Source organism: Megalobrama amblycephala, linkage group LG24 (assembly GCF_018812025.1).
Source record: "Megalobrama amblycephala isolate DHTTF-2021 linkage group LG24, ASM1881202v1, whole genome shotgun sequence".
Lineage (NCBI taxonomy): Eukaryota > Metazoa > Chordata > Actinopteri > Cypriniformes > Xenocyprididae > Megalobrama > Megalobrama amblycephala.
Window position 1 is genome coordinate 35006833 of NC_063067.1, and position 72089 is coordinate 35078921.

The 72089-nt window shown below is 38.3% G+C and overlaps 1 protein-coding gene across 4 annotated transcripts; it reads left to right on the top strand.

Annotated features, from left to right (window-relative positions):
• The first annotated feature begins 5745 nt into the window (after window positions 1–5745).
• slco4a1 (solute carrier organic anion transporter family, member 4A1) lies at window positions 5746–55457 on the top strand. 4 transcript variants are annotated; one of them, XM_048177819.1, is made up of 14 exons: window positions 5746–5913; window positions 31424–31474; window positions 38633–39225; window positions 41746–42118; window positions 43638–43728; window positions 44491–44612; window positions 44699–44810; window positions 47281–47435; window positions 47543–47795; window positions 49165–49327; window positions 49680–49855; window positions 51837–52050; window positions 52980–53186; window positions 53229–55457. In XM_048177819.1, the coding sequence occupies exons 3-13, from the start codon at window positions 38818–38820 to the stop codon at window positions 53139–53141; spliced, it is 2229 nt and encodes a 742-aa protein (XP_048033776.1). In that variant the 5' UTR covers window positions 5746–5913; window positions 31424–31474; window positions 38633–38817; the 3' UTR covers window positions 53142–53186; window positions 53229–55457. The 4 variants fall into 4 exon arrangements, with proteins under 4 accessions (XP_048033776.1, XP_048033775.1, XP_048033778.1 ...); XM_048177818.1 differs by having other exon boundaries at window positions 5747–5913; window positions 52980–55457; XM_048177820.1 differs by lacking the exon at window positions 5746–5913 and adding an exon at window positions 30970–31272 and having other exon boundaries at window positions 52980–55457.
• Window positions 55458–72089: the final 16632 nt, after the last annotated feature.

A 72089-nucleotide genomic window follows, 5' to 3' on the forward strand; every position in this document is an offset into this window, starting at 1 on the left:
GTTCAACGCAATCTAACATGGTGGTTCTTTGAAGCGAGGGAGTTTGTTTTTGCTCAGTCTTCAAAATCAGTGCTTTAAACTCTATTAACACTTTTGATGGCCTGGATGAGCCAGTGAGACCTACACCTGGGGGCCGGAGTCCGGAGCGCCAACTCGGCTCGGTTCCCGAGATAGGGTCGCTTCAATATAAGGGTGTCTCGCCTCGCCTCGCCTCGCCTCGCCTCGCCTCGCCTCGCCTCGTGTGTGTGTGTGCACGCAAGTGTGTGACATCGTATCAGGCGATCAACCTGTTCAGTAAACTGTTTAAAACATATAGTCACCCTTTCAATACTGAGATTCTAGATGTTTTTATATAAAAAGGCTAAAAAAAGGATGGATTTGTAGCATTTTGAAACAAAAAAAATAAACTTTGAATTTATAATCAACAAAATTGTTGTTTCATTGTTCAGACTGAGCCAGTAGACCATTTTAACAGGATAAATTGAATATTAACTAAATGTATAGGTCTAGGTAAAATAAAGTCATTTTCATGAAAACTATTAAAATGGATTTATAGCGTTTTGGAAAAGAGCTCCTCAAATGTACAGCAATTTCAAGTTGCATGTGTGACTTTGTTGAATTTGTTTGTCTCCAAAGTGGAAAACTCTGCTATTTTCCATATAGCTGCAGTTAGACCATGTACAGGAGTACAGAATTGCCATAAGGCCACAATGTGGTTCACGATTACATTTAACATAAATTGTTAAGAAAGAAAAACGGAAGGAAAAAATCAAACTGATAAGAAAGAACTTCTTTATCTTCTATCTGTGAAAGAATCTTCATTGAGAAAAATTATAATGCCCAGTATTTACCAACTAAAATGATCAAACTGAATGTTACATCTCGAATAGGCTAAATCCATTCAAGATCAAAACATGATTCAGATATGATCTCATTGATCTGCAACCCAGTCACAAGGGTTGATTTTCCCTTGCAACAAAACCACAAAGTGGCTCAAGTGTTAGCAAACTCCTCTCTGGGAGAGCTTGATCACATGGGATCTGATCAGGGAAGTTAATTTACTGGACATGTCATGAAAGTTGTGTGCAATGTTAATATCAGGCAGAAACTCTCTTGTCTTTACAGACCACAGAGATCCAAACGGTCAAGTGTTTGAATGGCACCATAAATACCAATTGCTAAACAAACAGCACAGCACCACAAATGGTGATCTGGTGCTCTGATCACAGATCTGACTAGTTCCCCGTGTCATAATGCTCACATCAGACTGTGTAAGCACCACTGCAACAGCAGCTTAAGGTGCAGGATTCTCTGATGATGCTTAAACACCAGCAGTCAGATCTGACCTTTATCATTCAGTTTATCTGACCTTTTTCTTTTCTTTTATTGTATTTGTTAGGATTCTCATGGATCAGCATACTGGTCCAAAAGTGATCTGTCAGACCAAACAATAAGTCGTAGAGACTTGAAACTTTGAGGGATAGTAGTTCCCACCCCATCTACAACATCACCGAGGCTCGCCCCAATTGGTGGCGCTACAGCAATCAAAAGTACGAAATCGCTCCTCCTAAAGTCCTAAACCGTTAGTTGCAGACTCAAGTGTCTTCATTTGAATGCTTGGCTCAAGATGCACAAAATGCACGTCTTGGATTTGATCGTCACACTGGTGAAATTTTCGGATTTTCTTGAAAAAACTACTTTGCGAACTTGTACTAGGTTTTTTGCTAGTGAAGAAAGATTCTCTGGAGACTGTCAATAATTATAAAAGAAAATAGCAGACATTTTGATTCATGTTAATGACGGGATGCCAAAACGTTTGAAGTGGGCATGGGCACTTTTACAAAAATGGCTATCACACTTGAATGGAATGACATAATTTCCCCAAACTCGGTACACCTATGTACAGGCTCAGTCTGTGGTCGTGTGAAAAAGGAAGCGGCAACTGGCCACTTGGTGGTGCTATAAAATGAAAAAAACATAAACTGCTATAGCTATGCAACAAGTCAGTCCGATTGACTTGAAAACTGGCATGCAGCGTCTTTGTCCAAGGTGCCGTGATTGTCTATGAGGACATTTGCGGATCTCAAAAAACACGGCTGCCATCGGCCAATGAAGTTTGAGCACCTGTCGGACAAGGTCAGCAGAGGCCGATCGGAACGAAACTCACTGGTTCTGTTTGACTCACGGCCCTACAGGTCGAAAGAAATCGTCCACTGGGGGACACCATCATGTTTTTCAGGTGTGTAAATGATTGTATATTTCGTGATTTTTCACACATGCACATAACATTCATACCATATGATAGAACTCCTCATTCTGGGTAAATCTGCCTCTAGGACCACTGCTGTCAATCAAATTGTTGTTATATTTTTGCGATAAAAAAAAAAACTACTTTTGTGAACTATTCCTAGGTTTTTGGCTCAACTTCAAATAAAACCACTTCAGTAATTCTCTGGACTCTCTAGGTCAAAAATGATCAAAAAATGTTGAACTTTACCCTTTGGATAGCTATAACATGGTCACATTTAAAAATGGGTATGGCAACAAACTTCACAAAATCGGGTGAGCATATGCTGAGGCTCTCCAGGACCGGAGTTCGCCACCCCTGCAATAATTCCCTGCATTACATTTAGAAGGGCTCATCCGTATGCCCTAATCCCTTCAAAGGGTTTACCCTCCAGATTGAGAGCTTCGAAGGGATGAAGGGTGTAGGACGGACTTCTGCATAATCTGTGGCGCCAAACAACTTCCCTGTGTAAAGGATCATGGGGGCCCGAAGTGTCCATCAGTTGTACCCTTTGAAATCCTTCATTCCTAAGGGCCCTTTGAAGTGGCCAGTTATGAGCACTTCGGTTTGGAACGACCCTTCAGTGTGGCGGCCATGATTGTTTTCACTCCGAAGTGCCCTTCGGAGGGCGCTATATCCTGTTTGGAACACACCGTATGGTTCTAAACAAGCATGCTAGGTGGCGCTATTACTGTTAAAAAGCTTTGAAAAATAGTAAATTGCCTGTATTGGCTATAAATGGACTTTTCAATCTCTGATCTAGGTGGCTACAGGCTAAATGAAACAAAATACCTTTTATGCATGTGCTTAAAGGCCTTAAAGCGCTTGAACTGTCATAATTGCTGCTTGCAGCTGTATTTATTTTTACATTTCTATCATTAGATATTCGAGTAAGTTGAAAACCAAGTTTAAAAGTGTAATCCGGCAATTTCTCTCCAAAAAATCCTGTTGTCACTGGCATGCAGTGAATTCATGGGGTAGGCTAGGCTGTGAAGGATCCATCTGTTGTATCCTTCATTGCCCGGGAAACGAAGGCTGCATTTGGAGGCCGCATTTAAAGGAGCCTTCGAATTGGTACAGCCTTTGTCACGCCACTGCGACGCAATCGGCCTTTGAAAGGATGCAACCTCTGAATTGGGACGCAGCTAATATGTTTCATGCTGAAAGTAACTACCAAAATCAAATATTTTAGTTGTAAACTTAAGGATGATCCAAGGCACTCGAATCATGTAGAGAAACTATTTTTAAAAGCCTTTATTTCATTTTGATGATGATAGGGTTAATACGCTTCTACAAAGATAGTCTTTCTGGATTTATACACTGAAAGCAACTAAATTTCCAGGCTTAAATGGGGAATTAGACTTTGTATCCTTTTTGTAATAAGATGTTAGACTTGAAAATAATATTTTGTTGATATTGGTGCAAATTATTTAGTTATTTTTTATTTATTTTTTTTACATATAAATTACATTGTTTATTAATTTGTGATATTTGTGACATTATTTTTTTTCTCAGAAATTTAAGTTACACTATGTATATTATTGATTACATTCATTGAGTTGTGGAGTCTGAGTTATATTTACTTTATTTCTTTCAATATATTATTATTATTATTATTATTACTATTATTATATTATATATTATTATTCACACCCTGACGAAGGCAAAACCAGCCGCAGCGCGTAGGTGTGCAGACTGTGTACGTGTCACCTGTTTTACCTGAAATAAAGGCTTTTAAAAATAGTTTCTCACATGATTCGAGTGCCTTGGATCATCCTTAAGTTTACAAGTTGAATTAACCCTTGCATCCAAAGAGCACCGGGACAGAACTCACACCCCGTGCAGCACTTCTTTGGCATTTTTTTGCTTTGTCAAATATTTTATCTCTTTTTGTCAACATATGAATATTTTGATTTTTAAGCCACATACAAACCCATTGTTGTTGCTGTCCTATCAGCGGGGGTGCACCGCGCTCTTTGGTTTTAGTTTGTATGATTATATCATTAATGTTAAAGGATTAGTTCACTTCAGGATTAAAATTTCCTGATAATTTACTCTCCTCCATGTCATCCAAGATGTTCATGTCTTTCTTTCTTCAGTGGAAAAGAAATTGATGAAAACATCCCAGGATTTTTCTCCATATAGTGGACTTCACTGGGGTTCAACGGGTTGAAGGTCCAAATGTCAGTTTCAGTGCAGCTTCAAAGAGCTCTACATGATCCCAGACGAGGAATAAGAGTCTAATCTAGAGAAACCATCGGCCATTTTCTAAAAAAATAATAAAAATGATATACTTTTTAACCATAAATGCTCATCTTGAACTAGCTCTCTTCTTCTATTTGAATTCCGGCAGTGTAGACGCTGCTAATTGTATTACTGCCCTCCACAGGTCAAAGTTTGAACTAATTGTTATATTTCTCTAGATAAGACCCTTATTTCTCGCCTGGGATCGCTGTAAACTGTCATTTTGACCTTCAACCACATTGAAGTCCACTATAAGGAGGAAAATCCTGGAATGTTTTCATCAAAAATCGTAATTTCTTTTCAACTGATGAAAGAGGGACATGAACATCTTGGATGACATGAGGGTGAGTAAATTATCAGGACAATTTAATTTGAAAGTGAACTAATCCTTTAATGGTCATGGTCCCATATGACTTCAGTTTGCATAGGCCTCTCCTGTATTTGCATTTTCAGCACTGTCAGTGGTACAAAGCTGATATTACTAATAAAAGTCTAATCAGCCCTTAACATTGTAAACCAGACATTCTTTTTCCCCTCTGCAAAGCAAACTAGATCTTGACTGGAAATATTCAGACAGCGTTTTCCAACCCGTCAAACCTTCACCTGCTTGACTCGAGTCATTCTGGTCATATAAACACTGAGAATAGCTCACTTCTGGCGAAAGCAACATCTAGAGACAGAAGCAGTGAAACCACTGAAGACGACGTGTCTCTTTGACCACAGAAACAGGTCACGAACCCACAAAAACTGAGCAGCAACATTTTGAGCTGCATTCAAATGAACAGGAAGCAAATGTGATCTGCAAAGTGAATGCTTATGGGATATTATTAAATGGTTTAGATACTACTTTACAAAAACATTTATTTTAAGGAGGCATTAAGATATCAGCAGATGGATGAATATAGTTCAAATATCCATTAACTGTTGCCAAAAATAATGCAACACAATATAGACACATAAAAAAAAAACATACATTGACTTAAATTATAAATTATAATAAACAACCTACTATTCCCCATACATTATAATGTCATTGTATTTTGTCCTAATATTCTACTTTTTATTTCTGAGTGTCTAAACTTTCCTAATTTTACATTTAAATACATGAATGACATGGAAAGCAGTCGAACCAAACCTGCTGGTTAACTGAGGATGCTGCTGAAGCGTTAGAGAGGATGACAGCTATTGGTGCAGCAGCATAACGCCATGGGGGCGGATTCTCATTGGAGGAGGAAACTGCTTAATCCGAGAGCTCAACATTTTATATCATCTACAGCATAAGCGTCTATTCATGGATTTACGGAGGAGAAAAAATACACGCGATCTGAAGATGCACTGACAGATCTGTCGGGAATGGAGGAGTCGTGCAAATCCTCAGTAGCGTGAGTATCTTCATGACATTTGCATGTTGAGACGGTGATGAATGAATGAAGCACATGTGACAGTCATGATCACTGGGTATAATACAGTGAAGCAGACAGAGAGACATCCAGCTGACGAGGTCTGGTTATTGTGTAGGCTACTAAACGCTCAGACATGAATTCAGTGCAGAAATGAGTCTGGACTGCGTGTTCCTCCACCTGTTCCCAGTGAGACACATGCTCATGCAAACACAAACCGCGGGTCTCTTCATGACAGATGTCCTATCCTAAACATAGAGCTATTATTCTTTATAGTGTTTTACAGCATCTGTCTGTTATGTCACGAAAGCTACAGTAAATGGCAGAGTGTCTAATCATTAATAGCGTGGTTTAGCTCCAGTAAGGCGCTGCACACCATATGTTTCTAAATGAATGCTCGGTTATTTGAGGACTTGTCCGAATCAAAACGCTCTTTTAAATCGAATCTTGGCTCATTTGAACAGGTGCGCTGGTGACGAAAAGAGCCGCTCGATCGTTCTGAAATGAACTGTTCGAAAGAATCGATTCGCTGAGATGAGATGAGATGAGATGAGATGATCACTATTCTGCTCTCCTATGTGCTGTAACGTGAAAAACTCCGTGTTGTGACTTATTTGTTCTTCTGTTGTATTAAAACGACATAACGCACTAGACTGGTGATTGGTTTATAAGTATTCTCACATTCAGACACGACTGTGGACTGTGGACTGACTGAGGATCAATGAAGGCGCAGCAGTTGTTTTTTTACAGGGCCCTGAAACATTTATAGCTTGTTAAAACACATGGAATGTTGTTCTGCTTTCCTTTATCTAAGAAAGAAGACTTCATAAAACAATAAATCATAAGTGAAGTAGCAGAAAGTGCTATGATCAGAGATACTGAGTTTTGTGTTTTCTTGACATGTGAGAGAAGCATTTTGAACGATGATCATGTTGGCCCTTGCAGCAGTTCGCTTGTTATTAACTGTGAATCGAATGTCAACTGGTATGCAGCTACCTAACCTTTTTAACATTAAAGGGATATTTCACCCAAAAAATGAAAATTATCCCATGATTTATTCACCCTCAAGCCATCCTAGGTGTTTATGACTATCAGAGATATATTTATCCTTGCTCTTCCATGGTATGAAAAATAATCCATACGGCTCCAGGGGTTTAATAAAGGCCTTTTGAAATGAAGCGAGGTGTTTTTGTAAGGAACATATCTAATTATAGAAAATATCATATTTAAAGGTGCTATATGTAGGAATGACACCCAGTGGTCAAAAATAGGTACTGCAGTCCAAATTCAAAATATTGTTTGCCCCGCCCCCTCCTACAAAGACGCGGGTTGCCAGCTTGAGGAGATGCAACAAGAGGGAGCGCAACTGACAATGAAAGCTGAGGAGACTCACACACTGTAAGCTGATGCGTTGATTTATCTGTTTTAATATGCTGTCGTTCATAGAGATTTATAGATGGATGTTTGTTTGCTGGTTTCCATGGTTGCAATACGCAATGATGTCGAAATACTATTGGATAAACTGGCAGCACACGGTTTCACACAGACCTAAACAAAGACAGTCAATCCGACAAATAACTATCTTCCGGCGGGCAACCGTACGCATTTGCCGGAAGCTAGATATTATAGTTAATAAAGTTTTAAATATGGATATTTTCTCTTTAGAAGGCCTTTATTAACCCCCTGGATTCGTTTTTTGGCTTCAAACCCTCCGTTCACTCCCATTATAAAGCTTGGAGGAGCAAGGATATTTTTAAATATATCTCTGATTGTGTTCGTCTGAAAGAAGAAAGCGTGAAACTTAAATCACGTGAGCCAGCTCACTACACATCACGACGCACAATAGAGGTTTGTACAAATACAAAACATTATTTTATTATATTTCAGCATAAACATACATCACTGGACAGGTGAACATAATCTAGCTAGCATTTATAATTTATTTATGGATGAAATGTTGCATATGTGTTTATCATAATGTGCTTTAAACAACATTACAAGTAATGTCAGAAAGATATCAGCTCTGCTGTTCTTCATAAGTACCAGTAGTGATGTTGTTCAATGAGGACGTTGTCACAGTTTCTCAAGTTTTCTCACTAGCTAGGGAGCTGATTGAGACGCACCCTAATTTTGGAACTTGCTAACTAATAATTTGGATACGGTGCGGGTGTACACCCGGGGTCAGCACGGCAACCTACAGCGGTCACACAGCCTGCTATATTTAGTTCTGATTGTTGTTAAAAGTACCGATAATTTGATACCAAGTAAATGACTGAATATTGAAAATTTGTACATTTTACAATAACCATTCTTTCTGTAGTACTGGTATTTACAAAATATTAATCTCTAACGCACGTTCACGTGACGCATGCATGTTGTGTTGTCAGAAGAGAAGGAGTTGTAATTAATTGTTAATTAAATTAATTGTTAATATTTTGTACATAAATGGGTAAATTATGTTTTGTTTTTTTTTGCAAACAAAGCGTTTGCGTTGCCTTCATAAAACTGAGGTTAAAGCACTGGACTCACATGGATTACTATTATGATGTCTTTACTGCCTTTTTGGGGCTTGAAAATGGTAGTTGCATATGCTGTCAATGGAGGGACAGAAAGCTCTCAGATTTCATTAAAAATATCTTAATTTGAGTTCTGAAGATGAATGAATGGCTCATGGGTTTGGAACAACATGAACTAGTGACAGAGTTTTCATTTCTGGGTGAACTAACCCTTTAATGACAAAATATTGGAAGGCTACATGTTAATGTTTTAATGTATTATATTATGCATTAAATTATTATTAGCATTAATAATTTATTGACTTTAATATTTTTATTTTTAAATAAATTGCTCATATTAATAAATTGATTTTAATGGCCATAAACTGTACGCCTTTTAAAGACTTATGGAGAGAGGAATATATTACTACAGGGCGATCCTAGTCTTTTATTTCCGACAAAGTGAAGAGGAAGAGTCCTGGAAAATTATAACTGAAAAGTGTGGGAACCCTGTTTTTATCTACACGGTAAACACAGAACATTCACTTTACATCAACATTGGGTTCCTGTTGGGTTAATTTTGGGGAACCAAATACAGTTCTAAGAACATTTTCTGGAGGTTCCTTTTGCAACCAAAAACAAACATTCCCAGAATGTTCTGGGAGCTAAAAATTGTTAGCTGGTACATTATTAAAATTCAAAATTACTTAAAATCTGTGTTAAAATCCGTTGTGTTAATTGTTTAGAACTTAGTTCAGAAGTTTCAGAAATGTGACTGTTGTTTAATTACACAAGGGATTTACAATATTTGGAAACATTTAGTTAATATAGATTTCCCCCTTTCTACATTCAGAATTTTGATGTTGATTAAAAATAGTTCATAAACAGCAGTCACTCCTTGTGACTAAGCCTTGAACACACAATCCATCAGTAATGATTAAGTGAAATATGAATCACCTGACATATTGCAAATATGAAGCAAGCGATTAAATGAACTGGAAATCCCTGTTTACTCTGTGTGCCCCACCTCCTCCCACTACACCACCTCCAATGATAATCTGTAAGCCAGTTTAGACTGTATGTATGATCAGTGGTAATCAGCTTCTTACCTTCAGCCTTTTAGTCATTATAAAAAGACACTGTCATGGAGCCATAACACATTTCCTTTCTCCCCAGATTTTTTATTGATTATAAACACAAACAAGAGTGTAAACAGTGATATCATAGATAAATACAGTGTGTTCCAATATTAATAAAAAAACAAACAAAAAACACATCTTGAACAAGCAAACCACAGTCTGAATATAATGTCACATGTTCAAGCTGTTTATGACATTTGTAATACAGCCATCATACAACCTCCATAATTTTGATACCCCAAATCCCCACGACAGCTAGATCGTCTTGTCTTGTCAGGAATTATTGTTCATTAGTTACATTTACAAGTAATCAACTTAAAATATAAAATGAGCACATCTTCACAATTTCTTAACATTTGCTTTAGGAAAATTGCATCCTGTGTTTTCACTTTACTTAAAGCCATCAATGATGCATTTATAGAGATTAGTAACTATTATTACTCACAATAAGTATTTATAAGAACACAACACAGCTATAACAATATATTCACTAATGTGACAAATAAATGTGAATAAAATGTCATTGTAACTATAATATAATAACATTATAGCAATGCAGGTTGCATCTTTATAAATGCATTCATGGAACCATACGACGGACTAATTAATACTTAAATCAGTGTATAATGGATTATGAGCATTAGATTGAAAAAGCAAATGCATGACTTATAAATAATTATATAAATAATGTAAATGTATCTATAACTGATCTTATAATGCGGTATAGGTCTTAATAGGTCTTTCTAAATATGTTTATAAAATAGTAATACTTGCTTATATAATAGTTATATATAAGGGAGCTATAATTCAATATAAGCATGGTCTTCATAGAAAGTGTTACTGGACATTCTTTGCTAATGTATTAATAAGAAATATTACACTTTTAGATAAGTTGAAATTATAACTAGAAATCTGACCAAAGGTTTGAAGAGTCAGGGCAGCAGGGACACATTAGAAACATAAAGAAGTAAATCATCCGCATATAAAGAAACTTTTAACTCGACGCAATTCCCAACAATGCCAGTAATGGCAGAGTTAGATCGAAGGGTGATAGAAAGAGGTTCAATGGCTAGTGCAAATAAAAGAGGGCTTAAGGGACATCCTTCTCTTGTAGAGCGATATCATCACAAATAATCAGATTAATTGTTGTTTGTACTGCAGCCAGTGGGGAAGAATAAAGCAACTTAATCCTTGAAATAAATTTCTTTCTGAAACCAAACCTATCCAAAGTATAAAATAAATAGCTCCACTCCACTCTATCACATGCTTTCTCAGCGTCCAACGAAATCAAAGCGTTCTCTGTATTAGCCTGTGAAGTATTATAAATTGTATTATAAAGCTGCCTGAGATTAGAGAATAAGTGACGATTCCGAATAAAAAGTTTTGTCTAATGAAATAATAGTCTGAAGAACTTTTCCAGTCTTAAAGCCAGCAATTTTGATAACAGTTTGAAATCTACATTTAGGAAACGTATCGGACGGAAAGAGTCTAATGGGTCCTTGTCTTTTTTCAAAAGAGCAGAAACAGAGGCCTGATTGAGGGTCTGAGGGAGATGGCCTTTTTCCAATGATTCATTAAACATATCCAATAACAGAGCGGAAAGTTTTTGCCAAAACACTTTATAGAATTCCAGCGGGTATCCATCTGGTCCTGGACCTTTCCCAGACTGTAAGGAAGAAACTGCTACATAAAGTTATTCGATAGTTGTTACATTCACGCCTTCCCGGACTCCTCCTGTTCTCCACACCTGTCTTCACTTCCCTCATCAGTCTTCCCGCCATCTCCCCGGATTCCCAGCACCTGTTGTTCCTCGCCAGCATTCCCTTTAAGTTGGACTCATTCCCGGCACTCCTTGTCCATTCTTGTTGTTGTTTAATGTGTGTTATGCTGTCTCTCTTAAAGCCTATTATATTGTGGATTTCCGTATTCGCCTCATCTATACAGCAGCACCCGTAACAATAGGAATTGGCTGATCTTATTCCTCCAAAGATGATTGTTCACTGGAAGGCATAACTAAATTTCGAAGTTTCGAAGTCTGCGGTGAATCTACTCTAAGACACTTCAGCTTCTCTAAATCGCAAACCCACTTCCTTCTCCATGTGTAATTCTCTGTACTGACGTGTCATCTGATAGTAATTTCTCAACTGTAGCTCACAGTCATTGACTCTAATAGAGAATAATCTAAAATAATTCTAGAACATTTTAATATAGAATATTCAGACATTTGTTTGTTATTCAGTAATGATAACATGCCAGAGTTGCCAGTTAAATCAGAACCTGCAGATGTATCAGTTTCTGATATAGTCTTCTGTTGCCTCAATGGAATCTGTTATTAAATGGACTTTTCAGCTAAATTTAAACCGTAAAATGAACAGTTCATGAAACTGCAAAAGTGGCCAACAAGTGTCTTGGCCAACAAATATTGTAATTTATAAATTGTTTAACATGAAAAGTAATAACCTCAACAAATTAAACTGTTGAAACAAAGTATAAAAATGAATTAAATTACAATCAAACAAAAATGTATAACATCCACAGAAAAATAGCTAAAAAAAACAAAACCACAATGGTTAACCGATTAAAAATAAAATACTGACATGAAAAAGTATAGAACATTAGGCAACATTTCTCATTTCTCAAAACTTTAACTAAAATTCAAATGAAAAAAAAAAGAAAAAAAATTATACTAAAATAACACTATTTAAATTTAGAACATTTAAAACATTTTTTTTTCGCCGCATTTCTGAAATATGAAAAATGTGTCCTCAGAACAGTTTGATGTGATGATTGGAATGTGCAGCTGGAGTTTGGAGGACGAAATTCACAAAATTATTCTAAAGCCTTTGAACTGGTTATTTCAAACCTACTTACTGTAACGAAGCGGGACTCAGGCAGAGATCCATTTGCAAGCTTTATTACAAAAGTAAGCGTGGTCGTAAAGGCAGGGTCTAAGCAGGGGCAAACAGGAACAGCAAGGGCTAGGCAGAATCGTTGTCAGGGTAAAGGCAGTAGATCGAGGCAGGCAGATATCATTCACAGTCCAGGAAACAATAAACAGTCCAGAGGTATGTAGCAAGGAATCATAAACGGGTAACCAGACAGGATCAAGAACAGATAGGCAGATAGGCAGACAGGATACAGGGGAAACGCTCAGAAATGTTACACAAGTGAAAACAAGACTTCGCGATCAGGTGATGAGTGTGTGAGTCTTTTATAGTCCAGGTAATGCATGGCAGCTGGGTGTGGTGATTAGTGTAGTGATTGGTGGAGTGAGTGCAGGTGATTGGCAGAGAGGATTATGGGGAATGTAGTCCAGGAAGTGACAGGAACTGACGGTGATCGTGACATAACACCCCCCTTCCGGAAGGCGCGTCCTCGCGACGTAAATGGCACGAATAGGGAGGGGGAGGTGGGTGCATTGGAGCTCGGACGGGAACAGGGTCTCCAATGCAAGTTCCAGGACAGCCACGGAGGGTCTGGAGCCACGGGCAGCCACGGAGGGTCAGGTGCCACGGGCAGCCACGGCGGGTCAGGAGTCTCGGGCAGCCACGGCGGGTCAGGAGTCTCGGGCAGCCACGGCGGGTCAGGAGCCTCAGGCAGCCACGGCGGGTCAGGAGCCTCGGGCAGCCACGGCGGGTCAGGAGCCTCGGGCAGCCACGGCGGGTCAGGAGCCTCGGGCAGCCACGGCGGGTCAGGAGCCTCGGGCAGCCACGGCGGGTCAGGAGCCTCGGGCAGCCACGGCGGGTCAGGAGCCTCGGGCAGCCATGGCAGGTCAGGTGGCTCGGGCAGCCACGGCAGGACAGAGTCCGAAGATGACCACGGCGGGTCAAAGTCCATTAATGGCCATAGGGGTTTATAGTCCATGGGCGGCCCTAGCAGTTCGGAGCCCGCTGATGGTTGCGGCTGTGCAGGGTCCCCACCCACAAGCTCCCCACCCTTAGGTATACGCCCCCCCCAAAAAAGTTCTTGAGGATTTCAACGGGGTCCGTAGCGGGTTCGTGGGCAAGGAGTTCGGGTGGCGCCGGCAGAGCAAGGCATTTGGGCAGCGGCGGCAGGGCAAGACGCTTAAGTGGCGCTGGCAGAGCAAGGAACCTGGGCGGCGCTGGCAGAGCAAGGAGCTTAGGCGGCGCTGGCAGGGCTAGAAGCTTGAGCGGTGCTGGCAGAGCAAGGAGCTTGGGCGGCGCTGGCAGGGCTAGAAGCTTGAGCGGTGCTGGCAGAGCAAGTAGCTTGGGCGGCGCTGGCAGGGCTAGAAGCTTGAGCGGTGCTGGCAGAGCAAGGAGCTTGGGCGGCGCTGGCAGGGCTAGAAGCTTGAGCGGTGCTGGCAGAGCAAGTAGCTTGGGCGGCGCTGGCAGGGCTAGAAGCTTGAGCGGCGTTGGCAGAGCAAGAAGCTTGGGCGAAGCAGGAGAGACCTCTGAAGTGGTCTCTGGACCCACAGCGGGCTCTTGAAGAGCTTCTGAGCCTTGAAGAATGGAAGAAGCCTTCTTCCTCCTCCTCCTCCTCTTCCGAGGATGAGGCGATGGTTCACCGGTTGGAGCGGGTTCTGGAGCAGACTCACTGGCTGAAGCGGGTTCTGGAGCGGACTCAATGGCTGGAACACCCCCTACCTCCGTGGGCACCGAAGGGGCGGCCATCTTGCCCGTGGGCACTGGCAAAGCAGCCATCCTGTCCATCGCGTCCAGGGCGCTTGAGTGCGTTGCAACCGATGAATTTGAGTGCGTTGCAATCGGTGAATTTGAGTGCGTTGCAATCGGTGAATTTGAGTGCGTTGCAATCGGTGAATTTGAGTGCGTTGCAATCTGTGAATTTGAGTGCGTTGTAACCAGCGAATTTGAGTATGAAGCCGCCGGTGGGTTTGTGAGCGAAGCGGCCGACTGGCTGGAGAGCGAAGTGACCGGCTGGCTTGAGTGCGAAGTGGCCGGCGGGCTTGAGAGCGAAGCGAACGGCGGAGGCTTAGGAATGCCAGCCGCTCGGGCTGAGGTCAGCGGTGGATCAGCCACACTGGAATGCAACCCTCTCAGACTCAGGCAGAGATCCATTTGCAAGCTTTATTACAAAAGTAAGCGTGGTCGTAAAGGCAGGGTCTAAGCAGGGGCAAACAGGAACAGCAAGGGCTAGGCAGAATCGTTGTCAGGGTAAAGGCAGTAGATCGAGGCAGGCAGATATCATTCACAGTCCAGGAAACAATAAACAGTCCAGAGGTATGTAGCAAGGAATCATAAACGGGTAACCAGACAGGATCAAGAACAGATAGGCAGATAGGCAGACAGGATACAGGGGAAACGCTCAGAAATGTTACACAAGTGAAAACAAGACTTCGCGATCAGGTGATGAGTGTGTGAGTCTTTTATAGTCCAGGTAATGCATGGCAGCTGGGTGTGGTGATTAGTGTAGTGATTGGTGGAGTGAGTGCAGGTGATTGGCAGAGAGGATTATGGGGAATGTAGTCCAGGAAGTGACAGGAACTGACGGTGATCGTGACATAACACCCCCCTTCCGGAAGGCGCGTCCTCGCGACGTAAATGGCACGAATAGGGAGGGGGAGGTGGGTGCATTGGAGCTCGGACGGGAACAGGGTCTCCAATGCAAGTTCCAGGACAGCCACGGAGGGTCTGGAGCCACGGGCAGCCACGGAGGGTCAGGTGCCACGGGCAGCCACGGCGGGTCAGGAGTCTCGGGCAGCCACGGCGGGTCAGGAGTCTCGGGCAGCCACGGCGGGTCAGGAGCCTCAGGCAGCCACGGCGGGTCAGGAGCCTCGGGCAGCCACGGCGGGTCAGGAGCCTCGGGCAGCCACGGCGGGTCAGGAGCCTCGGGCAGCCACGGCGGGTCAGGAGCCTCGGGCAGCCACGGCGGGTCAGGAGCCTCGGGCAGCCACGGCGGGTCAGGAGCCTCGGGCAGCCATGGCAGGTCAGGTGGCTCGGGCAGCCACGGCAGGACAGAGTCCGAAGATGACCACGGCGGGTCAAAGTCCATTAATGGCCATAGGGGTTTATAGTCCATGGGCGGCCCTAGCAGTTCGGAGCCCGCTGATGGTTGCGGCTGTGCAGGGTCCCCACCCACAAGCTCCCCACCCTTAGGTATACGCCCCCCCCCAAAAAAGTTCTTGAGGATTTCAACGGGGTCCGTAGCGGGTTCGTGGGCAAGGAGTTCGGGTGGCGCCGGCAGAGCAAGGCATTTGGGCAGCGGCGGCAGGGCAAGACGCTTAAGTGGCGCTGGCAGAGCAAGGAACCTGGGCGGCGCTGGCAGAGCAAGGAGCTTAGGCGGCGCTGGCAGGGCTAGAAGCTTGAGCGGTGCTGGCAGAGCAAGGAGCTTGGGCGGCGCTGGCAGGGCTAGAAGCTTGAGCGGTGCTGGCAGAGCAAGTAGCTTGGGCGGCGCTGGCAGGGCTAGAAGCTTGAGCGGTGCTGGCAGAGCAAGGAGCTTGGGCGGCGCTGGCAGGGCTAGAAGCTTGAGCGGTGCTGGCAGAGCAAGTAGCTTGGGCGGCGCTGGCAGGGCTAGAAGCTTGAGCGGCGTTGGCAGAGCAAGAAGCTTGGGCGAAGCAGGAGAGACCTCTGAAGTGGTCTCTGGACCCACAGCGGGCTCTTGAAGAGCTTCTGAGCCTTGAAGAATGGAAGAAGCCTTCTTCCTCCTCCTCCTCCTCTTCCGAGGATGAGGCGATGGTTCACCGGTTGGAGCGGGTTCTGGAGCAGACTCACTGGCTGAAGCGGGTTCTGGAGCGGACTCAATGGCTGGAACACCCCCTACCTCCGTGGGCACCGAAGGGGCGGCCATCTTGCCCGTGGGCACTGGCAAAGCAGCCATCCTGTCCATCGCGTCCAGGGCGCTTGAGTGCGTTGCAACCGATGAATTTGAGTGCGTTGCAATCGGTGAATTTGAGTGCGTTGCAATCGGTGAATTTGAGTGCGTTGCAATCGGTGAATTTGAGTGCGTTGCAATCTGTGAATTTGAGTGCGTTGTAACCAGCGAATTTGAGTATGAAGCCGCCGGTGGGTTTGTGAGCGAAGCGGCCGACTGGCTGGAGAGCGAAGTGACCGGCTGGCTTGAGTGCGAAGTGGCCGGCGGGCTTGAGAGCGAAGCGAACGGCGGAGGCTTAGGAATGCCAGCCGCTCGGGCTGAGGTCAGCGGTGGATCAGCCACACTGGAATGCAACCCTCTCAGACTCAGGCAGAGATCCATTTGCAAGCTTTATTACAAAAGTAAGCGTGGTCGTACAGGCAGGGTCTAAGCAGGGGCAAACAGGAACAGCAAGGGCTAGGCAGAATCGTTGTCAGGGTACAGGCAGTAGATCGAGGCAGGCAGATATCATTCACAGTCCAGGAAACAATAAACAGTCCAGAGGTATGTAGCAAGGAATCATAAACGGGTAACCAGACAGGATCAAGAACAGATAGGCAGACAGGCAGACAGGCAGGCAGACAGGCAGACAGGCAGACAGGCAGACAGGGGAAACGCTCAGAAATGTTACACAAGTGAAAACAAGACTTCGCGATCAGGTGATGAGTGTGTGAGTCTTTTATAGTCCAGGTAATGCATGGCAGCTGGGTGTGGTGATTAGTGTAGTGATTGGTGGAGTGAGTGCAGGTGATTGGCAGAGAGGATTATGGGGAATGTAGTCCAGGAAGTGACAGGAACTGACGGTGATTGTGACACTTACAAAACAATAGATAGAGAAGACAGACTGTACTGTATGATACTGTGATCTGGACTCTAACCTCATATAAATATAATTTTCCTGTAGACTTTTGTTACAGTTGAGGTCAAAGGTTGGAACTGAATGTGGTCACATGGCAATCTAAGAAAATCTAGTTGTTACTGTCTTGTTATGACAGTCTGTTAACCCACATTGCCCAGTGCCAGAGGCCAAACCTGGAGTGCAGAGAAGCTGATTGGCTGCTGCTGTAGGTCATTCATTCCACTTGGTTACACCTACAAGTTTACAGCCAAATGATGAGACAAGCCCCTGGAGATATGGGACATTTAGTCTGCTGCACACATGATGCCAAGAAAACAACATATAACGGCACACATGTGGTAAATGAAAATCATCTAATCCATTGAACCAAGCAGGCTCAGGTCAGGAGATACTTTTGTAGCTAATAGTTTAACATGGTTTTCTGATTTGCATGCATGACTTTATATTTGCATAAGTATGTCTGTTTGCATTTGTGCGTCTTCCTGTGTGGTCAATGCATGGGGAAAAATGGTTTCCTTATCTATGCAGATGTAGTCAGACAGATCAGCAGTCACTATGGGTCAGAGTCTTCCCTTGTCTGGTCCCATCACATCACTTCATCCCACAAGGCCATGCAGCAAAACCACTTTTTCACTTTCACTGGTTTTTCTAGTATCTGCAGGCTGTTTAACTGTCAGCTCCCAACTGATATTGAGTTTTGTATTGAGCCTCAGTGTGGGCTGGTTTTTATAGCTTTCCAGTCAGTGATAGCGCAGGATAACAGCAACTCTGATAGTTTGACCTACTTTAGCTTAATTTCAGAGAGATGGACCTGTTGTATGGAGCTTTATTCGCTGGAGAAAACATGCTTGCACTTTCAGTTATCAGGTTTGTGATTATCATATTCATTAATTCACTGTTTTCAAAAATGTTGTATGAGATGATCAAGTTTAACTTAAATCATAGTTTTCTTGAAGTATTCTACTGTCTACTATAGGGTTCATGTTTTGCTGCTGTTAATGTAAAGAAACCTTGAAGAGTCTGATGATATTTAAAAAATATCATTCTGATCTATAGAAGTCAGAGGAACATTACATTCGCATATATATATATATATATATATATATATATATATATATATATATGCAAATGTGTATATATGTATATATATATAGAGAGAGAGAGAGAGATAGCATATATATATATATATATATATATATATATATATAATAGAGAGAGAGAGAGAGAGAAATTTGTCAATTGATTAAAAATAATTACATGATATGCAGATTAAATAATTAGTATCATTAGTTAGTATTAAATATGAATTAATATATTTTTTTGCTAAGACCCATATACATCAAATAAAAATAAAAGCATTGTTTTATTTTCATTATTAAACATAAGATTATCACTGACCTAAAAATTGCATCATCATTTTTTTATAGTTCTTTAATTTTATGCAATATCCAAGTAGCCGTGCGATATGGCTGTATATCAGCTGTGATTCAGCCACAGGTATAGCCATATATTGCACAGCTACTCATGTGATATTGTGTTTATACAACAGTTCGACGGCACAAATGTGTAAATAAATAAGAAACAACAACGGAGCGTCTTTAAAACCCTCTTTTGTGAAGAACTACTTCCTTCCGCCACGGATTCAAATCTCAAGTTGACAGTTGGACTAAGACTCTGTTACTAATTCTAAAACGTCACTTCAGAACTAGTAACGAAGGAACGTAGAGTCCCTCCATTGAAACTGGGATGCACCGAGACCATTTTTTAAGGATCGAGTACGAGTACAAATATTTTTTTCTGGTACTCGCCGATACCGATGCCTATACATTTATTAATTTCTCTCTCTCTCTCTCTCTCTCTCTCTCTCTCTCTCTTTGTGATGTTGCAGTTTTCCAAGCACAACACAGTGAGACTAATGAATCTAGGACAGCTTCTTGATTATTACTCTAATGAAAAAAGTAATATTTTTTATGTGCTTGTCACAAACTTAAAGAACAAAAATTTCACAGTGTCCAAAAACCTACAAAGGGCATAATTACCAATATATATAATTGTTGTTATATAAGAAGACATTTACAAACAAATTACAAACAATACAACAAATACTATAGAGATAAAAATTAAATAAACTTGTTTTTCAGATACAGTAGGTTTATTTACCATGTATACATTTATTTAACATATTTTGTTGTTTTATTAACATTAATGGCAAATATAGGCTACGGTCCCTTTAAGACCAAATCCATGGATACTGACACATATCCTATTTTCACCCAAATGTTTACGTCCACTTAAGCCATAACCCACTGTATTTTTGTGAGATACACATTTTGACATCTATGCGACAGAGAGAGAGCGCTTCTGTTGTGTGTCATTCAGCACGATTCCGCCGATCCCACCTTCACTAACTGCAAGTTAATTGATAAAGAATTGTAATTTAATTGTAATTTTGTGATATGACGATCTTGGCATTGCATTTGTCTGTAGGCTGAAATTATATTCAACCCACCAAAGTGGCTAGTGGGAGTGGCTGTCTTACCCGCCACAGCTGAAATCTACCCGCATTTGGCGGGTTGGCGGGTGTTAATGTCAAGCCCTGGATATAACATTCATTCTTCAGGTCGATGTCCATAATATTATATCCATTATAAAAATCCGTTTGTATGTCCGCTGAGGAAAGCCATCTTTGTATTTGTCCTTTTTTTTGTTGCTAAGCAACATCCTTTGTTTACAAAAGTCCTTTTCAATTTAAAAGTCTCTTGTGACTGACTCACTCAATGAGTCTCATTCACTCGTAAAGTTTGCCGCCATCTAATGGCCTATTAATGTAATTTTCACTCAATCCATATTATGTACTAATGGACCCTTTCTCAATACCAAATACAACATATGATTTATATAAAATAATATTTATTGAATAACAGTATTTAAATTAACAACAACAGCCATTATAAATGACAGCAGGAAATAAACTACAATTGTACAATTCAGTCAAACAAACAAAAGCAGTGCTCTACAGCAGGCGTGTTCAAATGGCGGACCGTGGTCCAGGTCCGGACGCTGGCTTGGTTCCAGCCAGACCACGAGACATGACAACTGTAGCACCATTTTACCGTTTCTAGTTAAAGTAAGCAGCGCGTCAAAACAACGGAGCGGTTCACACCACAAGCGCTCAGGGTAGTTTATGGTAATGATCTTTCAGTGCAATATCCTCTAATATTTTTATCTAGAGGCAAAAACGCTTTTAATTCCACCTCTTTCCGTTCCGTGCATGTTTATTCGAGCTGCAGATGATGCAGTTATTTTAACAACAGTAGCAGAGACATGGTGAGCAGTAAACTAGATCGATACTTTCACTAAAACACTGCAGAAAACAACAATGCTGCAAATATAGTTATTTTTCATTTGATATATATGACTCTGACTGTTCAAACCAGGTTTGCGACAAGACGTTTTTTCATGTACATTTAGCATTATTAATCAGCATTTTAAGAGCATTTCAAAATAAACATATAATTGGGAAAATTACTTGTAGATGGTAAGGAAAGAAAACAAACTTTGAAATTACTAGCTAACTTTGTTTTCTGCTCATGCTGATTTTGATTATTATTTACATTGTTTTTTTTGTTTTTAGTTGGTATGTATTTTAAGCAAAATATAAAAATGGTCCAAACTTCAAGAGGAACAACCCTGAACCAGTGGCGCCTGCAGCCGTACGGCTGTACACACTGCCTTTTATATTTTTTACATAATTTTAAAATTGATTATTAAAATCTATCAGTGTACATTCATGACATATTAAAAAGCAAGAGAGGATGAGAATAAATAAAGGTGTGCATTTGTGTGTTGTAAAGTCAAATGTGTGTATGTGCGTGCATGGGTGGGTGTGGGATTATGGGTGAAAAGAAATCTGATTGGCTAGTTTATTTTCTTCGCTTTTTTCAACACATGAAAAAGGACATTACAGATAGTTAATGTTTAAATACAGGCTCAAAATGAGTAAACGCTCTCTAAAACAGCTAAATTAAATTGAAACATTTGAAAAAGGCCTAAAACTATTGAGTAGGAATGGAGAAATGAAGTCTCTAAAATCCCAAACCTGTCCTGAAGGACCCCAGCACTGCACATTTTGTATGTCTCCCTTATCTGACACACCCACTTCAGGTCTTGCAGTCTCTACTAATGAGCTGACGAGTTTAATTAGATGTGTTAGATGAGAGTGACATCCAAAATGTGCAGTGCTGGAGGTCCTTCAGGACAGGTTTAGGAACTACTGCTCTAAATATTTTGGGAAAAGTTTCAAAGCATCAAGAGTGTCAAAAACAGTGGCATCTTGTGGCGGGTAAAATTTACAGCAACCATAAACCTGAGTGCACAGCTCCATTGAAATACGCACATTTCGGGACAAAGCTGCTTAGAGATAATGATAAAACAAAACAAAACAAAAAATTCACAAAGCATCTATCTACACAAGCACATCAGAGTGCAGTTACGTGCATCAGAATTTCTAAGTACATGAGCAGGAAAGAGACAGTCGATTAATCAATTTGTACAGCATTAGATCATTCCCACCACTGCAATAATTGATTTAATCACTTTTTGCGGACAGCAAGCAATCAAGCAAAAAAAAAAAAAATAAAATAATAATAATTGGGTGATATAAATAATAATTGAGATAAAATCCTGCAGGCGCCCCTGCCCTAAACCACCATACAGTATCTTTGGCCTTCTGGCTTACATATATATCTAAATGTAAAAATTATAATAGCTTGATAAAACATCTGATCTTACCTTTTAATATTAATATCTAGCCTAATTGGGCTCAACTGATGAGATATATATATATATATATATATATTATATATTTATAGAAAAATTCTCAGTCGCCCAGTATCCTCTTCTTTGATTATCTTGCCTGCTTAAGATTATGTTTATTTTACAAAGCACTACTGGTGCCAAGATGGAAATTTATAACTATTCCTTAGATGGACCTCCGCTGGGAAGGGAATTTAGCGACCGGACCTGGAACTTGGGACTTTAATTGAATTCCCCTGCTAGGATGCAAGTTAAATATAGCCTTAATATTAAATTATTAAATTTAACCTAGCCCAGTTCGATTGGCTCAGGAACAAGCAATAGATTAATAAGACCAAAGATTGCCCATTTTATGTACCCATAATGAATTATATCTCATGTATAACCAGATCTCATGTTTAAGAGACAGCTGCAAATCCCCAAAGTACTGGGCAGGTACACAAACACTGAACGGCCACTGATGGCCTGGAGCTCGCATCTCTGAAAACATCTAAACAAATTGTAAAATAGGCACAATGATTTAATATGAGTCACATATTTCAGGTCTAAACAACTACATTCTTGCCTAAAAACTCTTAAAACTACAGTTCATGTTACAATAAGTGTAGTATTTGTAAAAAAAATATGGTGGATTTGCTTGGTCGCCATGACAGTCGTTACAAGCAGAGTGATACAAAGGGTAGAAAGGCAGGAGTGCTGTTTTCACTAGAATATCACACGGCTCTCAGCCAATCAGATTTGAGAACCAGACAGAACTGTTGTATGTATATAAACATCAAAAGTCATGAGCTTGATTTCCAAGAAATGTTTAAATTAACTAATAAAACGTGTACCTTGAATAAAATGTTTTAAGATAAAAGTGTCTGCCATATCATCCTGAGTCCCAGGCATAGAATATTTTATTTTAGCGGACATTATATTTTAGCGAATTTCTCTGAGACCATACACACAGTCACATTGACTGAATGATCAAATTTAGCACTCTTATGGAAATATGATAATATTTTGTATTTATCATTCATCAAATCAGACTAATTTTAAAATTGTTAGAAATAAACATCTCAGGAAAATATTATGGGGTTTCAAATCAGAATATGACTTTCTGTTATGAAACAGGCCAGAGATTTCATACATGTCCTCTGTAGAAGACACCAGGACTTACAGCAATTTTATCAGGCATTTTGGGACACACAACATGTGATTAGGGAAAGAAATTATTATATATCATTATTCCTATGAAATATGAGATATTCTTATGAAAATGTTGCCAAGTTATTACTCCAATTATTACACTTTTTTCATTACATGTTGCTCCAAGAATACGTTACATTCAAATTAGATACAATGTATAGGCACATTATATAGAATGGGACTACCCATTTATGGCCATTTTACACACATATTGCATAAAGTAAAATAGTATATCAAATCATTCTGTTCTATCTTTCATAACATAGTTGAGAATTGGTTAAAAATACCCTAAACCTAAATATTGATTGGTAAATGAAAAAATAAACGAACAAACAAATAAAAAGTTGTTTTTTTTTAATTTTGTAATTTGTTACGAGCTCTGACAAAATTGCTCCAACACAGTTTCCTCCAACACAACAAACTAAACAGAGGTGCCCATTGTCTCATCTCCCACACTGAACTTGACTAAACAAGGAAGAAAACCTCAGGACACAAAATACAATAAAAAGGAAAACATCCTTTTTATTGTATTTTGTGTCCTGAGGTTTTCTTCCTTGTCATGACTTAATTAGGAGACCAACAAAAAGCTTCGGGAGGGAAAAAGCCAAAACAATAAACAAATGAAGCCAGCCAACTAATTCAACCTCTAACCTTGAAAAGAAACACAACCAGAAATATTCAACATAACCTTACCTCCCTAGCTTACCACAAAACAGGAGAAAAAGGGGGGAAAATAAACAGGCATCCCACTACAAGAAGGGTAGCAGTCTTATAGTCAACATAAATCAAAATAGTTAAGGTTTACACACAGGTAATGATTGGCAACACAAAAACAACTGATCATTTGAGCTGGGAGACGAGAACTCGAGGAGCGAACGTCCAGATGGCTTTTAAAAACGCTCCGCAGGAACACTGGGCAAATACCAAATGACACTTTTGCGCCCTTGAAGGGCACTTCAAGAAGGGGACACCATTTGTAGGGGTGTTCCAAACGAAAGTGAACAACTGAATCCCTTCATGAAGGGCCCTTCCACAAGGCCGTTATTGAAGGGTACCTGCAATGGTCACTTTGAGGAAGAAATTTGAGCATTTATGGTCATGTGACCCAGCAAATACTCGTGATCAATTTTTTAAAGCTAGATGGCGGGAGAGTTCGAGTTAACCTACAAACAAAGTAATTTAAGATTTTTTTCCTTTTCGTGATACATTTCACACTTTTGTCATGTTGTGTTTAAATAAATTTCATAGGTAAGAAATGTGTTAAGTAATGCATTGTCCAAAGATGAGACGGCAAGTTTTAAAGTTGAAAACAGAGATATATATATATAACACTTATATATAAAATGTATATTTATTTGCAACAGTTATGTTAAAGCAATAATACAATTTCTGTCGTAAGAACAGCTGATGGACACCATGCTGCATTGTCATGGGAACATCCCAGGGGAAGATTATGAAGAAATTACATTGTCTTTCATTGTTCCCTTCGCCAAGTGCATTCCAAACGGCTACATAATGGCATGCAAGTGCCCTGCTCCCTTCAAAGTCCCCACTTCAAGGGCTTTTACACAAATTGGGGCTTTACACAAGAGGTCTTCAGCTCCTCTAAAAGCATGTTGGCATTTTGGTTTCAAGACAAACTTTTGGGACAGTTTTAGGAGATCTGTCAGTGGTGCGACTAATGTTGCAAAATTATGATAGAATCCCAGATAATAACCCATCATTTCCAGTAAACGGCATAGCTATCGACAATTAGAGGGTCGTGGAAACTATTATAGCAACAATATTTGCATTCACTGGTTTCACTTGCCCATGACCTACTTTCTTTCCAAGATAAGTGATTGTGGCTTTAATGAATTCATATTTCGCCAGATTCATGATCAGCAATCCTCTAGCCAAGCGAGCGAATACTGCCCTTTATGAATCCATGTGCTCCTCCCATGTAGAAGAATACACAACAATGTTGTCCAAGCTCCAAGTACGCTTCACAGTCAGATACATCCTGACTGTGACCCCTCTCAGATGGTGTGTCCTCGTGCCAAAGAGAGAAGGCAAGGAGGATGAGGATATGGCGAAGGAGTGGTGAAGAGTTGTCGAAACTGGCAGAAGATACAGGAGGAGATTTCGGAAGTGGAAGGCTGACTGGGAGGAGGCGGAAGTGTCCAGGGCGATGCCGAAGGTGGTGAGATCCAGGGAGGAGCCTTGAGCAGGAATGGCCTGATGAGCATATGTAATGGAGCCAATGGAAGTGGGGACTTTGCTTGGACCTCAAAGACTTGAGACTTGATCTTGAACCGCAAGGACTTGAGACTTGACTTGGACTGCAGGGACTTGTGAACATGTCTGGGTGGAGCGCTGGAGAGCAGCGAATGGCCTGCAAGTCCGTGACAACGTGATGCCGATGTCTGAGCCAGGCAGAGCCGATGGTCCGGGGGAGTCCAGTGGAGTTGAAGGCTCGATGGTTGATGTTGGATTCGAGGGAGGAAGGAGTGCAGGTGGAGGAGTCAGGCCAATGGGCCGAGGTAGCGTGATGGGATCTGAGGCCAGAGGCGGAGCCCACAGGAGCTGGCTGACAGTGGGCCCCAGGTGTAGCCGTGCCACTGAGAGGCTGATGAGGGACTGATCGGAGATGGCAAGGGCTGGGTAGCAGGAGTGACTGGGAGCTGGAGAAGGGACTGAGGAACACATGGTCTGGCAAAAAAACAAAAAATTCTGGTCAAAAGTCTAGACAGGAGGTGGGAGATGGAGGCTGGGTGGGACCAGTGAGTGAAAAAAATGGGACAGGATAGGGTGGAATTAAAGGGGGTAGTGGTTCTTCCCCTCCAAATAACAGTTTATGGTACAGGCCAGAAGCTCACTCTCAGTGGTGGGAGTGTGGGCAGGCCTCCATTCTACACCCTTGCACTCATCACAAACTCCCTCGGTGACAGATGATGCAGTCGGCTAGCCCACCTAGTCTAGACTCTGTCTGCTGTGGGCTTGTGCAACAATTCCTTGCCGTCTGGAGGTTCCTGGCTGGGCACTGGATTAGGAGTGGGGCTGGTGTCATTGTCAAATCCGACTATGAAAGATGATCCACATGATGCCAGCACCCACTACGAAGAAGAATGTACAAAGGCAGTTGTTTGGGAAATTCGACTGATCTGCTAGGTCAAGGAATTCTATCACATGTGCCTCGAGGAAGCGATTTCCCTGCTCAAGGCAGATTAACAAGAAGGAAGGAGAGTCCATGGTGTCAGGGAAAAAAGAACTACAAAAAACACTGATACAAAACAAAAACACATTGTCACTTTTTGGTCCAGTCTTCGGTTTGTTGGATATAAACACAGAGATGAAAGTTTCACATGGTATTTAATAGTATCCACAAGGCAAATCCAAACATAGAAGAGCAAGCACAACACAACCATTCACAAACAAGACCAGACAAATGTGAACTGAAAACACAGGAACTTAAACACACAGACAAATGAGGTGATTAGTGATACACAGCTGACAGTGATGACAAATCAAATCAGTAACTATGACAACAAACTCGACTAAGGGAAACGGCGCAAACACAAACAGAGTCCATGTGGTGTGACATCTCCCCTATAGAATCACAGTAACTTCTCCAGTAGTTCTTTTTAGCAGCTCAAATTACCCTTCTCATATATTTAAATGCCTCCCAATTTGCCAGTTTAAATTTCCATCTACATATCCTCTATGATTTCACTAACATCCATGCCTATTTTACAACAAATCTCTTCCTATTGTAGAGTCCTCTCAAACATCCCATATACATATCCCTGCTAGACATTCTGACACCAGTGTGAAATCTATAGAAGAACAACTACCCCGGACAACATCTATTCCAGTAGCTCTACCATCATTCATACATACCAGACCCTTCAAATCCAGCATTTCTCTATTAAGCCCAGAACACACCAAGCCGATGGTCGACCATTGGGCAGTTTTTGTTCGTTGGCTGACTAAGTTTTCTCAGTGTGTTCCACACCGTCAGCTGAAGTTAGTCCTCGTCGGCTTTTTCCAGCCAATTCTACATGTTGAATTGGTGTCAGACCTGTCGGTCAGTCAGGCCATCTGATCATTCAGGGGTGCGTTTCCCAAAAGCATCGTTAGGCAACTAACATCGCAAGTTCCGTCGTTACTAACATAGTTCAACGATTTGGTGTTTCCCGAAACCATCGTTCAAACGAACATTCGCAAACTCTGCATCACAGGTTTGTGTGGTTGGAGCGACAGCTCTCGAGCTGTAGTTAGAAGCATAGTTTCCTGTTTTATGATATGTGGACTTAATAAATCGTTATCTTGAGCAAAATAAGCAAGCTGACATTAAGTACAATGTATATCTTTTATTTTGAATATATACAAATGTCATTTATATATTTTAGTTTGTCAAGAGAGCTAAAGCACTGTTTTTGAAGAGTGTGCATGTGCGTACGTGCTCTAGTACGTCAGAACAAGCATTTCATTTAATCTGGAAATAAAGCAAAATAACTGAGGAAAATGAGAATTAGTCCTCTAATCCCATGTCTGTAATTTATAGCAGAAATTCTATCATTAATTCGATCTCAAACAGATTTATTTAAAGAAGTTATAACTCCACCACCTGCGTGACGTCATTCACCAACGAACGGTTTGCGACAATACAGTTGGACCCACTTTATATTAAGTGGCCTTAACTACTATGTACTTACATTTTAATTAATCATTTGATACAATGCACTTATTGTGTACATACATGTTTTTACATTGTACTTATATTTTAAAAACACCTGCACGTAATTACATCTGTAATTAATTTCTGTAATTACATTCATAATTACACTGTTGACCCATCCCTTAACCCTTACCCCTACCCTTAAACCTACCCATACCACCAAAGCTTTCCCTAACCTTACCCGTATCCTCCTCAATAGCAGCACAAGTGTTATGCAATTCAATATGAACACAATAAGTACATTGTACTTATTTTTTGGTGTAAGTACATAGTAGTTAAGGCCACTTAATATAAAGTGGGACCATACAGTTTTGGGAAACAGTCGTGACTAGCTAGTTGATTTGTTCAACGATGGATTGTACTATTGTAGTTCAGCATCGAGTTACATCATTGTTAGGGAAACGCACTCCTGATTGGCTGTTCAGCTACTGCCACCTGCTGGTACGGAAAGGCATTTCATCTTACGCAGGCGCAGAATGGACGTGCTACTTGGCCGCTGAGTGTCGAGTGTCGGTTTGGTGTGTCGGGACAACTTTGGACCCAGACGCTGCCGACATCGGCCAACCCCGCAGTCTGCTTTCGTCAACACTAGTTCGTCAGCGTCAGCTTGGTGTGTTCCGGGCTTTCCTTACCATTATGATCAGTATTACCGCTTCACTACAATGTATAATGTATTTGTACTTTATTAAACTACTATAGTATTATAAAATCCCCACACCATATCACTTTTTGATGACCTATTCCCATTATTTTATTCCCACTTTAATACTTAACCTATTGCAAGGATTTTAATTACCTTAACACTCTGTTCTCTTAAAAATATATTGTTTTATTGCTGCTGCTGGTCATATAATTAGAATATCATCAAAAAGTTGATTTATTTCACTAGTTCCATTCAAAAAGTGAAACTTGTATATTATATTCATTCATTACACACAGACTGATATATATTTCAAATGTTTATTTCTTTTAATTTTGATGATTATAACTGACAACTAAGGAAAATCCCAAATTCAGTATCTCAGAAAATTAGAATATTACTTAAGACCAATACAAAGAAAGGATTTTTAGAAATCTTGGCCAACTGAAAAGTATGAACATGAAAAGTATGAGCATGTACAGCACTCAATGCTTAGTTGGGGCTCCTTTTGCCTGAATTACTGCAGCAATGCGGCGTGGCATGGAGTCCATCAGTCTGTGGCACTGCTCAGGTGTTATGAGAGCCCAGGTTGCTCTGATAGTGGCCTTCAGCTCTTCTGCATTGTTGGGTCTGGCGTATCGCATCTTCCTCTTCACAATACCCCATAGATTTTCTATAGCGTTAAGGTCAGGCGAGTTTGCTGGCCAATCAAGAACAGGGATACCATGGTCCTTAAACTGTGTGCAGGTGCCAAGTCCTGTTGGAAATAAACATTTGAAATATATCAGTCTGTGTGTAATGAATGAATATAATATACAAGTTTCACTTTTTGAATGGAATTAGTGAAATACATAAACTTTTTGATGATATTCTAATTATATGACCAGCACCTGTATATTAGAATATTCATCACTCAATTCTATAATCCTATATGTAATTTAATTCTTTAATAAATATAGCCACCTCTTCACCATTCCCTGCCTGTCTATCCCTTCTAATACTGACCAAGTACTGAACGAACTAAAGGCTTATATTGAATATACAATGGAGCAATCAAGGGAAAACATAACAGGTGTAGTACTAATTTAACAACCATCGAGGAACACAGGCAAGCGAGAACAGGACAAACAGAACCAAAACACAATGAAACTAAACCTAACCCTAACCTATCAAATGAATCACCCATTACACAACTTTTAAAAATAGATGTTTGTGTGAATGCTTTACTGCTTCCTTCCCAGAAATCCTTAGTGAAAGTGGTGCTCTCGTGGTCTTTGTTTCCTTGTTTTTTTTCTCTGAAATTTATATCTCACCGTATGACCATCCAGCATGGTTCAAAGAAAAGGGAAGGAACCTGCACTCCACAACAAACACATGTTCCCACCCCGAGACTCGAAGCTTTCACTGATGTTATCCTTCCCTCCGTTTGATCACACGTATAAAATTAGAAATGAAAGAGTTCATAGAACACAATAACAAATAATTAGGCTTTTTTATTAATCTCATTGTAACAAAGCATGAACCACAGAGCTCTTTTGAAGACAGAACTGAGAAATGACTAGCTCACACAGCCTCAGCTAATGCTATAGCCACACCACAACTTTTCAACCATGTGTTCATTATTCAGAGATGCATGCAAATGAGTCAGAAATGAAAGCCACGGATTGCAATGACATGGTCATTCTCATTTTGCTTATGTTGTTTGGTCATTCTCCTGTTTTTTTTAATCTTTAAGATTTCTAAACCAGTGTTTCTCAACCCTCTAGGCACTGGAGGCACACCAACACTACACATTTTCCAACTCTTCCTAATCAAACACACCTGATTCAACTCATCAGCTCATTAGTAGAGACTCCAAGACCAGAAATATATGGGCCAGATAAGGGAGACATCCCAAATGTGCACTGTTGGTGTGCCTCCAGGAACAGGGTTGGGAAACACTGTTCTAAACTAACTGAAATCTTACCCAAGAAACTGTGAAGCCACCCATCTGCCCCATTTTGATGATTGGCTTCACTGCATGATTTATATGAAGAGCTTGTGCAGTTAATAAACTGATTTCATTTCATTGTATCCATAATTGTATTGTCTCTCTGCATGCGGAGAGTGTTATTGGGAAACCCTGAATGTGTCAAGGAAGTCTGTAATACCTCTTAGCATTTCCATTCATTTCTATTCTCAGCTGGCACAGGACTCGTGGACGATCCACATCCTGGTTGTTTTTTAGCCAATCAGCTGAAGCATAAGACAAATCACTAATGTTTACATTTACATATGGCAACTGCTTTTATGACTTGCATTGCATTCAAACACATGATCAGTTCTTTCTTTTCCTAGGAAATGAACCCTTGATCTTGGTGTTTCTAGTGCAAAGCTCTACTGTTTTGCACCATATCCTTTCCTAAAGAGTATGAATCCTTAACATTCATGCAGTTACATTACAGTTGTATAATTTCATTTCAGTAAATTCATTTATTTTTTTTATATTTGTGGTAAGTTATAGTGTTAGCAGAGCAAGTACAAATCTGACCAAGCCTACAGGTCCTCTTCTTTTTCCATGCCATGCTGGACAAACACATTCATGCGGTGTGAATGAAGTGTGATGAGTTAAGAAGAGACATCTGTGATGCTTGAGGTGCTGATCATCATGTCAGGTAGATACGGTGGACAGGACTGTGTCAGTGCTGCTTCAGTGATAGATGTGAAAGAGTGAGAGGTTTGAGGAACGCCCCATTTGGGACTGTCTTGCTTGCTCCTAGTCTCTTATGCTCCTTGTTCTCTTCTCTTTTCTTCTTTCTTGCACAGTCAAACTCTTAGACCCTTTAAGACCAATGAAGCATGATCAGAGGAACTGAGGTATGTTTTTTTTTTTTTCTTCTTTCAGTGAGACAATTATAATGCAGTTCTGTGATACATTTGCGATCAAATCTCATGTTTTCTAACATTCAAGTCATGAGTTTTATTTTCAGGGAATGCATGTACTGATATAATGTACAACTTTATTGCACTGGAACATACTTTAGATAAAAGTGTTTACCAAGTTTGCATTTCTCTCTCTCTCTCTCTCTTAGCACAGATGCAATTCTATAGACTAGAATGATCTTTGTGCAAGTAATGGTTGTAAATCATTTTACAATGTCAGTGCTTGAACACAAACCTGCAGTGTCAAAACAATAAAATCTGAATCTGAGTTGACAGTAGCCAGGTTCATTTTCTCTTACAGGAACTTTTTAGTTAATGAGTTGTTGACATTATAGGCAAAAATGTTAATATACTACAGTATGACATTTTATATCTGTTGTATAATAGTACAATAGTAGGAGTGTAACAATGTATCATGTCACAATATGTCACAATACAAAATTGCAACAATATGTGTCATGGATAGTTCACCCAAAGTGAAAATTACTGTGAGAAAAAAATCAAGTTTTAGTGGCAAGACTACGTTAAACTACTATATATAATTTTGAATATATGTATAATAATGCAATGGGTGAATATTTGTGGGTCCTGCAAATGCCAAATGTCTTATGTTACCAGTAAAAAAGTGGCCTGCATTATTTGCAAGCATATAAAGCATATTCATCTAAAATAATTCTGTATTTTCAGCTACAGATTCATGAATATTTTTATTCTGAGGCCACCATTGTCCTGTGCGTTGGGTTACCTGTATGAAGTCCAAGCCTATTAATTTCCACCCTGTTTTAATCAACAGTACATATTTTGGTTAACCTTTTACCATATGTCTTGGAGTATCGCAATAATATTGTATCATGAGTTCAGTATCGTGATATGTATCGAATCGTGACATGAGGGTATCGTTACATCAGTAATATGTAGTATTTTAGCCTATTTTGTCTTGTATTGGGGTGTAACGATACCCTCATGTCACGATTCCATAATAAAATGATACTAAACTCGCGATACAATATTATTATGATACTCCAAGACATATGGTAAAAGGATGACAAAAAATTAACTGTCGATTAAAATGCTATCAATGCACAGGAAAATGTTGATACCAGAATAAAAATATTCATGATTCTAACGCTGAAACACAGATTTATTTTAGATGAATATGCTTGCACTCTGTCACTGATTAGATATTTTAAAAAAATAAAAATTAAAAAAAAATAAAATATATATATATATATATATATACTTTGGGTGAACTATACACAATGCAGATTGTCACAATACAGATTCTGATATATTGTTACACCCCTACTACATATACTATAAACCAACACACAGGCAGGTCTAGATCTAAATTTGACCTTAGTGTGGAATAAGTGCAAATTAAATACATTGTAAAATAATATACAATTGTATAGAAATGTGTGTTAGCATGAATTGAAAGTCTTTTAAGAAGCAGGCTGAGATTATCAACTTAAATTGAATTTAGGGTTAAAGTCAAAGAAGCCTGAAAATCTCTTAATGGTTTTACGCAGTTAAAACCTGCCTAAAATAGTACACCTTACATTTGCGTGCCTGCACTTTTTAGCAGGCGTACAAATGTTGAAGTTGTTTCTTTTAAATTAAATGGATAATGATGTTGAGTTTGTATAATGAGATGTTTCCCTCCTAATTCTTTAATTTGATTTTGTAAGTATGGAAAGTGTGGCATGCTTCTCAGATTGAAATATGCTGAATTTTGCAAGCATTTTTTACCTTTCATTTGCACAAAGCTGAGCATTTCTTGAATTTTGTAGAACCACTTAGTGTCCATTCCACAATCCTTTCTGTGAATGTGCAACTGCTGCATTAAAGAATGAACTGAAAATGCCCAATCATCTGAATATTTGGTATGGGTATCTTTTGGCACAGATCACTATTTTCCAGAGACTCAAAATTAAAGCAAATAACCATAAAACTGTTTTGACTAAATCTCACAAATGTTAATATTCAGATGAAAGACAATTAAAAATAGTGCAGCCATTCATCAATAGTGCTGAAATGTGATTTTGTGTAATCTGTGGTCAGGAGAAAAAATTAAATTGTGAGAGTCATCTTGCCCCATGTTACCCTAATGTGGTTAAAAGGTGTGTATAACTGACCTTACAGTAGCCGCTGTTCTGTTTGCATTCTGCTGCTTTCCTTCTACTCTCTTCTAAACTCTTTACTCTGTTCATTAAAGCTCAAGGTGAAGGGTTGCCAGATATCACAAAAAAAAAACGCAAAACAGGGTATCCGCGGGGCATTAAAAAGCATGAAAAGTCATTAAATGGATTTTGCAAAAATTAAGCCCTTAAATGGCATTAAAAAGCATTACATTTTACTTCTACAGGCATTAAATTTTTTAGATAGTTTTGAAGAAAAATAATACGTACATTGGTGTGATACACACACGGAACCAGTTTGGTAATTGCCTCCTGCCAGTGCAAAATTGCCGTATAACGCTGGTTTGGACAGCGGCGGGCTGGGACCTGTAGACAGAAGGCTGCATCAGTGTTGCCAACTTAGTGCCTTTTCAGACCCTTTTTGCGACTTTTTTCTAAGAAAGCACGTTGTGACGAATATAGCGACTTGTTAACCTGATCTAGGTTCCACTGGTACGCCAACATTTCATATGTGTATTTTCAAAAAATATTTAAAACAATCCCATAACATTAATGCAGCTGTAATCAATCAAAAATATGCAGATTTACATAAGCTGCAATATTCTGAAAGGATATTGCTTCAGAACAAATTTACATTTCCACCACAAAAAATAAATAAATAAATAAATAAAATTTCCGGACAAGCAGCTGTTTTACTCGTACAAGTGAATGACCGATTTATGCATCCACATGACAATGCTTAATGTCGAGCCCTGTATGTAATCTTAATGGGCTGGGTTTCAATCACCATTTCATAATGAATGACAACTAAAGCAGAAAAAAATATATAGATGAAACAATTTTATTGGTAATTTGGCTGTATTAAAATATATTATGTGAGCAAAAGCGTAGCAGCAGAAAAGCAAACAAATGTAAAGGGCTGACACTTGGCAGAATGCGAATACACCAGTGACATGATGATTATTCTAATTGCCGTATGTCGTCATCTATCGACATTTAGCGGCATATATATATATATATATATATATATATATATATATATATATATATATATATATATATATATATGGCATTAAAAAATTTAAAAATTTAAAAATTGGCATTAAAAAGGCATTAAAAAGCATTAAATTAGATTTGATGAAATCTGTAGAAACCCTGGTTTTTGTTCTATGTATTTTAGGACACTTAGTTTGAAGTTCTTTCTGTTCCATTTAGTTTCTCTTTTTTCCTGTTTAGTTCCTGTTTCCATGGTTGTCATAGTTATTCCAAAGAATATACACTAACAAGAAGCGACACTCAATAGATTGTTCCATTGCAGCACCGGCGCCCAGCAACAGGCAATACCAGCTGCTTTGTTAAAACAAAACATACATTAAAGCTGAAATCCAACCTGAATGATGACAACACAGAATAAAATACCATCAGTGATCATCAAATCCTTTTTACAGTTTATTTTACACACTTTGTGTTTAAGTCTTCCACTTTTTTCACAAAACCTTTGCTCTCTAGAAACCCAGTTCACTTTGGGTTAAAATTCTTTAAAAGGCTTATAAACACTGAATTAATACCAACATATGAAATTAAATTAAGGACATGCATCAGAAAAATTGGGAATGTTGGACAATAAATATATGAATATAACAGCTTGATTTTGCAGTGTTGTCTAATGTCCGTTAAAGGAAAAGTGTCCAAAAGTGGGAATTATGCGATAATGGACACAGCAATGCATCATGTATTATAAGATCATTATGTTTGTAGCGTGATCCATTAAAATATTAAACAATATTTAAATTCAGACCTAGATATTATTATTATTACTCCACTAGGTCTGAAATATATTGTTCGCTGCAAACATGATGATCTTAAATGCATTTATTATTAATTTACTATTAATAAATGTGTAAAGTTGCATGAAATGGAAATACTCAATAAAGTAGGCTAACTACGTTACCTCAGATGGTTGAATGGTTGGATTCCACAACTGGTAAAATAAAACATATATAACACAATACAACATTTACTGCAGGATCATACAATTTACTGGAGACTTAATTTAAAAAAAAACTGTTCTATTGCTCTTCTGATTTGGCAGTGAAATTCACAGATTTTGGGTGCGTAAGATGTGAAGGATTCTATGGTCCAGTTAGTATTTTCACCCCATAATGGCGGCCGCACTACTGGAGCGCCATCTAGTGGCTGTTACCCAAAAAGTATCAAAGTGTCGCCTTTTGGGTTCTGAGCTCTTTGGTTATTCACTGTTTAATTGATTAGAGTCTCACCTGTCCCTCATTGCCACTGTGTATTTAAACCCTCAGTCATCTTCTGTTTTTTGTCTTGCGTTAACGTTTTGTGCTGGTATGTATTGCTGTTTGCTTCCCAATGTTTATTCAATTTTATTTAATTGTTCATCTGCATCAAGCCTGATTGTTGTGGATAATCAAGTCAAGCCAGCGCAACACTTAAAAAATGCAATATAAACAGGTTTTCTTATAAGTAGGGGGCTTCAAGTACAATAAATTAAAAACAAGTTTAGAATCAAATCTAAAATCAAATTTTTGCATACATTGAATTGAAATCGAATCGTGAGCCCAAGAATTGATTTTAATTAAAACGTGAGATTCCAAAAGATTCCCACCCCTACTAACAAACATGCTGGTCACTGAAAGGCTTTCCTGAGGTAAATGTAATGTTTTATGACATAGCTATTGTTTACGAGCTGTTTTAATGACGTCTGAGTGGTTGAAACACTGATTGAGCAACTACATAAGACATGATATATTTCATTAGTTGTACTGTATCTGTCAAATGCGCGAGTTTCACTCTGAATGCGTGAGAGTTGGCAGCCTTGATTAACATGAGTAAGGCCCGCCCAATTGGCCCAATGACGGTTTCCCATAGGGCGGGGAATGTTTCTTACACGTTCTGTCTATTCAGTGTGGCAAAATTCTTATCTGACCTCATTTTATTATGACCTCGAATTTAGGTTGGAATGCCAATTGATTATTGACCATTTATAAGATAATTTATCTGGATGTTTGATTATTCTATTTAACTCTTTACTCTTATTGTACTCCTTCACTATACTGTTTAGAAGGCCACTTCCATGCTTGCTCTATCTAAAAGTATTTTGTTGAGTCCCCATCGATCTGTGTACACTTGAATTAAAGTAACACTATCTCTAGTCAGAGGTCACGACCACTACTACAGATAAGCTGACCAATATTGCTCCTCTGATAGTAGCTTTGGTTTGGTCATGCCATGGTTTCCCATGTACACTTAGCTAGAGTAACATTACATTAAACAGAGGTAAGGCTCTCCCTATTTAGGTTGGTCGATCAACATTTTGCTGTCCTAAATGGAAATTCCCTTTTTAGCCTTTACAGTCTAAGTACACTTGAACTAATGCCAAGCGTTAGTCTGAGCTCTAAAATCACAGTTGGCGTGCCCTATGCTCCACTCAAAACTGGACTTTAGTCTGTTACTAACCTGATTTGTGGTAACAATGGATACATCGTAATCTATAATTTCAGAGTAAGTCAGAATAAAATCAAATGTAACAATTTATTAGTCAGGTAAATGTATCATGCCAATTACATAATCAATTCAAAGATAATCGATACAAAACATCAAATGCTCAGAAATACAGTAAAAGATGAATACCTGACACCAGAAAGATACATAATGCTGAGTGTCTGAAGGACAAAATCGCCCCTGACCCTTCTGCAACATCTCTTTAAATACTCAAACCAAGACTTCTTTCAAATGGAAACATGAGTTCACAATGGGAATTTGCATTAATTAGGATCCCAGACTGAGTAATTTACACCTTTTTGGGGACAGAAAGCCATTTGTATGAAAGACTCTGTGAAAGGGGACACGCCCATTACAGAGAGCAAAACTCTATCTCTAAACTCTTAAAACCTTTATTACCTTCTGCTTTACTTCAGTGACCTTTGTACCTGTCGCACTAAGACATTTCAAATGATACCAAACATGTATAGTGTTGTATGATAATTGTTCACATTAAACCATATAGATTTTGGGGGAATTTCATGTCATTTCCGCATGATAGAGAGAAGAGGTGGGGGAAGAGGGGATGAAGGAAAGGAAATGTAGATTAACGCAATGCTGAGGTGTGATCGTGGTGTGATTGCGTCTCGGATGGGGATGCTAATTTTGCAGGAGAGAGTTCAAATGTTAATTTCCTTTGTTTTCTCAAAGAGTAGCCCTCTCTTGGTCCAGATAGTCCAGCATCAGTCTTACACATGCTAGCAAAATGCTAACCATGCTAGAAACATGGTAGCAGCAACATGTTAAATCATGTCTAAAACATGCTAACAAAAACATGCTAACTAGTAACATATCAAAACATGCTAAAGTATGTTATCAGCATTTTAAAACAATGCTACCAACATGTTAAATCATCCTATCAATGCATGTCTAAATAGCTTGTTGTTTTTCTTAATGTATCTATACACCCATCAAAGTTTTAAAAAATATTTTAAACTTTCTAAGTCTTTGTCAAGCCAACATGAAAGTTTGTCCTGGCAAACTTTACTTCTCTAGTTTGCATAGCCGTCTACTCAACTCAAGTCTGAATAAGGAATATTCACAATGTCCCAACAGTCCCATGGGCTACTGTAAGTCATTGCACTCTTAAAAAGGAGTCGGGAAGGCTCTGGCACAAAACAGGAGTGCAGTGTGAGTCTGGCATGTGAGGTGTTTTTCTAAAAAGAGTGTTTAGTGGACAATGGATGGCATGCAGAACTAATCCCAGCTCATTACAGTTTTTGGGGTTTTGTTTGGACGTCACAGTTGACTTCTTAATGAAAAAAAAAATTGATTTTATGACTTTTGATTTCCTTTTGGAGCTAAATAAGTTGATGATATACTGAGGATTTACTGAAGTTGGCAACAAACTTATTGAGTGTCTCTTTCTCCCTCTTTTTTGCAGAATTAAGCTTTCCAAGATCTTTATGTCTTCAGTTTAAACTCTAAGAAACTCTGTAAAGGGGTCCTTGTCCAAAGACTGCCATCGAATCACTCCCCAAAACTACACATAGAATCAGTGTTTCCTGTGGAAACGTTTTGGTTTCTTATTCTTCACAAAGTTTGTCACAGCACCCCCTTTTTGGGGCCATGCCCCACCTGTTAAACAATGACACGTCCTTCAGCTCCAAGCAAGAGCTTCTGGTCCTACATGACAGTCCACTGGGACCCGGTCCAGGCACTCCCAGCCCTGTGGAGTCCCATGAGTCTGGGCCTGGCAGCCCGTCTGGAGATGCACACACTGTGTTCCACAATACAGACAAACGGGGGCTTGAGCTCAAAGAGCCTCCCATTGGGGTGAAGTTTGTCCCAACGGTGTCTGAGAATCTGTGTGGATGGGGTGCACTGACCCCACGGTGCATCCAGACCTTCAACAATCCACGCTGGCTTCTCTTCTTCCTCTGTGTGGCCTCCTTCCTCCAGGGCATGATCATCAACGGCTTCATCAACACTGTCATCACCTCCATCGAGAGACGTTTTGATCTACGCAGCTACCAGGTCAATCTGTTTGTAAATACAATACACAGCATAAATGAGTACACCCCCTCTGAAACTTCTGAAAGTCAGCAATTACTCAGTTACTTAGAACAGTGGTTCTCAAACCTGTCCTGGGGACCCCTTACTGCTGCACATATTGTATGTCTCCCTCATCAGACACACCCAGTTCAACTCTTGCAGTTTCTACTAATTAGTTGATGAGTTGAATCAGGTGTGTTAGATGAGGGAAACATGCAAAATGTGCAGTGGTGAGGGGTCCCCAGGGCAGGTTTGAGAACCACTGACTTAGAAGACATGTTATCTTTAGAGATATAATGTTCCAGCAAGTCTGCTTAATCAATTACCAAAGAAGCATGTTAAAATTATTCAAATGTTGTGTAGCAAAAATGAGTACACCCTCCTAAAAGTTACTAAATAAAACAAAATAAAAATGTTCTGGTGTAAGTTTAAGGCAATGTTTGATCAACAGGTAAGTATGTTGAACCAAAACAAGGTGCCGTAGAACGTTTTTTCACAAAAAGTTTCAGCTCAAAATACCCCATAGATTTTTTTAAATTCATTTTTTTAACTGCCTATTTTGGGGCATCATTAACTATGCACCGATTCAGGCTGCGGCCCCTTTAAATCACACGCTCCCCGCCCCCCCGAGCACTCGACTATAAAGCATAAACAAAGTTCACACAGCTAATATAACCCTCAAAATGGATCTTTACAAAGTGTTCGTCATGCAGCATGTCTAATCGCATAAGTATAGTATTTATTTGGATGTTTACATTTGATTCTGAATGAGTTTGATAGTGCTCCGTGGCTAAAGCTAACATTACACACTGTTGGAGAGATTTATAAAGAATGAAGTTGTGTTTATGAATTATACAGACTGCAAGTGTTTAAAAAATGAAAATAACGACAGTCTTGTCTCCGTGAATACAGTAATAAACGATGGTAACTTTAACCACATTTAACAGTACGTTAGCATGTTGCGTACATATTAATGATCCCGACTGTTACGCAACAGTCGGTGTTATGTTGAGATTCGCCTGTTCTTCTGAGGTCTTTTAAACAAATCTAATTTACATAAGAAGGAGGAAACAATGGAGTTTGAGACTCACTGTATGTCATTTCCATGTGCTGAACTCTTGTTATTGAACTATGCCAAGATAAATTCAATTTTTAATTCTAGGGCACCTTTAAAGAGAAGTAATTTCTTGACAATTAAAAGTGTTATATAACCCACTGAATCATTCTCAAGCTTAATGCTGACAACAATGGAAGCACTTGAGAGAGGACTGTCAGGAGACAGTGCTACAAGAGAATTACCAAATCATTGTTTTAAGTGTGAAAATATAGCAAAAGTAACACAGGAATTCAATAACAATGGACTTGTGACAATAATCAGGCCTTCATTTTAAGCTTTCATTTAGTGATGAGGGATTTTTTTTGCTAGACAAAGAGCAGGAGAAATACCAAGCGAGTGTCTCAGAGCCAGCAAAAGCTCTGAAAAGAGTGAGTGTTTATCTCACAGAGTAAGATGCAGTCTGCAGAAATGACATGCATGGTTGTTGTTCTCACTGGAACTACCTACTGTAGCCAAAGCACAATAAAGTCATTTAGCCATTTCCAAAGCCCATATTTACAAAATATAGATTCTGGGAATCAATACTCTGTTCTCATGAGACCAAATCAATCATTTTGGATCTAACAGCATCCAAAATGTGATGGTGTTGCTAGAGGAGGAGTACAGTGAGAAGTGCCTGATTCCCACAGTAAAGTTCAGTGGCAGTAAAGCTCTTATATAGGGATGTGTGAGTGCTGAAGGTGTGAGGGAGTTGTGCTTTATCAATGCTGTCATGAATTCACACACAACTGTGTAATTTAATACACAAACTTGAAATGTCACCTTTTCCTCATTCCCTGCATTGTTGGGCATTTTTTCAACATGACAATGAGGATATGCATTCTCCCAAGGTGACAAACCTTGTGTGGACATGTATTGCACTCAGTCTTAACACTCTTGAGCGTCTGTGGGGGATTCTGTAGAGACGGGTTGAGCAACACTCCCCATTAAAGATCAGGGCATTTAAGGAGCTCATCATCCAGGAGTTAAACAGGACAGATGTGACAATTTGTCATGAACTTGTTCACTCCGTGCCGAGAAGGGTCAGAGCAGTATATTCAAAATTATGGAGTGCAAACTAAGTGCTAGAATATTATACATTTGTTGAATTAAATCTAGGGTGTACTCATTTCTGCAATCCTTAATTTGAACAAAATTGGCTAATGTACTTATTTTATGGCTATTAATGACATATATTTCTCAGTTTTTATTATGTATATGTTTAATGCATTTTAGTTTTGCCATCCTTCCATGAATTGTATTAGTGATCATAAAGAAAATACATCTTTTGTATTTGTCTAGAGGGGGTGCACTCATTTATGCTGTGCACTGTGTAAATGTAAAGTTAGTTTGGCATAAAATATTGGTGCCATATTGCTTATATGTTATTTGTTTTGCCATTGCAGGCGGGACTCATCGCGAGCTCCTACGACATTGCTGCTTGTGTGTGCCTGACCTTCGTGAGCTACTTTGGTGGTACGGGTCATAAGCCTCGATGGCTGGGCTGGGGTGTGCTCATCATGGCACTGGGGTCTCTGGTCTTTGCCCTGCCCCATTTCACCACACCTCCCTATGAGGTGAGAGTACCTGAGCGCATGGGATTGTGCTCGGCCAATCACACAGAGACATGTGTCGGTGAGGAAGGTGGGCTGTCAGCGTATCGTTATGTCTTTATGCTGGGCCAGTTTCTTCATGGGGTCGGGGCGACCCCTTTGTACACGCTCGGGGTCACCTACCTAGATGAGAACGTCAAGTCAAACTACGCTCCTGTATATATTGGTGAGTGTGATGACGTCATGAAAAACATATACTGTATACAGGCGGATATTAAATATTTTATTCTGTTTGCCCATTTCCAATGTTTTCACATTTAGATTACATTTTCTGTCATCTAACCTTCACTTCTAGCAAATTATTAAAACACTAATAATTTAACAAAACTGTTAAATCTGTAATCTTGAGCAAATCTCCAAAGGAATATACATTTTTCATACTGTACATTCTAATGTTGTGATGCCTAAATTTTTTTTCATTAAAAACAAATTGTAATTTTCGGTATTTGATATTTCATTAATGTAGACAGAATAATACAGCATTTTATCACTCTAGGGCCCTATGATTTAAAGATGATCGATATGATTAAAATGGAATTTGGGAAAATCTGGATTAATGAATCAAAAGAAGATCTGTACAATTAATCAAAAAGGAACCCTATACAGAAATTATGCACAAATATATTACTATCATATAGTAAAATATACTTCTCAAAGTAATAATAAGAAGAAAACAATTTATTAAAACATTGTTATGGAATGTCCCACAATCAAGAGATTTTACAAAATTACAGTAAACCTCTGTTGTGCAGCACTTCATATGAAATGTTTAGTTGTAACTGAAATGTTGTATTTTCATTTGATGACAGTTTTAAAAATTAAGTTGCTAAAGTTTTATGAATTAATTTGATTATAATTTTGATGATAATTTATATTAAATCATAAAACCGAATTAATTAAGAAAAATTTAGTTTGGGACAAATACTGTAAAACAGATTTCATAGGGCACTATTGTTTTTAAAATTGTAATAAATTATTAATTAAAGTTTTATTAATTTAATTGATTAGACATGCTTTTTTATGAAAACGGAAGCATGAAACAGAATCTAGAAGAAAATAAATAAAACAAAATTCAGAAAAACTAAAATAGAAAACAGAATTTGGGAAGAAATAACAGAATTTGGTCAAATATAAAATGGATTTTATAGGGCCCTAATATTGGTGCATGCCTATTCATTGATTGGACATGATTTTATCAGAGGGTGTGTTTGTCAATGAGATCTTAAAAGTATTCAAGCACTCAGATTGATATTCTCAAAAATAAAATAATAATAATTTAAAAAAATACAACAACATTTGTCTCATAATTTACACGGAAAGCACTCAAGAATTGATATTTGCCCTCACTGAACCCTGTAATTTTGTCCCACTCAGGCTTTGACACACCTAGTTATGTTTCTTTTGTCGTTATCAGGGAGCGCCACTAGTTTCCACCTCAGACATCAATAAAACCTCCTTCCATTGTTTTTCTCTCCACCGTCCAGTTATCAAAGGCCATTGAGGACAATCACTACCCAGCTTGCCCCCACTCCAGACAGGCACTTTAAATTCAAACTGCATCTTACTGCACCTCTCGGTTAAGAACACAAAACATGAATTAGTGTGAACACAAATCAGCTTTTATGTGACTCAGAGGGTAGTGCAGACAGCCACAGAGACTTGATGTGCTTCTTGTGTTTTCTCAGGGATCTTCTACACAGCTGCCATTGTAGGACCTGCGGCCGGTTACTTGCTGGGTGGATTCTTCCTCAACATTTACACAGAGATCGACCAAACGTAAGTGGCTAAGTAGTAGTTCACCCAGAAGAGAAATTCATAATTTACTCCTCCTCATAAAATAAATAAAACTGTGATATATATTTATCTTCAGTTTGATTTAGCGATGCACCTACATTATATTTTTGGCCAAAACTAAAAGGCTGTTAATTATTTTCATGCCATGGCTGATAACTGTTCAACATTAAAAATGTATATTATTTTGACTAAATAAATGTCTGAAAACTAAAACCAGTCATTTTTAGTGAATTTAGGCTGTGCAAATTTATAATCTTTATAAATCTTTATATATTTATAATCTAAGTGTAGTGTATGAAAAAAATAGCAGTATTAGTAAATTATTTGTGTTTTTAAAGGGGAACTTTAAGTGAGTGTTACTGTAGATGATTGTAGAGGTAATCTAAATGTAAAAATAAGCAAAAAATGAACTTGAACAAGTAAATATATATTCAATATTGAGCTACAATCTACTATCAACTGATATGGTACCAATTTTGCGTAGCCCTAATTTGTTGTTAAGATGCGAGATTATATAGGAGACAAGGTGAAGGCGAGCAACAAAAAAAAAGTTTAGTGAGGGTTAAATTGAAATTAGACTAGGATCAATTTGGACCACCGTATGACTTCCATGATGCAGAATACAAACTGAAATGTCACATAAAAATAACAAAAATGGATATTTTGATTTAAAAACTACTATTTTTTCCATAGTTTCATTAGCACTAAAACGTTCCAATGATAAATTCTCTCTCTCTCCCTCAGGACAAAGCTGACTCCGGAGAACCCACTGTGGGTGGGAGCTTGGTGGATTGGTTTCCTGGCAGGAGGGGCGGCAGCTCTGGTCATCGCTCTGCCGATACTGGGTTATCCACGGCAGCTACCGGGTACTGCCCACCAGCGCACTTCAAAATAAGTCAAGTGACTGCAGTGCAGTGCAGTGTTGGTGTGAATCACGCTCTTTATCTTGCAGGCTCTCAGCGATATGTGGCCATGCGAGTCTCAGAGGCCCACCAGCTGAAGGATGGCAGTCAGGTCACTGCATCTGATCCTCAGTTTGGAAAAACAGTAAAGGACATGCCCAGGTATGAACACATGACCGGAGAGAGGAAGTGAGCTAAAAAGTGGTGTCCCCTGCTAGTTTTTTAATCGTATTGAGAGCCATACCAAATTTCACATGCACATACTGCCGTGTTTATATTTAGAAACTTGGTTGATGGGAAGGAGCTGAGGCTGTAGTTTCCTAGTTTGCAGAGTTCAGCGAATTCAGATGGTTGATGGGTCCCTAGATAATTTTCCTAAGATTGAGGATTAGCACTTTTTCAAATTAGCACTTTTCACTGACACTTTACTCTTACAGATCCAACAAACTGCCACATACAAGTTATTGGGTTGTCGTTTTTCATTTGGTTTGCTAGATTTTATTTGGCCACAAGTTTCCTCCAGATATCATTAAACCTCCTTCAGTTGTTTTCTTGTCCTCTATACAGTTTTCAAAGGCCATGAAAGGCAGTTGCTGCATTTCACCGTTGGGTCTTTCAAAAGAAACAAAAGAAAAAAGCGCAAGTCAGTGCTGTCAATTGATGCTGCTGTATGTTATCCATAAATGGCCATCCATAGAACTGAAATGATGTAATAGTTGGCCAAAAGATGTCAACTGAACATGCATATTGGGACATTTAAAGGTGCCCTAGAATCAGAATTTGAATTTATCTTGGCATAGTTGAATAACAAGAGTTCAGTACATGGAAAAGACATACATTGAGTTTCAAACCCCATTGTTTCCTCCTCCTTATGTAAATCTCATTTGTTTAAAAGACTTCCGGAAAACACTCGGATCTCAACATAACACTGACTGTTACGTAACAGTCGGGACCATTAATATGTATGACCCCAATATTTGCATAATGCCAGCCCATTCGACGCATTAGACAAGGAAAGGCAGTATTAACGGCTGGATCTGTGCACAGACTAGGTAAGCAAGCAAGAACAATAGCGAAAATGGCAGATGGAGCAATAATAACTGACATGATCCATGATATCATGATATTTTTAGTGATATTTGTAAATTGTCTTTCTAAATGTTTCGTTAGCATGTTGCTAATGTACTGTTAAATGTGGTTAAAGTTACCATCGTTTCTTACTGTATTCACGGAGACGAGAGTCGTTGCTATTTTCATTTTTAATTGCAGTCTGTATAATTCATAAACACAACTTCATTCTTTATAAATCTCTCCAACAGTGTGTAATGTTAGCTTTAGCCACAGAGCATAGCCTCAAACTCACACAGAATCAAACGTAACCATCTAAATAAATACTTTACTCACATAATTTGAAGCATGCATACAGCATGCATGATGAACATCTTGTAAAGATCCATTTGAGGGTTATATTAGCTGTGTGAACTTTGTAAATGCACTGTATTATAGTCGAGAGCTCGTGGGGCAGAGGAAGCGCATCTCTTAAAGGGGCGGCGCGCTGAAAAAATCAGTGCATAGTTAATGATGCCCCAAAATAGGCAGTTAAAAAAATTAATTAAAAAAAATCTATGGGGTATTTTGAGCTGAAACTTCACAGACACATTCAGGGGACACCTTAGACTTATATTACATCTTGTAAAAAAACAATCTAGGGCACCTTTAAAGGATTAGTTCACTTGAAATTAAAATGACCTTTCTCCTTTCTGATGAACATAATCTGAGAAATACTAATAAATATCGTGACGCATCCGAGCTTTATAATGGCAGTGAACAGGAGTCACAATATGAGCTGAAGAAAGTGTCTCCATCCACATCCATCCATCATAAACACACTCCACACGGCTCCGCGAAGTGATGTGTGATGAAAGTGATGAAAAAATATCCATATTTAACAAGTTATGAAGTAAAATATCTAGCTTCCGCCAGACCGCCTTCTGTATTCACATTATGAAGAAAGTGTAAACCGGCATCACTTCGGTTACACTTTTTCCGTGAGCTGAATAGGGAAGGTGTAGGACGTAGCATAAGCTTTGTGAACTGCGAGAGTTTTACACTTTCTTCATAAGTTGAATACTGACGTGATCCTCTTAGCAGCATGAAAAACAAAACTTTTATTCTTAATGTCAATGTGTTATAAACAGAAAGCAAGCAGAGAACGCTCCCATTACAGATCTGTCGTCACATCATTGAGCTCACGGAGAATATCTTATTTATCATGTTTACAACGTTGGTTATAATTAAAGAATTCATGAGACTGTGATTTTTAGATTCTGACCAAATTAAAAGGTATAAAAATTGTTAAAAAGGTGCAATGAAGTATAAAAAGGTGCAATATTTTCGTCTTAATGACAAACCGTCTCATCGGCCAGACCTGAAATTACTTGTGAAACTTGAACTTGAGTAACCCCTGCTTTAGGGTCTATTTTTAAGTAACAGAGTATCTCTTTTCAGTATTATGCAGACGACACTCATCTCACTGAAGTCCACTTGTGTCATATTTCTATTCCATTCCCCCTTGCTCTACTTATAAAATCCATCTATAAATGTAGTCATTTTCATCTCTTTTTTTCTACAGGTCAATGCTGTTTCTTTTAAAGAACCCTACCTTCATCTTTCTGTGTCTTGCTGGTGCCACAGAGGCCACGCTCATAGCTGGGATGTCCACGTTTGGCCCCAAATTTCTGGAGTCTCAGTTTAGTCTGAGTGCTTCAGAAGCAGCAACCTGGTTTGGTAAAGATCAAACTCAATGCCATACCCTTTTGCTCAAATTACTCTTATACAGTTTAACAAACAGCTACATACTTTGAACCGTTTTTATCTCCGTCTTCCCGTTCCAGGGTATATGGTGGTACCGGCTGGTGGAGGTGGCACCTTCCTGGGCGGCTTCATTGTAAAGAAGCTGAACCTTCGTTGCCGAGGGATCATCCGTTTTTGCATGTTGTGTGCAGTGGTCAGCCTGATGGCTATCTTCATATTTTTGGTACACTGTCCTAATGTGCCCATGGCAGGAGTAACTGCCCCATACTACAGCAACTTCACACACAACCACTACAGCGCCCCCTACCGGCAGACGGACATCCACAACAGCAGGTACTGAACTCATTACAGAACTGCAAACAATATAAACTGCGATAAAGACCCTCAATATTTGTATTTATTACAGCAAGAGGTCAAAACCATACCTCATCAGTGTGAGATTGCTGATTTAAAATAAATGCTTCAACAAAATGAACTACTTCATGCTTATTCAGCACATTTATTATTTAATGTAAAACTGCGCCCTGTCCCGTTCCTCCTTAATCCTGCTTTCCTGTCTGTGATCTACTGTCCTATAAAGTGAAGAGGGGGAAATAAGTTAATTGACTGATGTAAATCTTTTTTCTTTTCTGTTTTTTAATAAGCATCTATGGGTTTTTTTCTCCCTCAATACCGGGAAATGCTACAGAGACAGGAGGTCTGGAGGTTTTGTCGTGATTTATTCAGTGCATGTTTTATCAATAAAGATCAAGGGATGGACATAATAATTAATAATACAATAAAAAAATATTTAAAAGACTTAGAAAAGAAAAAACAAAAAGAATTCTGTCTGTATTATATTAATAATGACTAAACAGTGAATTAAAATTAGTTAACTTTTTATTGACCTATAGGAAGGGCTGCATGATAAATCATATCTTAATCATGATCACGATTTCTGCTTCTCTAAATTAAGTATAAACGTAATCGTCTGTGATATTTGCCCACTGGTTATTTATCCGGAAAACTTTTCATTTGACATTTGCGTTATTTTGCATTGGCAACAAAGCTTAAAGACCTTAAATATACCAAGACTTTGCACTCATATTACTATGAATGGGAGAAAGTGCATTATGGCAGCTTAAGTCCCTCCTGCTAAATAAAAGAGTCAATATTTTGCTCAAATGAACTAGTGTAATACAGGCAGTCATGGTCTATATACATGTAAACGTACATGGTCGTTACGTGGTCATTTTCACTGTTTGCTGTGACTGAACATGAATCTCGGCTATACTGTTTGCGATTATGGTTGCTGAATACATGCATATGCCCCAGTACAAAATCGTTTTTTGTTATTTTAATAGAAAAACTATGGAATTGTTGTAGTTAGTATTAGGAATTTCACTGGATTAGCTTTTTAGAGAAGATTCTTGTTGTATCACTTTTCATAATGTACAGTAAAGAGTGTTAATTTATATGACAAATATAATACTTTAGGAAACTAGATGAGGTAGAAAAAAAATCTAAAATGATTATAATTTTTAGCAAAATAATCATAATTGTCATAATTGTTAACTATTATCATGCAGCCCTGCCTGGAGCTATTAATCTTTTCAAATCAAGGGTTATCCCGAGCAGGAACAAGGGGATTGACTGACTGTGTTTTATTGACTGGTTGAGATTAAACAAAATGTAAAACTAAAAACTGTCTCTCTCCCTTCAGCTCCTCAGATCTGGGCAATCTGACCGTAAGCTGTAACATTGGATGTCACTGTGTTGAGCAGTTGTTTAACCCCGTGTGCGGTGCGGATGGAGTGATGTATTTCTCTCCCTGCCACGCCGGCTGCAGCTCCCTCAACCACACGTACAGCGCCAGAGGCAGAAAGGTACACAAACCTCACGTTCTCACTCTTTCTGTGTCACGTACATGCATTTAACAACACGATCAGTCAATTAACTCCACGTAACTGCATACGTTTTGTCAGGTCATTGTATTGAGCTTGTACTACTAAAAAACTCGTTTACTAAAATGATACTAATCTGAAGTATTAAAACTTGGCTGCAAAAGTGTTTTTTAATCTTAGGTAAAAATTTGTTACAATAACTAGAAGAAAAAAAAAGTATACTTGGAGTTTACAGATAAGTGGATCTCAGATTAAAAATGTGAATAAAAACGAGTCTTGTTCTTGATTATGAATTTCTCCCTGTTGGTGTGTGTGTGTGTTTCCCCATTTATAGGTGTTCTCCAGCTGCAGCTGTGTGGTAGGGAATATATCATGGGGAGAACAAGGTTTTGCTGAAGAGGGGAGGTGTGTGTCATCCTGCAATCACATGCCAGCCTTCCTCATCTTCCTCTTCGTCATCATCTTCTTCACTTTCCTCTGCAGCATCCCTGCACTTACTGCCACACTCAGGTATGACCACTATATATACACCACTGTTCAGACAGATTTTTTGTAAGAAATACTTTTATTCAGCAAGGATGCTTTGAATGTTACAAATATTCCTATTTCAAATAAATGCAGTTATTTTGAACTTTTTATTCATCAAAGAATCCTGAAGAACATACTGTATGTGTATATACACTGTGTTTCAAATTATTATGCAAGTGACATATCAGTAAAAATTCAGTACAATAAACATTCAGATTTTAGTTTTTCTAAGAAAATTTGTTTAAAATTTGTTTAAAAATGTTTATTTATCCATGTCTTTTTAGATAACTGGTATCAATCTCAGACAAAATAATTTGCCAGGTCTATGGAAACCCTACTTAGAGGTTGTTCCACATTATTAAGCAAGTCACAGTTCTCATGCAATATGGGAGGAAGAAAGATCTTTCTGAAGGTGAAAAGCATGAAATGGTGCAATGTTGTGCAAAAGGCACGAAAACAACTAATATTGTGTGAAACTGAATTATCGAGATTATCGAATTATCATAAGATTTGTGAGTGATTTAGAGCACAGCAGAACTCGGTCAGATAAAGACTTATTAATGAAAGTTCCTCTCAAAAATGTATTGTATTAAAAGGGCAGCTATAAAAAAGCCAGTGTTGAGCAGCAAACAGGTATTTGAAGCTGCTGGTGTCTCTGGAGTCTCAAGAAGCTCTCCATGCAGGCTGGCAGTTGTGTGTAAAGATGCATTTCAGGCCCTCCAAACCAAAGCTCACAAAGAGAAACATCTACAGTGGGTGTAGAAATACAGGAAGACTCATTTTTAAATATTTTTATTCACTGACTAATGCCGTACTACAATGGATGGTCTAAATGGATGGATTTCTGGATGGTTGGTGAATGGCCACCACGTTCCAACAAGACTGTGACGTCAGCAAGGAGATGACGGGTGATGATTTGGGCTGGAATATTGGGAAGTGAGATGGAGGGTATTAAAATGACTTTTGCAAGATATGTGGAGTTCATAACTGGCCATTTTCAGCTATGGTATAAAAAGGAGGATAGTGCCTTCTGAAATACAATGCACTATGCACTATCCCATGCTGCAAAAAAACACCACAGCAATAAAACTGTTTGAAAATGTATTTCTACACCCGCTGTAAATGTTTCTCTTTGTGAGCTTTGGTTCGGAGTGGCTAAAATGAGTTCTGCTAATCACTCACAAATCTTATGATAATTCGATAATCTCCATTCAGTTTCACACAGTATTAGTTGTTTTCATGCCTTTTGCACAACATTGCACCATTTCATGCTTTTCATCTTCAGAAAGATCTTTCTTCCTCCCCATATTTCATGAGAACTGAGACTTGCTTAATAATGTGGAACAACCTCTAAGTAGGGTTTCCATAGATCTGGCAAATTATTTTGTCTGAGATTGATACCAGTTATCTAAAAAGACATGGATAAATAAACAAACAAACACTTTCTTAGAAAAACTAAAATCTGAAAGTTTATTCTATATATATATATATATATATATAAAATCACGGTTTAATATGAAACCGTACAGCACAACTGTTTTCAACATTTCTAATAATATTTAGAAATGTTTCTTGAGCAGCAAATCAGCATATCAGAATGATTTCTGAAGGATCATGTGACACTGAAGACTGGAGTAATGATGCTCAGCTTTGCCATCACAGACATAAATTACATTTTAAAATATATTCACATAGAAAACAGTTTAATAAAATTTCACAATATTACTGTTTTTCCTTTATTTTTGATCAAATAAAATGCTAAATAAACATGATGAGGTCATGTGACAATTGAGAATACTACTGTTTCAAATGTATTGTGCAACAATGCCTACTCTTTCACTTTACATGAAAATATTTTAGTTAGTAGTAAGCTAGTTTTTCATTCCAATTAGGATCTCTCATGGCGTACATTATAATCTAGATGTTTGCCATTATAGCCTACTGTAACTGTGTTCTCCTGCAGGTGTGTTCCTGACACTCAGAGATCGTTTGGACTGGGAATCCAGTGGATTGTGGTAAGGACTCTCGGTGGGATCCCAGGCCCCATAGCGTTCGGCTCAGTGATTGACATCTCCTGTCTGCTGTGGGAGGAGCAGTGTGGGGAATACGGCTCCTGTTACCTGTACCACAACTCAGCCATGAGCCAGTACTCGCTCATTGCGGGCATCATCTACAAGGTAGAGAAAAACACGCTTGAATATATGTGGAAATTATGAAAAGGTTCCTGAGAAACCAGTGCTGAGTCATTCCACATTAAATACGCTTGTATGAAACTATTGAAACGGACTTTTCAGTGTACCACAGGCCATTTATTTGGCAGCACTAAATGGTCTCCGGTGGTACATTGACGGGATAAAAAGTTTTGTAAAAGCTAAAGAATGACACATTAGCTGGTCCCCAACTGATGCGTTATACTTTAGCTTTTACAAAACTCTTGGTTACGGAAGCCATGAATCACATGGTGGGGGGAAAAAAGAAAACTTATCTCGTTACTTCAATATAATTACTCGTTATTTCAATAATATCTCATTATTTCCACATATCTCGTTATTTCAACATAATATCTCATTATTTCCACATATCTCGTTATTTCAATAATATCTCATTATTTCCACATATCTCGTTATTTCAACATAATATCTCATTATTTCCACATATCTTGTTATTTCAACATAATATCTCATTATTTTCACATAACTCGTTATTTCATTTTCTTTTTCCCCCACCATGCGGTCCAGGGCTTGGTCTTGTCAGTGTACCACCAGAGGCCATTTAGTCTTAGACCACGAGTGAAAATGCTTCCATTTTGCATTTTTCTAATTTAATACAAATGTTTTCGAATAGTTACAAATTATATTATCAGCTTAACAATTTGAGTAAAAGGTTGATTTGAAAAATTAACATTAATGCCATAATATCTTAATATTTGATTTGTCACCATATTTGTGACCTAGAAGTGATCTAGAAAAAAATGTTTAATTTAAAATTTAATTCTATAAAATATATATGCAGTAAACTACCATATATATATATATATGACTCCAGTCTTCAGTGTCACATGATTGTTCAGAAATCATTCAGTCTAATTGTTCTCTCTTTGTCACAGGTTTTAGGCACTTTCTTCTTCTTGCTGGCTGCCCTGCTCTACAAGCCGCCCCCTGAGTCTCCTCAGAGCAGCTGTGAGAGCACAGATGTGGGAGGAGACAGAGACCTGCCAATCAAAGACCTCCCCCCCGAGATCATCTCCAACCCGCACGCCAAATTATGACCTCAGTCTTCAAATACACTGACACCTCACCTCAAATTGTGCATATGTGTATGTGTATGTGTATGTGTATGTGTATGTGTGTGTGTGTGTGTGTGTGTGTGTGTGTGTGTGTGTGTGTGTGTGTGTGTGTGTGTGTATAAGGTCAACACCATCACTGTTCACTGTGCCCCGTCCCTCCGGCTGTACATTGTTCCCAACATGCATCTGTGATATATTCTCATATACTCTCATTGCTCACCAGCCTAAAACTCCCAAGAACTGAAAGCATCTATATCACAATGAAAGACCAAAGGTCAGAGGTGAAATCAGAGCATACAGTATGAGTTACATAAACAGAACCTATCAAAAGCAAACATAATCTTAATTTGAGAATAGATTATGCATTCAAACTAATATTTATATAATTTAAATGAAAAAATCTGAGCATTTTTGCACGGAAAAAGCCATAAACAATATATAAAAAGAGCACTCAATACAAATGTAACGGAAAGAGAGAAATACAGTAATGTAACTGTGGAGAAATTATGACTAAAAGTGTTATTCTATGTATAAAAGATGTTGTATTCAAATGTATTCAAACTGACAATTAGTTACAAACTGTGCCTTTAAAGAGTTTTGCATAATTCAGCACAGTTAGAAATAGATATTGCAGAAAAAAACGATATACATTGAAATACCATACTCACAAACTCTCTAAACTGCACTTTAAAGCTCACTTCACCGATGGAAAAATACATGCGAACCATTTACAGTAGTGGCCGTTAAGCCAAGTTTTGTCCTGCAACACCATATTACACAGTTCTAGTCCACAGTCTGATACCATCTAAAAGCATGTAAGACTTGTGATTCTTGTATTCATAAAATTCTGAATATTTTTAAGATTTTAAAATGTGCCAAAATCCTGAAGCTCAGGACAGAGAGGCTTCAAGGTGTGAGTTCACATAGAGATGCAAGTGAGAGATGAAGAGGGAGCAGGTTTACAAAATGAACTTTTTGCAACTGTATGCCATGTTGTGAAATACCCCCTAGACGGGATATTCCTGAAAAGCACTTCGCTTCGAGATTACACTGAAAATTATTCTTGCACTGATAGGATGACATATTGTCAAACATTATAAGACAGTTTCTTGGTTCTTCATAAAATAACAGCATGCTGCATTTCTTTTTGTATGTAGCAAGAGTTTTTTTTGTTTTTTGTTTTTTTTTCTGGTTGAACATTGAAGTACCCCAAGTGGCTTAAATCCAAATATAAGAAGCATAACTAATATAACTAAAATCTACTTCTTAAACCTAATTTGTGTATATCAAGTGCTACTAAAGACACCTGACCAATGATACTTTATGTTGAGGTTTTTATTTATTATTAAATGCATTTGTTAGGATTCATTTTCTCATTTTGTATCAGAACTCTCAAAAGTCAATTATTATTATGTTTTTCTTTCCCTGATGTGATGGATTTTGATGGATTCCATCGATTCTCTGATGGCAAACCCTGAATGACAGAAATTGAAGATTTGCACAATGAAACTAAATGCAACAGCAAAGAGTAACATGATGTTTGTATTTGAATTTCTGTTGGTTTGTGTGTATTTTTTATCCCAAGGACTGAAAGAAAGGTGTCTTGTGAATGGGCCTGCTTTTGTCTTCATTGGTATTTATTTGTGATTTTTTTTAACCACTGTGTTTCTAATCACTTGCAATGAAATTAGTTTTGGTACTTTCTTTGTCAAGTAATATTTTTATGCTGAAGTTTCGATAAAAGTTTTGAGTAACAACCCAAATACGAAAAAAAACAAAAACCTGTCATTCTATTTTTGTATGTTCACACACACACACACACACACACACACACACACACACACACACACACACACACACACACACACACACACACACACACACACACACACACACACACACATTCTATGCAAAGAGTTGCATGTATTGTCACAAATGTTGATGATTAGTAACCCAGAAATCTGAAAGTGACACAATCAGTTCTTTGTTTCAAAACTCCCAAAACAAATGCATAAAAATCCATTTTAAAAACCTAAAAACAATATTTCAAGTTTTAAATTTAGTTTGATTCCTTCATCTTTTTAACTACCCAGTATGGAAGGAGTGTGTAATGGAGGCTATAAGAGCTGTGCCGGTATGATAGGAATAAAAAAAAAAAGATTCATCTAGTCCAAACACAAATGAATACATTTGTAAAATTAAAGATTACACAAAGTGATTGAACATAATGAAAACACAAAATGCCCAAGAATTCTGTTTGCTCATTTTAAACAAATAAAATCGAACAAACAGCAAAAATCCCTTTGGAGTGCACTCGCATGCGTCTGCTCATTGTATTATATGTTGGTACCACTAGATGTCACTGGCTGTACAGTGTTGTTCATTTAGCTTGCCAACTGAAATGACTGACAAGAGGCCATTTTTAGAAAAAGAAAAAAAAAAAGATAATAATAATGCAATGTCTGAAAACACTGATAAAGACACTTTAACATCATGCTCTGAAGATATGTTCAAATAAGGATTTCTGCTGGAAATGTCATGTGAAATGTCACAGGATGCGTCTGGAATTATCCCTTTAGATTAGCAAATCTACAAGTATATCTTTCAGTAATTTGAGTGGTAAAACATAAATGAAAATGTTAAAGCTAAAGATAAGAATTTAGAGTGGAATATATATATACACATTACCATACAAAAGCTTGGAATCGGTAAGATTTTTAATGTTTTTAAACCTGTTTTTCTCAAAATTCCCTTTCTGAAAATCACAGCGATCAGCCGAATTCAGATAACATTAACTTTTGTTACAGACAAGCTATGAAAGAAGTAAAAACAGATTTGGAAATGGCTCGAATCCAGCTTTCATAACATATGATAGGTAAAACTTCACCATATGAAGATCACATCACATATATGAAGCCCATTTCTGCCACATAAGAAAAAAAGTCATACTTTTCTAAATCAATTATGATATAAAAAGTCAGAGTTGACATACCAAGTTATATGAGAAGTCGAAATTATGACATACTAAGTCATAATTATGAGAAGAGAAGTTGAAATTATGAAATAAAAAGTCATTATGACATAGAAAGTCATCCTTTTGATTTTTGTTTATCTTATAGTTTCAATGTTTCCTTATAATTTTTGTCATAATTGTGACATAAAATGTCAAAATTATGACTTATGTCATAATAATTAGTATATCAAAATTTGCTTTTTAATCTCTTATGACTTAATATTATATTTTGACTCATAAATTTGACTTTTCAAGTCAGAATTTTGACTTTTAAATGTCGCAATTTTGACTTTTCATCTCATAAATATGACTTAGTATGTCATAACAAGGTATGTTTTTTATGTGGCAGAAATGGGCTTCCATAGCCTACTATTAATAATTAAAGTATTTTTTTTTTTGCATTAATACATATTATACAGTAATTTATACAGTAATTTTGCAGGCGATGTCAAATAGGATAGAGAGGTTTTTGTGGCAGTGGAGAAAAGATAAAAAAGTGAAAAAGCGTATTTATATTAGCAATACAGGCCAAACAGGCTGGAAAGGCAGTGCTTGAACTGACATTTACATCCTAATGAACGAATGGCATTATGCGAGGTCACGATGCACTAGGTGATACATAACATGGCTGTTCTTCATGGATCGTCTTACTGTAAAATAAGATTAGTTTACCGTGACATGATATGTCTGCAGAAAAGAAAATCATGAATCTTAGTGCAGCTGAATAATAAATGAGGGTTGTCGTTACAGCTCAGCAAAAGATTAAATACAGGTGGATTTCAGTCTCTGACTTCACAATATCCTCACAATGCAGGAAATATTGTTGTAATCGCTTCTAAATAAGAGGCTTACTGCTTCTTGGCAGCTATAGAAGGGTGAGCTTTTTTTTTTTTTACATAACACACACAACACACTAGATTACATTAGAACACTTTATACAGTAATACAGATTGTTTCAAAGCAGCTTTACAGTGATGACAAGAAAATGATTCAGTGATGCAAACAAAAAGTTCATTTCAGCTCAAGCCAGTTCTGTTGTGGAGATGATCAGTTGTTGAATTGGTTAATTTCTTCTATAAAGCAGTTCTGGAGAAAACAGTGATGTCACCTTCAGCTCAGTTCAGTTCTCATCTAATAGTGTATAACAACTGAGCAAGCCAGAAGTGACAGCAAGGAACCTAAACTCCATCAGGTGACAGAATGGAGAAAAACCTTGAGAGAAACCATGCTCAGTCAGGGCCCAGTTCTCCTCTGGCCAATGAATGAACGGCACGTAATTATGATTCAGGCTGCATTACAAGGTAGCATTCAAATATTTAATCTAGATAGATAGATCTTGGGTATCAAAATTATCCCCGAGCCCAGTGGTAAATACGACTTGAGAGCTTGTTCATGTCCAATTTTTAACTAAGAAGCATGTGAAGACAGTACCACCCTCCAAACCAGTTCAGCACAAACGTATAGAGTGCTTACTGCTAAACAATGTTACAACAAATACTAATCCCTAAATGCACATACATACTGGATTGTATAGGTCATGATGATTCAGGCATCTTGGCATGATAGTGCGCAAATATTTCTGCCCGTTTTCGCTCGTTTGATTGTCATCCTCTGCTTTCCCACTAAGCCAAAGCTGCCTTGTGTACAGTATATGGCACTGAGTAATTACTTTAAGCTAATAAAAGAAAAATACTGCAATTTTCTGGTGTTATTTTTTGATTGGTTGGCATTCTACAGCCTTTCATAAAACTCTTCAACACACAGTCCACATCAATTTTTCAATCAATGCACATTCGTAAAACCCCTGCTCTGTCTTACCTGAGAGGCACAGACACTGGGTGGCTCTATTACATCTGTTCTGTAATTTATATGCTTAGCATCACTGCTCAAGGCAGACATTTAATAAAGACCAATCCATTAATTTAAGGCACACAGTCAGTGCAACACTCATCATTAATGATGTAGGCATGTGCATGTGTACTCAGTATTTGCTAATTAATCTTCCCTTGGGTGGGATTACGGTGCAGTCTTCGTCTGCAGGTCTATCTGTTTGTATGTGTGTATGTGCATGCATTATTTGAATACTTGCCTGCAACCATAACTGGATGATTTGATTCTATCGCTGACAATCCATTGGATGAATTTCGTGATGTCTGAATTGGGTGAAACTATTTCCTGTGCTTAATAACAGGATACACAATAAGACTGAGCCTGTTGAATATTGAATATACTTTCTTTTTGTCCCATTTTAGAAAATGTGTCCTGGACTCAGTAAGACAGCCATCTACAGTAGACACTCAACATATACTACACAATGAAATAATCCCCCCAAAATAAAGGTAGATGAGGCCTATAAAATATTAACTGAATACATACTGAATAAAAGTATTAATTTCTACATTGTACTGACGCTAAATGTCTGAACGGTACTGTATAGCGTAACCATGTAGAACAGATTTAACAGGGAGACTCAAGAGTACCTAAAGGGAGATGCAGAAGATATGAGAATATAAATGAACAGCAGTTTATGTGAGAAGCTGAAACATTTCTCACTGGTGTCATGATCGAGCTGAAACATTAGCCTGAAGGCACAGAGTCACATGCACAAACACACACTCATGCACAATCAGATAAGATCCTTCTGTGTGTGTTAGGGGATTGAAGCAATATGGTTGGACTGACATCTAACTTTCCTAACCCCTTGACCACCTCACAAAATGGAGTCATTTTTTTTTTTTAGATAATTCACTCAGCCATCTGTTTTCCGACTGTGTAAACTGTCCCTGCTGTTGCCGGAGGAGAGCGGAGGGGTGATTGAACAGAGATCAGCCCTTCTCCCTCAACACGATGAGGCTTTTTAGCCAGCACTTATAGAATGGAATATAGAGTAAACATCAAACAGAGAAGCAGCAGACTATTTCCTTTAAACAAGCAGGAGGGGTTTCCATCTTCCTAGCAGAATTGTTTAAATCTATCAACTGTAAAGATGTCAAAGGTGAAATCAAGTCTTCCTTGAAATCTAAAACAGGAATGTGAAATGATCCGAGCGCACGATGATGTCTTACAGCAGTTATCAGTGTTTATGACAAAATGTTCTAATGTTTTTCTAGTTAACATGTCTTGTGTTTTTCTGTAATCCATTTTCAGCTATACTTGCAGACAGACACACAGACAGACAATGAAATTCAATACAGCTGAGGACATGCATATGCACAAACAAACACCCATTTCATATGGTCTCCATCAAAGCAGCTTTTGTTAGACATTAGATATCTCTGGTGGCTGTGAAGCTGGGTGTGAAGGTCAGGTCTTTCATGTCAGTCTTACACAGAACAGCCTCTCCATATGTCACTGAGTGATCAAGATTAGAGAGCATCAAGAAGACAGTCAGTTCCCCTCTGACACCCTCTCCACACACACACACACACACACACACACACACACACACACACTTCTTTCACACCTATATCGACATAAATGAAGTGAGCAAACAGGTATTGCAATTTTATGAAAAAAAATCAAGGCATTAGTTTGGTTTTAACATTGTAGAGACATTTTAAAATGAGTTGGATTATGCAGATGTAAATCTACACACAGAAATCCCTAATGCTGCAATCAAAAAACAAAGGTCTTATTTGTCAGTTTAAAGTCACACATTCTGTGATATATAGACACTACACTGTAAACCCGAATAAGCTGGCAAAACTCAAAAAATCTGAGGCCATTTTTAAGTTAAGAAATTCAAAGTTTAAGCAAGCAGAACTGGCAGATTTTTATTTTGTATACATTTTAATTGTTTTTAACTTGAAATGTTTGAGTACACTAATTCATACATATAACTTAAAATTTTCATGTAACTTCAATCTGAACATTTTTATGTTCATTTACTATGAATAGAGATAACATGTCTAATGTATCTATCTGTGTATGCTGACCCTAGATAAACACAAATAGCATTCTCATATAGCAACAGCCTAATGCCAAGGCCTTTGGGAAATGGTTTGGTTAGCTTATTTTTACGTTTCACTTAGTTGGATGATCAGTCCGGCGATGGAAACTTCTTCCACTGGTATCCTTCTGTGTGCAGTGGGAGAGACTGGGTTGCTTTCCAACAGTTGCAGAGCTGCACTGAGTGCTGGAGGTCTTTGTGTAATCCAGAGAACTGTAGGTCAGATGGTGGTCGATCCGCAGGATCTTCTGTAGGTTGAAGGTACTTGAGTTATGCAGATCGGGAGTCAAAGTCCTCTGCAGAAGCAGTTGGGCTGCTTGAAGGTCCGTGCGGTGAAAGGTTTACTCACAAGAGTATAACCTTGGTCATGCTGTTGTTCTTTCATCGTCTTCCATCTTTCTTCCATCTATCCATTCAAGTCAGAAACTCAGAACAATGGTTTGTTCACTTGGGAAAGTTTCTATTCCTTCCCATTGGGGAGAGGATTACAAATCCCTGCCTTTGCTGATGTGGTGATGTGATTGGGTCACCGCATTCCAGGTGTCTGCCCTTCACATCACCTTCTCATCCTGTGGAACTTGTTGTATTGTCCCAAAATACACAGTTAAATAAAACAATGTCTTTAGGATCTTGGAAATGTTTTATTTCTTTTTCAAACCTTTCTCAAAGTCCTTGTGGCAGTGTTCTGAACTCATAGAGTCTAAACTTGATGTGAATTGGGTGCAATTGCATTGGCTTTTATTCTAGGTGTGGTTTCCACTGTTTCATGAATGAGCAAAAAGATGTATAGGACATATTCCTTACATTATACCTGTCCATTTTTGGTGGTTTTAAGCCAGTATGTATAGAAAGTGTCTTTCTTTTGGAGCATTTCTTTGTTCTTGCTGTGCTCTAGCCAGAACCAGTTTGGGTAGCTCTAGGAGTCCATGGCCATTCACACCTTGGACTCAGGCATGGAGGGCTGAGGTGAGCAAAGGCAATTCGTGATGAGATTAGCCTGTGATCAATGATGTCATCTTTCCTGTCCTCCACCTTTGGCAGTCCTGATTACAATAGTCATTTAGTTATCGTTGAGGGACAAAAGGATGTCTGTTGTGAAGCTCTGGTGCCATTACATCTGCTGTTCACTACATTAGCTAGCTATAACAAGTGAATTCAGAGAATGCTAATTGTTAAGTTGCTAATATGTTAACAGCATGGTATAGCACTTGCTAATCTCCACTTAACATTAATCTTGCACAAAAAAAACATTATATAACACTTAATTTTAGCATTTACTCTCCCTTTCGAGTGCCATGGGCACAGCATGCTGGGAAGTAGAAATCCCAGCCCAGTTTCAATTAAACTCAAGTTCATCTAAATTAAAAGAAATAAGTTCATAAAACTCAAAACAATGAAACAGTTGTTTACTTAAAATATATCAGTTCTGTGAACTTAAAAGAAAAATAAAGTTCTAAATACTCATAAAAGTTAATGTGACTGAACTATTTTGTTTAATTTAAGTTTGTCCTACTCAAACCAAATAAGTATTTTGAGCATTAGGGTTTACAGTATATTGTTGTGCTGATTTTTTTTTTTAAACATTGTTATGAGAATGTGCATGCTTTTAAAAAAACATAATACAAACCCGATTCCAAAAAAGTTGGGACACTGTACAAATTGTGAATAAAAACAGAATGCAATGATGTGGAAGTTTCAAATTTCAATATTTTAATCAGAATACAACATAGATGACATATCAAATGTTTAAACTGAGAAAATGGATCATTTTAAGGGAAAAATAAGTTGATTTTAAATTTCATGGCATCAACACGTCTCAAAAAAGTTGGGACAAGGCCATGTTTACCACTGTGTGGCATCCCCTCTTCTTTTTATAACAGTCTGCAAACGTCTGGAGACTGAGGAGACAAGTTGCTCAAGTTTAGGAATAGGAATGTTGTCCCATTCTTGTCTAATACAGGCTTCTAGTTGCTCAACTGTCTTAGGTCTTCTTTGTCGCATCTTCCTCTTTATGATGCGCCAAATGTTTTCTATGGGTGAAAGATCTGGACTGCAGGCTGGCCATTTCAGTACCCGGATCCTTCTTCTACGCAGCCATGATGTTGTAATTGATGCAGTATGTGGTCTGGCATTGTCATGTTGGAAAATGCAAGGTCTTCCCTGAAAGAGACGACGTCTGGATGGGAGCATATGTTGTTCTAGAACTTGGATATACCTTTCAGCATTGATGGTGCCTTTCCAGATGTGTAAGCTGCCCATGCCACACGCACTCATGCAACCCCATACCATCAGAGATGCAGGCTTCTGAACTGAGCGCTGATAACAACTTGGGTTGTCCTTGTCCTCTTTAGTCCGGATGACATGGCGTCCCAGTTTTCCAAAAAGAACTTCAAATTTTGATTCGTCTGACCACAGAACAGTTTTCCACTTTGCCACAGTCCATTTTAAATGAGCCTTGGCCCAGAGAAAACGCCTGCGCTTCTGGATCATGTTTAGATATGGCTTCTTTTTTGACCTATAGAGTTTTAGCCGGCAACGGCGAATGGCATGGTGGATTGTGTTCACCGACAATGTTTTCTGGAAGTATTCCTGAGCCCATGTTGTGATTTCCATTACAGTAGCATTCCTGTATGTGATGCAGTGCCGTCTAAGGGCCCGAAGATCACGGGCATCCAGTATGGTTTTCCGGCCTTGACCCTTACGCACAGAGATTGTTCCAGATTCTCTGAATCTTTGGATGATATTATGCACTGTAGATGATGATAACTTCAAACTCTTTGCAGTTTTTCTCTGAGAAACTCCTTTCTGATATTGCTCCACTATTTTTGGCCGCAGCATTGGGGGAATTGGTGATCCTCTGCCCATCTTGACTTCTGAGAGACACTGCCACTCTGAGAGGCTCTTTTTATACCCAATCATGTTGCCAATTGACCTAATAAGTTGCAAATTGGTCCTCCAGCTGTTCCTTATATGTACATTTAACTTTTCCGGCCTCTTATTGCTACCTGTCCCAACTTTTTTGGAATGTGTAGCTCTCATGAAATCCAAAATGAGCCAATATTTGGCATGACATTTCAAAATGTCTCACTTTCAACATTTGACGTTTGACATCAACGTTATCTATATTCTATTGTGAATAAAATATAAGTTTATGAGATTTGTAAATTATTGCATTCCTTTTTTATTCACAATTTGTAGTGTCCCAACTTTTTTGGAATCGGGTTTGTACTTCAACCAAAAAAAAAGGGGGTTTGGAACATCATGAGGATTGAGGAATGATGAGTGAACTTTGATTTTTGGGCAAACTGTCCCTTTAAGCCTTAATACACAAAATTTGAAAACAATGGTTAAAAAATATATCACTTTTCACACATAAAATGAAAATCATTACTAAAACAAAAAGTATATTGAAACATAATATAAGTTTCCTGGGGGCAACGCTGGAATGAAATGAGCCAAAGAATTGTATTGAAATTGAGTAAGTATACATCAAAACTATTGATAAAAGAAAACGTTTAAAATAGCAAAGAACTAAATATAGTGTAACAGACTTTACATGAAAGTGCCTGCTTAACTTTTATCTTTTTAACTTTGACTTTTTAATTACATTTTACTTAATTATGGAAATAATTAACATGCAGAAACTTTAAAAATGGATAACACAAAATTATCTAAATTAAAACTGACAACATTTTGAGATGACCACCATGATGCAGTGTGACCATGATGAAGCTCTTAATTTGTTTATTGGAAAGAAAGAAAAAAGTCATTATGGAGTTTCTAGGATATTGCCCATCAAAACAGGGAAGTCTATAACAGCAAAACAAAACAGTGATGGGAGGGAACAACATGTCCAGATCTGTGTAAGCCATTCAGACAAGATGTGATCTCAGCATGAGGGAGAGATTTAAACCAGGAGAGACATAGAAAAGCTGAGAGGCCTTGTCTAACCTGTGTGACTAAAATCACTCTTTCATTTCTTGGAAGAGAGTGCGAACTCACTTCCACACCGAGACTGGCAATCACTACCACAGGAGGCACAACAACTTAACAAGAGGGAAAAATGGATTAGAAGAGGACGTTGATTATTCACAAAGCAGTGAATGTCAAAGGACTCATTAAAAGCTCAGATGAAAAATGTTTGAAGAGTAAAAACAGTAAAGGACAGATAATGTTTTTTTGTTTGTTTGTTTTTTAGCAAATATTAAAGCAGAAAACTCTCTACAGCTCTTCTGTGAAGTCAGTGACACTCTGGGATTGATTTCTCGCGTGGCTTGATGTTTTCCAATAGAATCATAAAATGAAGTCATAGCCCATGATTAGAAAGGAAAAACACTCCACAGCATGCAGCTTTCTGTGTTTTGTAACGTTGTATTGATTTACAAAGATGTAAAGCAGAATGCCAAGGATTCAGTTGTCTATAACTTGCAGATACACTGATCAACACTAGATGTGTTAGTTAAGGAGTTTGTAAACTCATTCCTGACTTCCATATAAAACCAAAAACACTATTCTGCCATCAACAATATTGAACAAGTGGGTAAAACATTGGCACCTACCAGTGATCGGGGGCATCAATTCTCAATTCTCAAACAATTCTCAGCGTGTGCCTGACAACTTATCCTTAATAATTGTGCGAGACCACATGAGACCCTCCAACTCTCTGACATCCCTTGTCACAGCCACAGCAGGCGAGCAGCATCGACATCTCCCAGTATCTGCCTTCACTGGTGACAGCCAAGAAATGATCATGATTGCCCTGAACTTTTTCATTGTTTCTTACCACTGTGAAATTAAAACACTATTAAAACATCCCAATACAGCCAGCCTAACTTAGGCAATATCCCTCCATTAAGCTTAACAACGAGCAAGCTAGTCTGGCATTGACATAAAATGGCACTGTGCAAGGTCGGAAATGCCACCAACTTAATAAAAATGTCCCCAAAATTCAAGATATGAATTGGCCATGTATGAGTTCTTGTATTTTGAGTAATAATACATAATATGCTTAAGCAATATCACACAAGCAAGAGTGCTATTTTTTCGAATATCAGCACAATTGTAAAATGTGACAGCAACTTTTAGATAAAACATTGTCAATTTTAAATGTTTTTGCTGTATTTCGCCAATGAAAATAGTTCCAAACAAAGCAGAAAAGTCATGTTTCATGACCCATTCATAAAGTCAGTGGACACTTGTGCTTCATTCCAGTTCGCTTACCTATACTAAGCCCTGAAACTATGTACTCTTTTTGTGAAGAAAAAGTACAAACTTTTGAGTGTGTAGCAGAAGAGTAGACAAGCGTTTGGGCATACTATCACGTCATAAAATTTAGTCTTTAATGGACTCGCTGTTGCACAGTTAACATCCTCCACGTTTCATTTCATTTAAAGGTGCAATGTGTAAATTTAAGGAGGATCTATTGACAGAAATGCAATATACATAACTATGTGAACCGTTGTTTTTATTACCTTAGAATGAGCCATTTCTATCTACATACACCGCAGGTCCCCTTACATGTTTACGTTGCCATTGTGCGTCAGCACGTTTCTACAGTAGCCCTAAATGGACAAACTGCTCTACTGAGCGTGTTTGCTTGACTGTCTACTCTTTTCTGTCTCAGACGATGACATCTTTGTCCTCTGTCGGCCACCGTAACTTCTCTATATTGAAATTTTCAACCTCACCTCTAGATGCCTATAAAAGTTACACACTGCACCTTTAACTTCTTCTCGTATTGGAGAGAAATGTAGTAGCATGTTGATCTGCCAGTCGTGGGTCTTTCATGCGGAGAAATCTCTTCATATTTTTGCATAATGATGTTGGGGAAAATTACTTTTAAAATTGCATTACTTAGTTTCTTTTTATGGAAAGTTACATTACTTTTGCATTACTTTTTCTCACCTAGGGTGGGCTTGTTTGTTTTTTTAATAATAACAACAACAACAACAACAACAAAAGTTTATCTCAAACCCCTTTATCTACACCTCTACTGTCAGTCACGCACATCTGCCATGTTTGTAGTTTTTAACACTTTTTATTCATGTTTATAGTTCTGAACAGAATACTCCTTCAAAGCGCTATGGGTTGTGGGTAATATTAGCAATCAGAGTGTGCCCGGATCCACACTTAAAAAACAAACAAACTGGAAATAATAGACCATCCGGGGACTTTTGGCACAGGCCTACTCTTTTCAACATACTATGCTTTGGGTCACTTATTCTAATCTCACATAATCACACATAGGATGGATGCACATTGGGATGCTGGGTTGCTTCTTTTATGAATGATTGAAATTTGTTGAATAAATAATTCTATGATTCACTTATGACTTGCCATCTCTTGGCAGTGTGTTGGGGGCCCGGTGATAACCGTCCTCATTCCCCCCCAGAACACTATTTCTAAAGAGGGAAGCCACAGACTTTTTTGCTACACTACTGACCAAAATTGACACCATTCAGTTTAGTGATCACATAGTAAAGTGTTAAACATCTCATAATAAAATATTCTAATGGCTTCTACATCATCTTGTCTCTAACACATTACATCTTTATAAAGCTGCTTTCTCATTAAATTCTTTTTGTCTTGTTCACAAAAATTCTTTACAGGCTTATAGTGTTCAACAGAATAAATTATCTTTCATTCAGACCGACAGGACAGGTAGTCTGTCATAAAGAGGGGATAAAAGGGATTGAGACCAGATAGAGGAATCTAATTACTGCAAGCTGCTGATGGATGTCTGTAGACCTCTTTTGTTCATTTAGCTTTCAAACAAAGCTGAACAAAACAGTTCATACCAATTGAAAAGCACAAAATTACAGCTTGTGAAGTAGAAACATTCACTTATCACTACATATTCTGTTCCCAAACATTGTGAGCTGTTTAGGCATCAAGTGTGCTGCTGCTTCAAAAAGATAACAGCACAATTATGCTGGTTGGCATGAAATAATAATTCACCCTATCTACTGTCTAAATGCATTTTGTTATATAAAATTTCATGTATGTTTTGTTCTTTAATTTTTAATCACATTTTTTTAAATCAAAATGTTATAACTTGATCTTCCCATGAAATGACAGACTTCTCTCTGCCTGGTGGTGTATGCAGGACCACTCCGATCATTTAATGCACTTAAACCTTTTCTTCTCGCAATCAACTTCAAGCTTGCATTCAGATCTGCCTCCATCTAATCAACCATCTATTTTTTTTTCCTTTCATTTCGATAAGATGCCAGACAATACAAGGAATACAACTTATAATAAACTTACATTTCATATACTTATGAAAAATATCAATACAAATTTATTCAGGTTAATTCTTAATTGGGTATTGTATTTTGAATGATAAGTGTAAAAATAACTATAACTATACAGTTTTGGTAATAGTTCTAAATCTGTCCACATCACAGCTATAATGATAACACAGAGGCACAATACTGTTGGAATCACTTTCAGAACTTCACAGATGGTACAAAATGCGGCGGCAAGACTTCTGACATGTACTAAAAAACATGACCATATTACTCCAGTGCTACGCTCTTTGCACTGGTTGCCTGTATGATACGGTGTTGATTTTAAAATTCTTCTCTTAGTATTTAAATATTGAAATGGTTTGGCCCCTCCTTACCTTTTGGATTCACTGACAGAACATCATCCAGTTGTGTCTCTCCGGTCGTCTAATCAGAGATTGCTACATATTCCGAAATCAAAGCTGAAAAGCAGGGGTGCCTTTTCAGTAGCTGCTCCCAGATTGTGGAATGTGTTTTACCCTCCAGTATTAGATTTGCTCTATCATATCGGTTTTTAAATCTAGGCTAAAACTTACCTTTTTGAACTAAAAAAAGTATATGTACCTTTTTGTCTCTTGCATTGATGTAAAGCACACTGGTCAACTGGTGTTGTGTTTAGTTGTGCTATAGAAATAAAATTGACATGAACAATTAAAATATTGAGGGTCACTCAGAATTCGAACAATATTAAAGGATTAGTTCACTTCAGAATTAAAATGTCCTGATAATTTACTCACCCCCATGTCATCGAAGATGTCCATGTCTTTCTTTCTTCAGTGGAAAATAAATGAAGGTTTTTGAGGAAAACATTCCAGGATTTTTCTCCATATAGTGGACTTCACTGGGGTTCAATGGGTTGAAGGTCCAAATGTCAGTTTCAGTGCAGCTTCAAAGAGCTCTACATGATCCCAGACGAGGAATAAGAGTCTCATCTAGAGAAACCATCGATTTTTTGATTTTTCAATGGAAATTTGAATTCTGAAGTGAACTCATCCTTCAAAGGGCCTGAGCATTTAAAGCAGCAGTCGACATATCTTCAGTTTGCGCTTGTACAGCCCCGATTCTAGAAGAGTTGGGACATTTTGTAAAATGCAACTTAAATTAAGAATCTGTGATTTGTTAATTCTCTTGAACCTCTATTTAACTGACAAAAGTACAAAGAAAAGATTTCCAATGTTTTCACTTAACAACTTTATTGTATTTGGTAAGTACAGACAAATTTTGATTTTGATGGCTGCAACACACGCCAGAAAAGTTGGGACAGAGCCATGTTTACCACTGTGTCACATTTCCTTTTAATTACAATTTTTAATCATTTGGGAATTGAGGATACTAATTGTTGCAGTTTTGCAAGTGGAATTTTTACCCAATCTCACCTGATACAAGACTTCGGTTGCACTTTATTTTACAGTACATGCACTTACTTACTTACCGTGTACTTACCTCAGAAAGCACTGGGTATTATAAGGTAACTACATGGGTTAAGGTTAAGTTTAGGGGTAGGTTCAGGTTTAGTACCTAGTTATTACCCAGTTATTGCAATTACTATAATAAGTACATATGTATGTATGTACATGGGGAACAGTATATTTATGTATTTAGGACTGTAAAATAAAGTGCTACCAAGACATCTGATCAACAGTCTGTGGTCATCGTTGTCTAATTCTCTTTTCATGATGTACTGTTCATTTTCAGTAAGAGTCAGATCTGGACTGAAGTCAGGCAGTCAGACACATCCACTGTACGGTGTAGAGTTGACATGTCATTTTTTATGTGACTCTTGTTCTAGGCAGATTAGCTTGTTATTCAGCACAGTTCATGTGTTTAGATATTTTCCCCTAAACAGTCCTTCTTTTGTATCATTTAAACATAACATGAAAGACAGGTTTACCATTATTATGATCATGACAGGAGTTACACAGACAAAGAGCAATTCTATCAGACTAATCTCATGTTATCATGGAGAATGTTTAAATCTTGCGGTCATGCCTTGAAAACAATATTTAGTGGCTAGTCATCACTTTTTACTTGGATGTAATTTTTCTTAAGATAATTTATTTTCTTTGGTAATTGACATTATGCCACAAATAGAGCTTTACTCTAAACTCTTTAAATTTCGCAAGTAAATCAGAAAGAGAGAGCCTGTCAATAACCTTTCTTAAAAGAGCACTTTATTTGCAGTCTGAGCAGGACTAAAAGCTCAGTCTGTTTTACGAGTTAATTAACTTCAGCAGAGCATTGCAGATATTTCTCTCTTCCAATCACAATAGAGATGCAAACTGTGACAGCCATGCAGAATAAGGTCAGGAGGCTCCGAAATAATTATAACTAGATGCCTAGAAGACGGAGAGAGAAAGGAATGTGATGAGATGAGTATTCGTGTGTGTGTGTGTGTGCGTGTGTGCGTGTGTGCGTGTGTGTGTGTGCGTGTGTGTGTGTGTGTGTGTGTGTGTGTGTGTGCTAATGAGTTTTCAGTGCGTTCATATGTTTGGTTGAAAGACCTAAGGTAATGAATTGTAACAGATTAAATTCAGGGCAGAACTGGGCTCTGGTTGTTATTACTTTGAAAGTGGCCTCAAGAGTAGTCTAAGTGCCAGGCACAGAACAGCACAGAGAATCATTTCTCACATCAAGACCGCTCACATCCACAAATCTAAGACCACAACTCTACTTAAACGTCGTATCTATAGATAGAAAGCCTTTTGAAAAGTACAAGACATCAGAAATTGATGTCCATTTCAAGATCCCATAGGTCAGATATGGTATTTTAGGATATTTTTAGCAAATGTTTTTGAGAAGATTATATGGTGGAAAACACCACATCACTGGCATCATATCTGTATTTCTCTTTTAGCATCACAGCATCTCATGTATGAGTGGGATGCAAAATTTACAATCTAAGCATAATTCATTAATTTAATTCATGAAATTTGAATTTAATGAACCAAACCCTGCAAAATGTTGACTTTAAATTTTAATCAGAATTAAAGAAATAGGTATTTTATGAATTAGTATAACACAAGTGTTACAAAAAACTTTTTTTTTTGCCTAATTGACTAATTGTACTGATATACAGAATACATTTTTTTTTTCTGATTTGACACATTTATATAAATGTCAGTACTGTCAAAACTACAAGGCATCAAAACATATTTTAAGGGGGGTTTCTCAAAAGCATCGTTAACCAACATCTCAAGTTCCGTCGTTACTTACATAGTTCAATGATTTGGTGTTTCCCGAAACCATCGTTCAAACGAACATTCGCAAACTGCATCGCAGGTTAGTGTGGTTGGAGCGACAGCTCTCGAGCTGTGGTTAGAAGCATAATTTGTTTTTATGACACGTGGACTTAATAAATCGTTATCTTTAGCATGATTTATTTCGAATATATACAAATATCATTTACATATTTTAGTTTGTCAAGAGATTTAAAGCGTCATTTCTGAAGAGTGTGCATGTGCGTACGTGCTCTAGTATGTAAGAACGAGCCTATGATTGAATCTAGCAAAATAACTGAGGAAAATAGTCAAAAGTAGTCATCAGATGCCATGTCCGTAATTTATAGCAAAAAAATCTAGCATTAATTCGATCTCAATTGGATTAATTTAAAGATGTTATTCCTCCACCACCTGCATGACATCATTCACCAATGTGGTTGAACGACAGGTTTGCGACAATACAGTTTCATGAAACAGTCGTGAGTTGATTTGTTCAACGATGCATTGATCGTACTATGGTAGTGAAGCAGCGAGTTACGTCATTGTACGGGAAACGCACCCCAGAACTGCAACATTTTCACCACGTTTTTCAGATAGCTTTATGAACACATTTACATTGAATATATTGATTATATACTGAATAAATTAAATATATTTTAAATTAAATATATAGGCTTCATGAAAAATGCAAAAGGCTTCATAAATAGTCTGGTGTGACAGAAGAGGCAGAGAGGCAAGGGGAGAAATCACTTTTGTGCAAGAAAGTAATGGGGAGAATATGTCAGACAATTTATATACCCTGTAAAGCAGTTTATAATCACCTCTGTCTATCTCCTCGCTCTGTAGCTGACACCTGAGGGTTGGGTTTGTTGTCATGGTACAGTAAGTCACAGCCCACCAAGTTCCTCCGATTTCATGCATCACGATCCATTTCATTATCTCCCTGCTAGCAGATGTCATTGGGAAAAATAAACTGATTTACATTTAGCATAAACAAACAAAAACTCATAAATATTTATTACACATATATGTTTTTTTATATTACTTTTGTGGGTGATTTGTATCTTTGTCTTCCTCAATCTTTCTTTTTGCATTCATGTGGGTATTGTGACTCTAACGACTAAAGTTGTTTGACTGATGAGCTCCATTTATTTATTCACAACTGCTAAGCAGAACAATAGTGTTTCTTTCTTTCTTTTTGTGCCAAACCCTTTTGCCAGATTAATTTTGGGTTTGTATACCTGTGAGAAACAGATGAGGCTTCTGCCAAATGTGCTGGACAACACCTGTATGGCACAGACTCAAATGAAAACTGCATTCCCCTGATGGATCCTCTCACTCTTAACAGCTTGAAATCTTACCAATGGCTGAGAGCTAAAATGACCTTTCTAGAGAAGATGATGCCAATTCCAGCTTGAAGTAAATCATGATATTTGATATTTAGTTCTTCAAAAGGAAAAGAGA

What these genes read in the sequence shown, in the direction of transcription:
- slco4a1 (XM_048177819.1), top strand. Translation starts at nt 38,818, where the DNA reads ATGCCCCACCTGTTAAACAATGACACGTCCTTCAGCTCCAAGCAAGAG. An exon ending in ACAGTAAAGGACATGCCCAG is followed by an intron (nt 44,811 to 47,280) that starts GTATGAACACAT and finishes TTTTTTCTACAG; the next exon opens with GTCAATGCTGTTTCTTTTAA. An exon ending in TTGCGGGCATCATCTACAAG is followed by an intron (nt 52,051 to 52,979) that starts GTAGAGAAAAAC and finishes TCTTTGTCACAG; the next exon opens with GTTTTAGGCACTTTCTTCTT.